Source organism: Neomonachus schauinslandi, chromosome 4 (genome assembly GCF_002201575.2).
Source record: "Neomonachus schauinslandi chromosome 4, ASM220157v2, whole genome shotgun sequence".
Classification (NCBI taxonomy): Eukaryota; Metazoa; Chordata; class Mammalia; order Carnivora; family Phocidae; genus Neomonachus; species Neomonachus schauinslandi.
This window is the reverse complement of record NC_058406.1, coordinates 30,138,478-30,193,370: the sequence shown is the minus strand read 5'-3', so window position 1 is coordinate 30,193,370 and position 54,893 is coordinate 30,138,478. Positions and strand designations below refer to the sequence as shown.

Below are 54,893 nucleotides of genomic sequence, written 5' to 3'. Positions count from 1 at the left end.
GCAAACATGGTTGTCATTTGAGTTTTACTTCTTCTTACATTTATTTTTTATAAAACCTTGAAAATCTCTAGAGGAAGTGGAATTTGGTTATGCTGACCTAGTGTTAACACTGACAGACATAGACTTCTCCATGTCAGGCTAAAAGAAACAACATTTATTTATGTAAACAAATTTTGCATTGTTATTTGTAGAATCGTTCTTTAATGGATGGATATTTGAGTGATTGAAAATTTGTATTATTTAGAAGAGTTGTCCCCTAGTCTGTAGAGTTTGACTTGGTCAATTACATGATCAAAAGAGAATTCTTGATTCTTTTTTTCCAAACCTGCACTTGCCCCATCTTTCCCTTTTCTGAAATTTTATCTAGTATTCAGGTCAAACCCTTAAGAAACAACTGTGAATCCTTTTTTCTTCCCATCCCCCAGCTCTCACACTCCAATTCATTAGCAGTCTTGTTGACTCTCTTCAAAAGATTTCGAGGGGGGCCTGTGTGGCTCAGTCAGTTAAGTCCAACTCTTGATCTCAGCTCAGGTCTTGATCTCAGGGTCGTGAGTTCAAGCCCCGCATTAGGCTACATGCCTGTGGAGCCTACTTAAAAAAAAAAAAATTAGAGAATCCAATCTCTTCTCTGAAGCCCTATCTACCAAGTCTAAAGTCCCATCATCTGTTACCTAGCCTACTGTGATGGAGCCCTAACTCATCTGCCTGTTTTCACTCTTGTCCCCACTATCAGTTCTCCACTCAACAGCCAGATGGAACTTTTCCAAAATATAAATCAGATCCCATTATATATATATATATATGTATATATATATATATATATATAATGGGCTAATGTAAAAGGTATCTGGAAAACTTAGCCTCTTGTGTCATCCCTGGCTACACTGTAGATAGCTAGGGACCATTTCATAAAAATGATGTGATGTTCCATTCCTAGGAAATTAAAAAAAAAAAAAAAAGGAGGGGGGTGTTGCTGCTATAGGAAGTTATAAATAGCAAATCTTGACCTAATCATCTTGGCTCTTGTCCACACTTCATTGAGCAGCCAGTGCAAACAACCTCTGAGCAATCAGCATGAGAATGTTGGAAAAATTGTCATAATAACCTGATGTTTTCCAGATAGATTCCTGCTGTTCTACTTGCTTCTCTCATTACAAAGTTGACCTTTGATGAGCTAGTGGAAGGCTGGTTCCTATGATGACCCAGGGTTGCTGTGCTGATGTTATGCCATCACTCAGCAGGAATGAATGTGGTGGATTTTGATCCTTTTCAATGATGCCTTCCAGAAGGACCAATGGCCAGAAATACAGTGGGCAAAAAAAGGTTTTCTAAATCTCAGGTAGAGAGGCATACTTACCATGAAGCTGATAAAGCTTAAGATTTAGGACCCCTTCCTTGCATGAGACCCTTCCAAGGGTCTAATTTTGTATTCATACTTATATATTATTTTTCTTAAAAAGAACCCCACCGTTTGCAATCAAGTTTACAAGCCCTCTCCCCAGGTTTTGTGACAGCTACCAGAAAAAGGAGATTCAGGATGTTGATAACAAGGAACTGGGAGAAAAGAGCAGCAAATGCCATGTCCCTGGGACCTTCCATTTTGCTGACCCCCTGAGAAACCTTCTGAAATCTACTCATTCCAAGTCACTCAACATCCACACCCTTAACTCAACTTTAACTGCTTTTTGCCCTTCCAAAGAATCCTGGCAAATTGCCAACTGCATGGACCACCATGAGATCTTACTGAAAGAGATCATCCTAAATATCTTAACTATGAAACTATATGTCAGCTGAATCATCTCTTCTCCACGGACCAGCAAGAGACCAGTTTGTAGTAGGTAGTTCCACTTGGCCCACCTCTGTGCCATCCAACGTAAGAGCTGAGCTTCACCGAAGTCCTGGCAGGATGTATGTGAACTTCTTGGAACACAGTAGACTCTCTGACTTATTAAATAAACGGAACTAAGAGTGAGACCCTTTGCTTTGATCTCTGCCCCCAAGTCATGGATGATCAAAACACTCTGGATTTGCATTAACTTGGGTAGCTACATCTTGAGGCAAAATTGTACAAAATAACTGGACAAGTGGTAGTCCTTCCCAGGTGTTGCACCCTTCAGTTTCATCATCTCCAAAGTAGGACATTGAAGTCTTGCTGAGTTACATCTTTAATAATACTTTTTCAGTGTTTAAGAACCACCATTTTGAAAGCACCCCATAAAAACTATATGATCCTCAGACCCCACAAAACCTAACTGTACGTCTTCCATACTTCAGGGAGTGGCAAATCAAAAATTTCATTACTTTCTATTTATTTATTTATTTATTTATTTATTTTTAAAGATTTTATTTATTTATTTGAGAGAGTGCATGAGAGAGAAAGAGAGAGAGAGAGCATGAGTGGGGAGGGAGGGGCAGACTCCCGCTGAGCAGGGAACCTGACTCGGGGCTTGATCCCAGAGCCCTGGGATCATGACCTGAGCTGAAGGCAAACACTTAACTGACTCAGCCATTCAGGTGCCCCTTATTACTTTCTATTTAAAGATCAAGTTAATTTAGGATCAATATATTCCTGACTATACTAGGTATGAGAATGTTCCACACTTCCCAGCAATGTGGAGGTCAAGGTAACAACTCAAGTTTTCAATCTGGCTAAAAAAATCACTTTGCTTCTAACTTTACTTAATATTCTATGCCTCCTATTTATTAAGTATCACATTGTCCAGGAGGTTCACCAGGAAACTGCATGGTCAGATAAAGCTAACATTTTTTCCCCCTTAGGTTCTTATAATTGTATCATATGAAATGGGATGATTATAAGAAAGATGGGTTTCCCCCCGCCAAAAAAGAAAGATGGATTCCAGGGTGCCTGGCTGGCTCAGTCAGTGGAGCGTGTGACTCTTGATCTTGGGATCATGAGTTCGAGCCCCATGTCGGGTGGAGAGATTACCTCAAAATAAAATCTTAAAAAAAAAAAAAAAAAGAAAGATGGATTCCATTAACTATAAGACCCCCACTGGATGGGTTTAGATATCCATATTGCATATTCAAAATTGAGGAGAACTAAATGGCTCTGCATAATAGAGGAAGACAAATTTGGAGTACAAAAGGCAATTCTAGAGGAAAGAGGAGATAGGAAAGGGAGAGAGATAGGAGCCAGCAAAATTCTGGAGCATTGGGTGTACAGGGGGTTAAATGTCACTGAGAATGGCAGGATAACTGAAAAGAATTTTCTTAATGAGTTTATTATTTTTTCATTTTGCAATCTTATTTCTATATTTATCCAGTAGCATAATTAATTGATCAACCAATTAATTTTTTAACTTCTCAATGTAGTTGCAAGCATATAAATTTGGCCAAAGGTTAAAAGCAAGAAAAACCAAACAAACAGAACTCCCTAGTCATGGGGCACTTGGGTGGCTCAGTCACCTCTCCCTTGTCTGGGAACTGTCCCCTTCCCAGGCCCACCTTCTGGTTACAGGGGTGGGTATGGTTGGGACTGCGTGGTCTCACTTTTCCGGCTGCAGCCAATGATGGAGATCTGACCTAAGCTGGGACTTGGTCCCTTTCCCAAGAATCTGGATTGGGACTGAGAGACTCCAGCCTTGCCTGAGATAATATCCTAAGCAGGAACAATTAAAAACTTGGAAGCTGGGGTGCCTGGGTTGCTCTGTCAGTTGAGCATCAGTCTCTTGGTTTTGGCTCAGCTCATGATCTCAGGGTCCTGAAATCAAGCCCCGCATCTGTCTCTGCACTCAGGGAGGAGTCTGCTTGAGATTCTCTCTCTCCTTCTTCCTCTGCCCCTCCCCTGCTCGCTTTCTCTCTCTCTCTCAAATAAATAAATAAATCTTGGGGCACCTGGGTGGCTCGGTTGTTAAGCATCTGCCTTCAGCTCAGGTCATGATCCCAGGATCCTGGGATTGAGCCCTGCATCAGACTCCCTGCTCTGCAGGAAGCCTGCTTCTCCCTCTCCCACTCCCCCTGCTTGTGATCCCTCTCTTGCTGTCTCTCTCTGTCAAGTAAATAAAATCTTAAAAAAAAAAAAAACTTTAAAATAAATAAATAAATAATAAATAAGTAAATCTCTCTAGTCATTAAATTGACTTCTTTTAAGCACTATGTAAAGAAATAACTGAAGGGGCGCCTGGGTGGCTCAGTTGGTTAAGCAACTGCCTTCGGCTCAGGTCATGATCCCAGGATCCTGGGATCAAGGCCCGCATCGGGCTCCCTGCTCGGCTGGAAGCCTGCTTCTCCCTCTCCCACTCCCCCTGCTTGTGTTCCCTCTTACACTGTCTCTCTCTCTCTGTCAAATAAATAAAATCTTAAAAAAAGAAAAGAAAAGAAATAACTGAAAAGAATTTCAACATTGGAATTTTCCCTTATGCAAAGTTTAAGTGTACATCACTTCAATGTAAACACTTCCTTCATTTTCTCCCTTCTCCCCAGCATCCCTAATCTTCTGTAACACCTACTACTCAAACAAATGCTTGACATGAGTAGTTTTTGTGATGCTTGGAACCCGGAGGGATAACATGAGGCTGTAATTCCTGGGAATTCACAGGATTCTTTTTTTTAAAAAATTTTTATTGTTATGTTAATCACCATACATTACATCATTAGTTTTAGATGAAGTGTTCCATGATTCATTGTTTGTGCATAACACCCACTGCTCCATGCAGAACGTGCCCTCCTCAATACCCATCACCAGGCTAACCCATCCTCCCACCCCCCTCCCCTCTAGAACCCTCAGTTTGTTTTTCAGAGTCCATCGTCTCTCATGGTTCATCTACCCCTCCGATTTCCCCCCCTTCATTCTTCCCCTTCTGCTACCTTCTTCTTTTTTTTTCTTTTCTTAACATATATTGCATTATTTGTTTCAGAGGTACAGATCTGAGATTCAACAGTCTTGCACAATTCACAGCGCTTACCAGAGCACATACCCTCCCCAGTGTCTATCACCCAGTCACCCCATCCCTCCCACCCGACCCCCCACTCCAGCAACCCTCAGTTTGTTTCCTGCAATTAAGAATTCCTCATATCAGTGAGATCATATGATACATGTCTTTCTCTGTTTGACTTATTTCACTCAACATAATACCCTCCAGTTCCATCCACGTCATTGCAAATGGCAAGATCTCATTCCTTTTGATGGCTGCATACTATTCCATTGTATATATATACCACATCTTCTTTATCCATTCATCTGTCGATGGACATCTTAGCTCTTTCCACAGTTCGGCTATTGTGGACATTGCTGCTATAAACATCAGGGTGCACGTACCCCTTCGGATCCCTACATTTGTATCTTTGGGGTAAATACCCAGTAGTGTAATTTCTGGATCGTATGGTAGCTCTATTTTCAACTTTTTGAGGAACCTCCATGCTGTTTTCCGGAGTGGCTGCACCAGCGTGCATTCCCACCAACAGTGTAGGAGGGTTCCCCTTTCTCCGCATCCCTGCCAACATCTGTCATTTCCTGACTTGTTAATTTTAGCCATTCTGACTGGTGAATTCACAGGATTCTTAAGGAGTCGGTGGATTTCCTCCAGAGGGTTTGGGATTGGAGGTTAGAAGCAATTCTAAGTAATTTCAGAAGGCAGGGATCTAGGCTACATATAAAACCTGTGTGCTTGGCCTTTCCTTTTCTCATCCCACCAGTTGTGTCTCAACATAGGGATAGTCCTAGGCATCAACCTTATTCGGTCTCCATTTGGGTCCACTCCTCTCAGTAGATGTTCCTCTCAGCCTACTAGTCTACAGGAAGGGCTGGCACTTAGGTCCACTGAGCATAGACTTAGAGATCATTCAGGGCATAAGGGACCCAGCCCATGCTCCACTCACCAAACCCTGCACACTGGCACAGAGCTGCATCCATTCGGAGAGGGGGCGCCATTTACTAACTTCCTCTAAGAGGCCCTGTGGGATCGAGACTGCCCTGCAGCCACCACTGGAAGGAGAAACCGACCTCTCCCATAGCTATCCTGTATAACATTTCCTCACCTACCTTCCCCTGGAGGTTTGTACGGTTCTCCACTCTTGGGTTTCACTGATTGTTCCTGCCTTGGCTACCTCACTCCCTCTACCCCCATAATTTATTTTCAAAGCTGCCTCTCTCACAATGGAGTGAGGACTTCTATTTGCAATGCAGAACAGTTTTGTTTCTTTGATCCTTGGCCTTCCAAACTATGTTCTCTTAGGCCTGCTGGGAATAATGAGCAGGCCCATTGAAGAGTCAGGTACCTCTTCATAGTTTCTCCCTTTTCTACACAAAAACACAAAGGCCCTGCCAAAGCTTTGAAACTAAACCCTTAGACTCCTCCAGTCTGTGCTCATGCGCGTTACATAAAAAGGAAACTGGTGAAAGAAAGAAGAGACAAAGAGTGTGGTTTTCTTTTTCTAGTCACAACTGTTTGCATTTTCTGATTTTTCTGCAATGAATACACAGAGGCTCAGGGAGGTTATATAACTTGCCTGAAGTCACGCAGCTAGTAAATGGGGGCCTGGAAGTCCATCCTGTCCCAGGACTAGATTGCACAGAGGGCTCTTTCCACCACAGCCAAGCTGTCCCTGGAAGGTTGAGACTGGCTGCCAAGCCTGGAGCAGGAAGAGGTTTTCTCATAAGGAGAAAGACAAATTACTGTCCCTCTGCTGGCGAAAAATATGATATAGGATGTAAATATGTCTACGGTCAAGAGAGCTGAAGTACCACCCCCTGAGGTGCTACCACCTTACCCCTACGTGGGCAGCCCTATGTACTAAGTTGGTGCTACAATCACATCCTGATTCTAGCTAGGCTAATGGGTCTCTCTCTCTCGTGCACTCTCTCTCTCGCTCTTGGAAATCTGTAATTAGAATTGGGAGGTGTCTTGTTCAATCTGGGAAGGTCTCTTGAACAGAAAAGTATGCTTGAGTTGTGTGTTGGCCATCTTCTACTGGCTATGTAGAACAAAAAGCTGAACAATGGGGCGCCTGGGTGGCTCATTGGCTCAGGTCATGATTCCAGAATCCTGGGATCAAGGCCCGCATCGGGCTCCCTGCTCGGCTGGAAACCTGCTTCTCCCTCTCCCACTCCCCCTGCTTGTGTTCCCTCTCATGCTGTCTCTCTCTCTCCGTCAATTAAATAAATAAATTTAAAAAAAAAAAAGCTGAACAATGATGTTGAGAGAGAGGAAGAATGACATATGTGAGGAAGAAATAGAAAGATTCCTAATGTCTTTAGTTCCTGGATCCAGTAAATTCCTACTTTGTTTAAGGAGTCCAAAGAACTTGAGACAGAGAGCACCACAGCCCAAACCAGTCATTTCCAAACTATAAAAACTATAAATCAATTGTCATTTATCACATATTTCCATGTAACAAGAGGCCAATAGTTTAACAGCCAAAACCCCAACCAGGACACAGACTTCCTGTGTGACTGGGGCAAGTTTCTCAATATCCGATTTCCCAATTGTAAGATAGAAATAGTACCTTTCTCATATGATTTTTGTGATGATTAAATGAGTGGTTATATGAAAAGTCCTCAGAAATAATGACTGGAACATAGAGAACAGTATGTAAATGTTAGCTATTATTCGTCTTTGTTTTCTACTTCTCCTTTCTCCTATTTTTTTTTAAAGATTTTATTTATTTATTTGACAGAGAGAGAGATAGAGCAGGAACACAAGCAGGGGGAGTGGGAGAGGGAGAAGAAGGCTTCCCGCAGAGCAGAGAGCCTGATGCGGGGCTCAATCCCAGGACGCTGGAATCATGACCTGAGCCGAAGGCTGACGCTTAACAACTGAGCCACCCAGGCGCCCCACCTTTCTCCTATTTTATACATGGGGAAACTAAGACCCGGGAAGTCAAGGGTATTGCCCAAGGCTATGTTGCAATTAGACAGAAAGGCTGGGCCCAGAACTGAAGTCTTCTGATCCTAACTTCAATGTTTGGTCCATCACCCTAAATGTCCCACAAGCAACCACCTGTTACAGAGTTTCCTTGGGGAAAATGTTAGAACCCAAGCCCTGAGGGTATTATGAGATCTGATTAGGAAGCAGCTCCCTGCCTCTGCTCCTGGTTGGAGAGCAAGGCTACTCCAACTTGGCTTGCCCAGATGGGCCTCCATGCCTGTACAATTGAGGAAGAGGAGAAGGGTTTAGTAATGATAATGTAAGACCTTGAGAAATATTTTGCAAAGAATCCTGCAGCCGAAAATGTCTGCTAATATTTAGGAAATCAGGAAGTGTAGAATCACAAGGAACCAACAACAATGATCTCAGCTACCAGAGACACCAAAGTGGGTGATTCACAGGAGGATGCCTAAAGCTGTACCCCAAACCTCTGTCTGCTGTCTGCCAAAGCCCGAGGCCTGTTCACCACTGATAGAATAATAATGGCCTCTCCTTTCCTTCTGCCTTCCAAACTCACATGAGCACCTCTTATTTTCAGGACACAACCTAGAACCCTGTTGTCAAGGGAATCTGGGAAATGTAGTTTTGAGGCTTCCAGCCCCCAAAATATAGGGGAAATCATAGAAGGTGGTGAGAATGGTGCTGAGCTGACAATATGGTAGGGTCCACCTTTTTGCTATTCAAATACATTCTTCTATCCATATTTAATTTTCAAACAACATTACTGTTCCCCTTAACATGATGCAACTATCCCTCATATAAATAAAGATATTCTTATGGCCTGAATTGTGTTCCCCCCAAATTCATATGTTGAAGCCCAACTCCCAGTACCTCAGAATGTGACTGTATTTGGAGATAGAGCCTTAAAAGAGACATTTAAGTGAAAATGAGGCATAAGTGTGGGCCTTCATCCAATCTGACTGGTGTCCTTATAAGAAGAGGAAATTTGGACGCACTGAGACATTAGATGTCCCAATTTCCCTAACAACCTTGCAGGGTTTTGAGTAGAGGCTTGAGACAATCTAACTCACATTTTTAAAATGATCACACCAGCTGCCATGTTGCAGATAGAAAATAGGAAATGGGGTGGAAGCAGGGAGACCATTTTGGAGGCTGTTGTAACAGTTCAGAGAGGTGATGATGGCTTGGACCAAGGTGGTGTTGATGGTGCTGGTAATGGTAGTTAAAAGCGATCAGATTGGAAAATATTTTGAAGGCAGAGCCAACTGAATTGACTGGTGGAACATGAGAAAAAAAGGTGTCAGGGACAATTTGAATATTTTGGGCCTGAACAAATAGGAGATTTAAATGGCCACTTACTAAACTAAAATAAATCTGGGAGAGGGAAAGGGTGGGGGTACCTGTGTTGGGGAGTAGATTCAAGGTTTTAGTTTTGCATGTAAATTTTGAGATATCAGTTACTGATGTAAATAGAGACATCAAGTAGAAATTGAATTTACAAGTGTATATTCAGGAGCGAGGATAAGGCTGAATGAATAGTTTGGAAGGTATCAGTATATTTAAGTCCGAGGGGCCAGAGGAGAGATCACCTAAGCCAATGATTTTCCACTGGGATGATCCACCCAGGAAAGAAAATTTTGAAAAATTGCCAGAACATTTTAGGGGGAGGGCAGGTGGCATGATAATTAAGGTGGGGACCACTACAAGGCTTTTGTGTGTGGGACCAGGGCTCCTAGGCATCCTGCAATGCACAGGACAATCCTGCACAACAGAAATTGTCCCACATTCCACATAATTTTCAAATGTCCTATCAGACATTCATTTGATGGAAATTATATTTATTTTTTATCTCAGCCCAGAGGCTAAATCTATTTTCTACATGTATGGTTTTAATATATACTGAGTTTCCCAGGAACACCACTTCCATGTAATTAACTGATGGAAGAGGGGGCTTTGTTTTGTTCAGAAAATCAACCACAAAGCTGCTGTCTGTATTCGAGATGCCAGTCCAGTTCTCCTGGATTGGTCTGCATGTGCAGCTTTGGCAGGCACAGTGATTCTAGGAATGGCTGCAAGCATCTGATGATTACATGAGGGCTTCTGGTGAAGTTGTTCATAATTTGCGCATGTTCAAATATATAACACTTTTATGCATTAGTTTCCTCATTTCTCCCTATAATACAGGGAGTTAAGTTCATTATTTTGAAACTATGTGTGTAGGGTGCCTGGGGGCTCAGTCGTTAAGCGTCTGCCTTGGGCTCAGGTCAAGATCCCAGGGTCCTGAGATCGAGCCCTGCATCGGGCTCCCTGCTCACCGGGAAGCCTGCTTCTCCCTCTCCCACTCCCCCTGCTTGTATTCCCTCTCTCGCTCTCTCTCTGTCAAATAAATAAATAAAATCTTTAAAAAAAAAAAGAAAAGAAAGAAAGAAAAGAAAGAAAAAGAAACGTGTGTTAGTTTGGTGTGAAGGGTATTCTCCATTTGCCACTCCAGACCTGATCCACTTTCTGCTCTTCTGTTGCTTGCTTCCTGGCCCAGGAGGCAGACTTTAATGAATGGTATCAATCAGCTCCGTTGCCCAGTGGCTTCCCGTTGAGTTCAGCCAAAGGGAAATACTACTCCCTCATCTTGGCCCTTCAGACCTAGGGATGGCAGACAAATCCCTCCAGTGCTTCCTCATTCCTTGCTGGTTCCCTTAACTCTGTCCACATCTTTTTCAATAATCCCTTCATTAAACTGGCTTCAGTTGGACTCAGCTTGAGTGTGCCATCTGTTTCCCACCAGCCCCTAACTGAGACACTAGTTACATTATTTCTGAATTTCATTTTAGGACAGTAAAGGGCAAATTACAAAAGATTTGTTAATAAAAGGGAGTAAATCCAGAATGTGGAACATTCTTGAGGACAATTGAGCTGGCTTCTGCAATAAGTCAGCAGAATGAAAACTAAAGGGAGGGGGAGGATTGCTAGAGATTAAAAGGATTGAAAGGGCACAACAACAAAATGTAATGTGTAGACCTTGTTTGGATCCAAATTTGGACAAACCCAGTATAATAAGGCATATCTGAAACATGAGGGAAAGTGTAATTATGTGCTGGATTTTAAATGATACCAAAGAATGATTTTAAATTTTGTTAAGTATGGTCACGGCATCATGGTTAAGTGAGAAAATAGCCCATGTCTTTAAGAAATGCACTGAAGTATGTAGGAGTGAAATGGCATGGTGTGAGGGATTTACTTTAAAATACTTCGGCAAGGGGGCGCCTGGGTGGCTCAGTTGTTAGGCGTCTGCCTTCGGCTCAGGTCATGGTCCCAGGGTCCCGGGATCGAGCCCCGCATCGGGCTCCCTGCACCGCGGGAAGCCTGCTTCTGCCTCTCCCACTCCCCCTGCTTGTGTTCCCTTTCTGGCTGTGTCTGTCAAATACATAAATAAAATCTTTAAATAAATAAATAAATAAAATACTTCTGCAAGGAAAAAGGAAAAAGAAAGAGGGATAGATAAAGCATCTGGGGGAATGGGGGATAGATAAAGCAAATTCAATATTATTAAATGCTGAATCCAGGTAATAGATATATGGGGATGCATTGTACTGTCCTCTCTACATTTGTTTGTATGTTTGACATTCTTTATGGTAAACCATTTTGAAACTAAATTAGATTAAATTAAAAAGGGACATTTTGTCTAATACGGGGCATCAACCAAGGCAGGAAGTGAAGACAAGGGAAGAGATTTGGATTGAAACAGGAGTATATCCAGGCAAGATCTATAAAGGAGGAAAAGGAAAGAAAGTAATGATAATGATGAGACCATGACCCTAAGGTAAATAGACAAGGTGAAGGGTAACAAAAAGGTAGTAAGGTCAATGGGCTGGATGTACTGAAGAAGTTGAAAAGTTACTGGATTCAGAATACCAAAGAGAGTGAGCCACAATATAAGTGGTGATGGTCAAAGAATGGAGTGCTTAAAAATAGTCAAAGTACTGGGGCTCCTGTGTCGCTCAATCGGTTAAGTGTCCAACTCTTGATTTTGGCTCAGGTCATGATCTCAGGGTCCTGGGATCGAGCCCCACGTCAGGCTCCCTGCTCAGCAGGAAGAAGCCTGCTTCTTCCTCTCCCTCTGCTTGCTGCTCCCCACTGCTTGTGCTCTCTCTCTCTCAAACAAATAAAATCTTAAAAAAAAAAAAGAATGCAACTAGGAAAGGCATAGACTGACAAATCATATCCAGAACATACAAAGAACTCCCACAAATCAATACCAAAAAACCCCCATTCAATTAAAAAATAAACAAAAGAGGGATGCCTGGGTGGCTCAGTTGGTTGAGCTTCTGCCTTCGGCTCAGGTCATGATCCCGGGGTTCTGGGATTGAGCCCTGCATTGGGCTCCCTGCTTAGCCTGCTTAGCCTGCTTCTCCCTCTGCTTGCTGCTGCTCAGGCTCTCTCTCAAATAAAAAAATCTTTTTAAAAAATAAAAAATGAACAAAAGATATAAACAAGCATTTCACAAAAGAACACATTCAAATGGCCAATAAACATATGAAAGAATGCTTAAAATAATATAAAAAAAATAAAATAATAGGGGCGCCTGGGTGGCTCAGTTGGTTAAGTGACTGCCTTCGGCTCAGGTCATGATCCCAGGATCCTGGGATCAAGCCCCGCATCGGGCTCCCTGCTTGGCGGGAAGCCTGCTTCTCCCTCTCCCACTCCCACTCCCCCTGCTTGTGTTCCTGCTCTCGCTCTCTCTCTCTGTCAAATAAATACAATCTTTAAAAAAAAAAAAAGAGTGTTGGTCCTTAAGAAACTGACAATTTGGTGCGAAAACAAAAAATAACTCTGAGCCGGGAATGAAACCTGGATTCTGATGGAGTCCAGGGCAGGCTGGCCCCAAAATATGCTACTTTGGGATACTGATTATTTTGAATTAAAGTTATTTAAGAAACAGCCAGTGCAAAAAGGACACTCTGACCCTCCTTTGTACCCGTGAAAGCAGGAAATAAATCTCTTATGTGAAAGATTACCAGGAGGTGAAGAGACATCCTTATCACCAGAGATGGGAATTCAGGGCCAAAACCTACATAAACACACCTTGTTACTTTTACTAATTTACTACCAAGCCCAAATTCTGTTTAAAATTCCTTTCTAACTGAAGCTCCCAAACGTAAGTTTTCTTTGAGGACAGAGTTCTTCACAGATTTGTGTTTCTTTGTCTAAAAGGTATAAAAGCTGCCTGCTTTGGTCACTTCTCTGAGATTCATATTTCTATGAGCTCCCATAAGTATGAATTAAATTTGTTTTTCTCTTGTTAATCTCGCTCATGTCAATTTAATTCTTAGACCAGCCAAAAGAACCTTGAAGGATAGAGTAAAATTCCGGCCCCCTCCAATATTCCATCTTGCTTCTGCTTCTGGCTGGCTGTGTGACCTTGTGCAACTCCCTTGCCATCTCTGAGCCTGGGGGCCAGGCTGGGTGGTTCCCCTGCCTTCCTCTGTAAAGACATCGTTTGAGGCTGCATGGGAGTCCTAAAGTGGAAGGTACTGGGATGAGTGACTGCCGTGACTGTATTGGGAGTCAGAGAGATTCCAGGCCTCATTCCCCATCTCTTAAACTGTTAAAGCAGACAGTCCTGCCCCCTCCCTGCTTCTCTGGCCCTAGGTCACCTGCAGGACATCCCAGACTCTCCCACAAGCTATCCAGCCTATGTTAGATCACCTAGGGGTAGGGTCCCAGTCCACCCACCCTAGGCCAATTGCAGCAGGATCTCTGCCAGACAGAAGGCAATTTCCTGGATGATGAGCAATCAGAGCTCACTCTGGACTTGGCCTCTTTAGGGCGTGGGCCTCACCCCGGAAAGGGCCTTAGGCCACAGCAATCAGGAACTTCCTTGATTGCCCTGGAGATGTGAGGCCCACCCAGCTCTGCTCAGCTACCCTGGAGGAAAAGCGGAAAGTCTGGATGTAATACCCAGGCCTAAACCTTCCCTCACGCTCTATATCCTCTAGCGTTGCTGCTGCTTTCTTCTTCCCTCCCTGTCCTGCCTCCCTCCCTGGGGTTACAAATAAATTTTAACAAGTAGGCAAATTTGCAAATACAGAATCTTCAAATAATAAGGATCAACTATATGTTGTCCTGGGGGAGCCTGGAGGAACCTCTGACTCAGCTGGAAGAGTCAGGGAAGACTTGCAAAGAGATGCTACTTTGGCTATTCCTGTAATACAGAAAGGTCCAGACAGGGGGATTGTGACCACATACTAAGTCATGTGATTTGACAAAGGACTATTTCTTTCCTATTCATTCGTAGGTATTTTGTTGCTCTCATAAATGTGGTCTTCTCTTTCATCATATCTTCTAACTCAGCACTGAACAATAGAACTTTCTGTAATGATGGACTTGGTTTATAACTACACTAATACAGTAGCCACTAATCACATGTGGCTATTGAGAACGTAAAGTGTGACTAGGATGATTGAGAAACTGAATTTTAAATTTTACTTAATTTTAGCTATTTTAAATTTAAATTCAAATAGCCCCATGGTTATCATGTTGAAAAATGCAGTTTTAACTGATTGCAATTTGTATGTATAAAGGATATTATTTTTATATATTAATTTCATACCCATTTTCTTACTGAATGTTGTTTATGGCAGTTTTTCAGTTAATTCTAGTGGGTTCTCTTGGAATACAAACATGTTATTAACAAGTAAAGATAATTTTATCTACTCTTTTCCAATTTTTATTTCTTTTTCTTGTCTAATTGTATCAGCTAGTACCTCCAATTAAAGGTTATATAGTAATATTGATGAAAGTGTGTATTCTTGTTCCTGACCTAATGGGATTTCTAAGTGTGTTTTTTTTCCTTTTTATATATATAAAATGATACCAACAGGTGACAAATGAATTGTTCTGTCCCCCTAGCTTTCTCTTCCTCCTGTGCTCCCTGTGCTATTGGGTTGAGGTGCTGCTGTTTTCCAAGTTAGGAATGTAGCTCTCACCTTCATTTTCCTCTCCCTCTCCTCTCCCTTCCCTTTTTCTCCCCTTCTCCCTCCTTCCCTCTCTCCATTATCCAGGCCAACCAGCTGCCAAATCTATCTTCTTCCCATTTCCACTGCCACCACCACCTGGTACTTTTCATTGCCTAGAAACATTAGAAGAGGGGCGCCTGGGTGGCTCAGCTGGTTGAACATCCAACTCTTGATTTCGGCTCAGGTCATGATCTCAGGGTCACTGGATCAGGCTCTGTGCTCAGTGGGGAGTCTGCTTCTCTCCTTCTCCCTCTCCCTTTGTCCCTCCCCTTCATGTGCACATGCACACATGCGCTCTCTCTCGGCTCTCTCTCACTCTCTCTCAAGAGGAAGGAAGGAAGGAAGGGAGAGAGGGAGGGTAGGAGGGAGGGAGGGAAGTTAGATTAGAAGAGCATCCACTACGTTAGTCACCTTGTTTCCACTTTCACTTCCTTCAGTCCTTTCCCCACAAAGCAGATGATATGGTCTTTCTAAACTCTTGACCTATCAGATGGCTTCTCTACTTAAAACTTGTCGATTGGCTTTTTGGCTCTTCTCAAAATAAAATGCAGACTTTTACTGTGGGCTACAAGGCCTGGATGGTTTAGTTCCTGTAGACCTCTCCAAATTCACCTCATACCACCTGCTGATTCCTCTATGTACAGTGCTTTCCCCCAAGCCCTTTGAATGTCTGCTAATTCTCCTTCTTCGTGATTCAAATCAAAAGGCATTTTCTCAGAACATTCTTTCCTGAGCACTCAATTTAAAGCCTGGCTGGCTCAGTTGGTAGAGCATGTGACTCTGGATCTTGGGGTTGCGAGTTTGAGCACCATGTTGGGTGTAGAGATTATTTAAAAATAAAATCTTTTAAAAAAATAAAGTCTCCACACCAATTCCCTCTATAACATCACCCTGCTTCTTTCATTGTGCTTATTATAATCCAAAATTACTTATATGCCCATTTGTTTGTCACTGGTCCTCACTGAGCATGTAAGCTCTATTTTATTCACCACTCTATCCTCAGAGGCTAGCCAGTGCATGACACATGTAGGCCCAATACAAATATTTGTTCCATAAATGGATAGCCAACCTCATATGCTCAAGGACAAATCTGGAATTCCTTCTTTACAATGTTGAAAGGTATTGCTCCTTTCTTCCAGCAGGTGGAGCCAAAGCCACACCTGTTCTGTAGCAGGAGTTGGGGTGGAGTGTGTGATTGGCGTGCTGAGGACTGCAGGACAGAGTCAAGAGGGAGGCAGAGTTTTTTGTAGTAATGTTGGATCCAAGCATAGAGGAAGTCAAGATGGCACTTCTCCCAAAGGATGGGTAGGTATGAGCTGTCCAGAAGGCACATGGAGTCACCGGTGACCAAATGAGTTTCTGGGATCCCAGGTGGTTTTTCTACCCCCCGCCCCCACCATATCATCCCCCACGAAATCAGCAGGGGATCTTCGAGGAGAACAATTTTCTGTGAGCATAAAACTGAAGAGAAGGTTTTCCATTCCAAATCCCCATTGTACAGTTGGGGGAAACTGAGGACAAGAGAGAAGCATCATGTTGGGTCAGTGCCTGTTGGGTGTAGCTCACAAAACCTTCTTGTTATAGCTCATGTTTAAAAACTCAGCCCCAACCCACCCCACCATGCCTGGCCCTGGGCTCAATATGGGAAGCTACAGTGGAGGGGGCATGGACTCTCGAGAGCTGCCCCAAAGAACAGGGGAGAAAGAATGGCTTTAGAGAGGCATTCTGGAACCAAGGCATATTGGATCAGTGTCTGCCAGATGGACCAGGGGCCAGAGGTACATTCCAGGGCTGGGCAGGTGGACTGTGGGGCTGGGGAGATCAGCAGGGGTCTCAGACTTCCTCCTGAAGACAATGGGGACTCATAGAAGGGCTTCTAAATACTTTGGTTATCTTGGAGAGTTTGCAGAAGGAATGTGAGGAGATCAAATCAAAGACAGAGACCAGGGCGCCTGGGTGGCTCAGTTGGTTAAGCGACTGCCTTTGGCTCAGGTCATGATCCTGGAGTCCCAGGATCGAGTCCCAGGATCAAGTACCGCATCAGGGCTCCCTCTGACCCTCTTCCTCTCATGCTCTCTCTCTCATTCTCTCTCAAATAAATAAATAAAATCTTTAAAAAAAGAGAGAGAGAGACCAGCGAGGATGCTGGTATAATCATTTAGGTGAGAGACCTGGTAAGTAATTGCAGGGATGGGCAAGAAGCAAGCTTGAGTGGTTTAGGAAATTTAAAATAACTTTTATTTTTTAAAGACAGGTTTTGGTGTTTATTGGAGTAGAGGGAGGGGGAGGTAGGAGTGGGTCTCTGCAAACATTATCTGAGTTCTTGAGCATTCTGGCTACGAAAGCCAGCCCAGAGCCCAGGGCTCCTGCCTTGCCCAGGCAGCCTGACCCTGAGATGGCAGCTCTAAAGGGAGTGGGACCTGGCTTGGTGGTGACAAGACTATCGGTTCACATATTAGCCTAAAGTAGTGGGTAAGAGCACTGGTCCTGTAGCCAGACAGCCCGGGTTCAAACATCAGCTCCTCCACTTACTGTCTGATGACCTTGGACAAGTTACTTTTCTGTGCCTCAGTTTCCTTATCTGTAAAATGGGGGTAATAATGTACTTACCTCATAGGGGAATTATGCATATAACCATGCCGGTTAGTTAACACTTGATCAATTTATGAAAGTGCCTTGGCAGAACTTCAGGGCAAAAATGGAGCCTTCCCCAGCCACCCTGAAAATGGAGCCCTAGACCCAAAGTAACAACCAAGCCTGAAGGGTCTATGCACTTCTCTCTCTGGGCTTCATTTATCCATGCATAGAATAGAGAAGTTGGACCCGTAGCCCTGATCCTACCAGCTTTGCTTTCCCAATATCTGGAGCTTGGCCTAAGTGTGTGAGACCCAGTGATGTACTGGGGCAAGCTCCTACCAGCTTGTGAGAGCCAACTGTTCAACTTTCAAGAAACTGGCCTTAGAACAACCATTGGTAACTTGAAATTGGCTATAGAAGAAGCAATTACGCCATGCAAATGGACAAGTGCTATACACTAGGGCTTCCCCCAGCAACCTCCTCCCCGCCAACAGTGGTTTTTCACCAGCACACCAGTGCTGAGACCCCTCCTCAACTCACACACAAAGCCACCCAGCCAGGTACCTTCTCACCTTCCAACACCATCATTAACAGCTATGGGGAAAGAATCGCAGGTCCCTAGGACCTCACACAGCCCCAGTCACACAGCGTGTGTGCCAGGGGCGCATGCTCAAGCATGCCTGGGGCAGGACGCACAGCATGCATGCCTGGGCAGAGCAGCCGGCTGTCTGACAGGCAGTGGGGTCACTCAGATACAGGGGAGCGAAGGATGGGATGGGATTCCAGTTAGGCAACTCTTGGCCACGTGACCTGAGCCAGGTGCCTCTCTATACTGGAGCTCAGTTTACTCATCTTTAAAGTGGAATAGTCCCGGGGCGCTCGGGTGACTCAGTCGGTTAAGCGCCCAGCTCTTGATCTCAGCTCAGGTCTTGATCTCAGGGTCGTGAGTTCAAGCCCCACGCTGCGCATGGAGCCTACTTTAAAAAAATAATAAAGAAAAAAAAAAAAGAAAGTGGAATAGTCCCGATATAGCAAGACGGTTTCAAGGATTAAATTCGAGAACCAGCAAAGTGAAGGTAAAGCCTCCACACCATGCCTGGTACAGATAGGTGTTTAGTAAACGTTAGCTGATGCTGTTATCACACCTCCAGACACCCTCTTGCTCCCCAGGGCCCCTGCAGCTTCATGTCCCTGTCTTGGCACCGAAGGGCTCAGTGAGTGGCTGAGGGTAAAGACAGAAACAAGCACCTCTGGTTTCCAGCTTTTATGAAAATTAATAACATTAATAGCTCACAGACACATACATACACATACATTGCTATATACATGGTCATTAAGTTATTAATTAGTCTCTGTATAAAAAGTTTCTACATTAGTGTTCTAGGCTAGGCCCCATCAGTCCATGGCATATTCACAGTAGCAGCCCCGGGGCTTGGCCCCGTGGGCAGGCAGATGTGAGGCAGGAGGCTGCATGAACAGCCCTCCCCACAGCAGGCACAGGAAGTGTCCTGGGCCACTTACTCTCGAGTCTTTGGCTCCCTTCAGGACACCTGGAGACCAGCTACTCAGCGAACAGGCAAGCAGGCCCTGATCTCTCCTGTGGTCTGGGACCCAGGCCCTGTGGATGGTGGCTTCGGGCAACACGGACGGGCCTAGAGGATGCTGGCCAGCTCCGTAGAGTCTGTGTCAGAACAGCCAGAGCTGCTGGCCTCCTCCCTGCAAGAGCCAGAGGACACAGGCTGGAGGAGGCGTCCTCACCCCTCCCCTTCCCCAGCTGCCTTGGTCCTCCGAGGACCTTGGCCCTACAGTCTTAGCCAGCCAGCTGTCAGGTGAGTCTAAACAACAGGAAGTAGATAGTTTGCTCACTCCTACTCTCAACGCAGAAACTGCCGGTCGGTCTGTTTGAAGTTCTTGCTGCCCACAGGGCACCAGAAGCCCTGGGACTACGCTTTGACCTGGGCTCGCTGATGAACTGGCATGATTCACTTCACCGTGCCCTCTGGTCTCCAGAAAGGCAGCCTCAGGCCACACCTGAGGTCCTGCATGCCAAGAGAGCTGTGAAGAATGCAGGCTGTGGAGTGAAAATGCCAGCGCTCAAACCCCAGTTCTACTCCTTCTCAGAGGGGCCGGTTACTCTTCCTGGTTAAGGCTCAGAGTGGGGATCGGGATCTCCCGACACCTAGGGGTGTCAAAGGACTGCAGGAGATCATGAATGCGCAGTCCCTGAAGTGTATAAACTCCGTGAGGGCAGGGATTCTGTCTGTGTCATTCACTAGAGCAATGCCTGGCACCTAGTGGGTTTCCAATAAGTATCTGCTGAAAGAATAAATGCAAAACCACCTAGCACACTGCCTGGCATGCAGCTAAGTATCGGACCTAAGTCAGCTGCCATTAGGAAGGAGGCTTCGAGGGAAGATGTGCAGGAGGGAAGTCAGGCCTTGGCCACAAGAGGCAGGGGCTGAGGGTTTAGATAGGATGATGCCCCCCTCCTCTGCCTCCCCGCTCTCACCTCAGAGCCTGCAGGGCCTTCTTGTTCTGCCGCCGCTTCTCCTCATCGATGGGGTACAGCTTGAAGAGCAGCAGGCCTAGCAGGATAAGGGCTATGGGAGCTATAGTCACCAGCATCTTCAGGGTGAACTTGACACGTTCCGGCTGTGAGCAGCCACGGGTCTGGTACCCGGCAAAGCTGTGGGACCCAGGGAGCAGGAGGGTGGTGAGGGTGGGGCACCTGGGGCTTGGCCCTGCCCAGCGCTGCTCCAGGACCCCACTGCACTCACTCAAGACTGAGGGTGGAGATGCCCAGGGAGACTCCAGAGGCGAACTTGGTGAAGAAGACATAGAAGGAGAAGAAGATAGGCTCAGTTCCATGAGACTGGGGCTGCTTCAGGTGGAAGTCGTCGATGACATCAGGCAGCATGGACCTGCAGCATGGTGGCGATCATGAGGACTCACCCACCCAGCACTCCAGGGTCCCCACTAGCCCATATGGCACCTCTGTGGTGTCAGTAAGAAGAGGTGGCCCTCTGGGACTTTTGTATCCCCAGGGCACACAGCTCTGTAAAGACATGGCAACTTCATAGTGGTAAGGAGGCCAGCCCCCTCCTCTGAGATGGAGCCCCATTCAACTTGGCGAATAGAACACAGACCAGATTTAAGCCCCCCATCTCGCACCTTGGTTAGGTCTTCTCGCACAGTTCACAACCTCTACAACTGTACAGGAGAGACCTGTCCCACCCCCAACCTGGACCCACAGAATGGTCTGCAGGAGAAGCCCCTGCAGAATTCCCTGCAAGGAGCTTCAGAGGTAGGGGGTAGGGGGCTGGCGGACATAGCCAGGTGGGCCGGTACGCACTTACCAGGGTAGTAAGAAGGCCGCTGCCACACTGATGCCGGCTGCCACAGCTACCACGTAGGTGACAATCAGGTTACTCTCCATGAAGGCCACCAAGATGAGAAATGGCACTGCTGACTAGTGGAAGGGGTGGGCACAGGAAGATGAGTCAGCCTGGGGACTTCGACCAGCAAACCCCAACTAAGCCCAGGCCCCACCCCTTCAGCCCCACTCACGGAGATCCCAATGTATACCGCCGTCTTCTTGCCAAATCGGGTTAGGAACCACTGCCAGATGGGAATGGTGAACGTGGCCGAGAGCTGGGGATGCACAGTTGGGAGTGAGGGAAGTGGGTTAGTCATAAACCCCTGCTGCCCTTCCCAGGACCTCAAAGATATTCCTAGCCTTGCCTGCGGGCAGCCAGATGATACCCTCTGGGCACTGAGGAAGCTGACAGGCCCCTTTGACGGCTCTCCAGGGTAGCTGAGTGCTAGTCCCGGTCTTATCTCCTACCTTCTCTGAGCCACAGCTGAGCACAAAGTCTCCAAGTTCCTGGCCTCCACGCCTTGGCCTTTGCTATGTTCTTTACTGGAATATCTTGCCCCAAATCTTTCACAGTCTTGCCTAAGCAATTGTGCGTCAGATCCAACCAGTGATTCTGAGACTCCTCCCACATCCCTCCTAACCTTAGCCAGTCTGGGAAACATCCTCTGACTATCTAAAGAACCATCTCAAAGCCCAGGCTGCCTACCCACCCTCGGGGCCCCCCACACACCATGATGGCCAGGAGCAGATTCTGGAATTCGTTTCGGAAGCCCAAGGTGTAGGTGCAAAACAAGGCGAAGTTCCCCTCCACCAGCTGGAGGATGGGCAGGGTAGGGGGAAGGAAATGCAAGGAAAGAAGTGATGTCAGAGCCCAGGCTTCCCCATGCTCCCAGGACCTCTGCTCACCCTGCCCCCATTCCACCTGTCCCTCGGGCTTCGTCACATCCTGTCCTTGTTTTACCCCACCCCTCTTGCACCCGCCCTACTCTCAAGGCTGAGCACGTCAGGCCGCCCCACTCACCATAAAAGCCAGGGAGGTGAAGAGGAAGCCAGCAATAAGCTTGACGTATGGGCCATGGCTCATGACCAGCCGGAGGCCCCGAAAAAAGGACATCGGCTCAGCCTGCTGAGTCTCATAGGGTTCTGGGGGCCAGAGAAGACAGTGAGAAAGGAGCAGAGGCTGCTCCCAAAGCCTGAGTGAGGCCCAGGCAGAGGGACAAAGCCATGCGGTGCTGGGGCCTACAGCGCTCCCCGGGGACCCCTCACCTCTCTGCTCCCGCACGCCCAGGGTCAGGATGACAGCACAGACAACGTAGATGGAGGCAATGACTCCTGCTGCCAGCAGGTATGCATTTTGCTACAAAGGAGATAAAAGTGACAGTCAGTCTGATCTCATCCCAGCTCTCAGCAGCTCCACTCAATGGACCAGTCCCTTCTCTGGGGCCTCACTGTCTCCACCTGTGAAATGGGAGAATCATCCTGGGCCGGCTGCCACTTCCCACGGCTGTGCAAAGTCCAGAGGAACGGAATGTTAAGAAGCCAGGCTGTGGAGGGTGAGAGCCCATAGTTCACATCTCCCCAAATCTAGTTAAGTCACTAGTTCTGTGACCCCGGCCAAATTATTTAGCCTCTCTATGAGTCAGTTTCCTTATCTGAAAAGTGGGCATATTAACAGTTTGTAGATCAAATGCCCAACACTTAATAAACACGGACGATGCTGAGGATGACTGCAAACCACCCCATTGTGCCCCATCTCCCTAAATCTCTGCATAGCCAAGGGCCTCACCGTTTCTTTGAGTGAGGTGGTGCTCTGTGTCCGATTGGCACCTTCCGTAGCCAGTGAAGAGTCCTTGGGGTCCTGGAGGCAAGGCGTATCCACTTGGCCCACGATTTGCCCCTGGATCGCTGTGCCCAGCACTGTGCCCAGTACCTCCACAGTCATCCCTGAACAGTAAAAAGGTCCTTTGGAGGGGCCTCATGGCTTGTCGGCCTCCAGGGAGGAAGGCCAGGTGGGTAGAGGCCCCAGGTGATGGCAGTTGTTCCAGGTGGGTAGATATCCAGTGGTGGGGCAGATGCACCTTGGCCTGCACTTACGGCCTTGCTCGCTGTGACCTCTGGCTAGCCCCTGCACCTCTCTGTTCTCACCAGAGCAATAAAGGGATCAAGTTATTTTTGAGATGGTTTTACATCCATTCCCAGCAAGGGAGGAAATGTGGCAGGAGGGTCAGGGAACAATCCCCATGGTCCCTGGGGGATGGATCAGTGGGCTGGAGAGACACTTACGATATGCAGTGGCAGAATCCCGCTCACTCTGCTCTGTGCTGATGAACATCGTGAGAGCTGAGTAGGGAACGTGGAAACACTGGCATGGAAGAGAGGCCCTCGGCCAGTCAGACGATGGACAAGCAGATGTGGCTTCTGGCACCAACCCTACAGGCCCCGGGGACTGCCCTCATTCCTCCCCCCAGACACCAAGGGGAGGCACCCACACTCACCGTGACCAGTGTTTCAAACAGGCAATAGAAAAGCAGGTACCACAGGGCCTGGCCCTGTGGGAAGTCAGGCACGAACCAGATGAGGAAGTAAGCAATGATGGCCAGGGGTGTGGAGAAGATGATCCTGGGGAAGGGGGGAGGGTCTGAGTGGGGGCTGGATGCCAAAACCCCAAGTTCTGGGGTCAGCCTGGACTGCTCTGTAGTCCAGGGTGCCTGCCGGGAAGGAAATTCTTCTCCCTGAATCCACCCACCCCAGGGTCTCTGGGAGAGGCTGATGGCCAAGCCAGAAGCGCAGACTGCAACAGGGCCCCTGGACTGAAATCCTGAGCACGGAGCATGAGGTCAGATGTGGAGGACTGCCTAGTCTCCCCAGTGGAGAGGGCTCCAGAGGCAGGGGCTTCCTATGGGCTGGGGGAACCGCGAATGGCACTGAAACCTCGGGTGGTAGGGCAGGGAGGCGGGAAGAAGGAGCAACCCCAACATTGGTGTTCTTACATGTGCACACACATCCCTCGTGAGCACACATATACACACACTGTGGGCACACACACACGGGTTGGGAAGGCCAACTCCAGGCGAAGGACCAGGCCTAGTGAAATCACTCTAAGGGAGGGTAAATGTCTGCCTTCCCACTGGTGCATCCCACACCACTGCAAAAGTGGTTAGACCTCAGGACGGACTGACTTCATGTCATCAGTATAAAAAGGCAGCAGAGAGCAGGGGCTAAGAGGAAGGCCTTTGGAACCATTCTTCAGGAATCCAATTCTGGCTCTACCAATAACTATAAATAACTTGGACTTGAGCAAGTTATTTAACTTCTCGGAGGCTCATTTTCTCATCCATAAAAAGAAAATAGTAATAGCACCTAATTACATTCAACCTTCACTCAAGAAATATTCAAGTGCTGAATATGGGCTAAGCAAAGCACTGTTCTTATGACTTAGGATGGATCAGTGAATGAAACAGACAAAAGTTATTGCCCGGTGGAACTTGTATTCTAGTTGGCAAATGAAAAATAAACATAATGTAAAAGTTATATACGTATTATTCAGGCTTAAAAGGGAATGAAAGTCTGACACATGCTACAACGCAAATGAACCTTGAAGACATTATGCTAAGTGAAATAAGTCCGTCACAAAAGGACAAGTATTGCACGATCCCGCCTACAAGAGACCTACAGTAGTCAAATTCAGAGATAAAAAGTAGAATGGTGGTTACCAGGCGCTGTGGGGAGGGAGGTACGGGGAGTTATTTTTTCTGGGTACAGAGTTTCAGTTTGGGAAGATGAAAAAGTTCTGGAGATGGATGGTAGTGGTGGTAGTACAATGAAAATATGCTAAATGACACTAAACTGTACAGTTAAAAATGGCTCAAATGGCGGGGTGCCTGGGTGACTCAAGTCAATTAGCAGCTGACTCTTGATTTCGGCTCAGGTCATGATCTCGGGGTCCTGGGATCGAGCCCCTTGCCAGGCTCCATGCTCAGCGGTGAGTCTGCTTCAGGATTCTCCCTCTCCTTCTGCCCCTCCCCCTGCTCGCTCTCTCTCTCAAATAAATAAATACATCTTTCAGAAAAAATGGTTAAAATGGCAAAATTTATGTTATGTATATTTTACCACAATTTTAAAAAATTCTATACCATTAGAAGGTGATTAAGTGCTACGGAGAAAAGCAAGCAGGCTAAAGGGGATTAGGAGTATGGGCCTACAACTGACAACAGAGTAGACAGGGAAGCCCTCATTGAGAAGCTGACATCTGTGCCAAGACTTGACCGAGAGGAGGCACTTGGCCTTGCAGTTGTCTGAGGCAAAGTGTGCTGGGCAAGAACAGTCAGCAACAGAGGTGCTCAGGCAGGTCTGAGGAGTAGCAAGGAGGCCATTGGGGCTGGAGTGGAGTGAGCAGAGGGGATGGGATTAGGAGACGGGGTTGGAGGACACGGAGTACCAGGTCATGTAAGGCCTTGCAGGCCACGGGAAGGACTTTGGTTCCATTTCATAGAGTGGAAGTAGTTTTGAGACTTTAATAAAGTTGTTATTAAAATGTAGAACGGTGCTTGGGACACAGTAAGTGCTTGCTGTGACTATCACACCAGGAAAGCTCAGCAGGAGAGTACAGGTCCTCAGCCAGGGAATCAGACCCCAGGCCCAGCCCTGCTCCAGCCCTGCTGCATCCCCGCCCGCCCACGTGACCCTGTGGATACCCTGCCTCTCACCAGGTGGCCTCGGGAACTCCAGGGAAAGTGTCTGTCAAAGTCTTCCTGGTCTGAAGGGTGGATTTTAAGTGCTGGCTGAGGGCAAGGGCTGCTCTGAGGCCTGGAAGGATAGTGGGCCACGGGGCTGATAAACCTGAAAGGCCCAGCCTCTTCCCACACTAAAAGAAGGTGCCGGGTCCCAGGCCTGAGGGACCTAGGTCCTTACTGTGGTAGGGACAGGAAGGAGGTCCCATACCCTGCATGGCAGCCCCTCAGTCCACTGAGTGATCCAGTGGGCACTCAGACACAGGGGTGGAGGTTACCATTCGAGAGGTATCACCAGGAATTATCACCCAGACAGGTGAGGACATGTACACAGACACCATGTTAAGACAAAAAGCAGCCTGAAGGGCCCTCAGCAACTTCACCGAACTGGCTGCCACACCTGCCCAGCGTGAGGCCCTCAGATCCTACTTCCCACAGGGAGGGCCTCCTCGGCTCTCCCTCTCTGCCCCCCTCCCCCCTGCCCGAATCCACGTGTCTCCTCAGAGAACAAGGGCTCCTTCCGTCAGCCTTCGTCAAACACTCCTCTCCTCTCCGCTGAGAAACCAAATGTGACTGGAAGTAACCCAGCTGCTGTGGCCACCGCAAAGGCCTGTCCTGAGTAGCTGCCTCCCATTGGCTATGCCTCATGAGGAGATGTGGCAGCAAAGCCCCACCTCCTACTGGCTGCCAGGGACTCAGGTGAGGGGCGGGGGGCGGCCAGCCTGCCTCCTACCTGGGCAGCCTGTCCAGGTAAGGCAGGCTCTCCTGCCTTCCTGCCACCGCCCCCCTCTCCTCCTTCCTACCTCCCCCCCCCCCCCCCCCCCCGCCCTGCCATGAAGCCTGGATCAAAGGCCCCAATTTGGGCCTTAGCCAGAGGCTGGCGGGATTGTGGCGGGAGGGGGGCCTCGTGGGAAAGGAAGTTGTGGGGGTGGGGTGGGGGCTGTGGGAAGAGCTTTGAAGGCCGGAGACCAGGTATGGGCACCCCTGGGGCAGGAAGGCGCCCACTTGAGCCTGGATGGGCTGGAGATGAAAGGGGTATGTCCACCCCCTCCCCCCACCAAGCAGGATGTCCTGGAGGGAACCAGAGCTCCAGCCTGTCAGCCTGTCCCGTGTGTCTGCCTTTGCTGTCTGATCTATGGTGTACTACCTCCCCCAACCTTGCCCTGTAGCCCGAGGCTGAGTAGTGCAGGCTCTGTATCAAGGGAAAAGGTAGTTTATATTATCCAAGGGGCCAGAGGTTATGGGTCTGCTATCCCATTCTGGGCATTACCCTCCAGCCTTGCCCCAACAGGAGCTACTCTGAAGGGGTGCCAAATTATATATTACTTAGTATGTGCCTAGCACTGTTCTAAGTACGTCACATATAAAAATATGTGATCTTCACGATAAACCAAAGTGATAGGCATAATTATTATCTCCACTTTGCAGATGAAGAAACTTGAGGCTCAGAGATGTTAAGTGACTTGCCCAGGGCTGCACAGCTGGAGGTGGTGAAACTGAGGCAGGCTGGTTTCAGAGTTTAACCTCTCAACCACTATGCAGCCGCTATCTCTGCCACTATGGGAAATGACTGTGTGGGAGACGTTAGAATTCCAGCTTCACTGAAGGGAATGGGCCTCGGGGAGGAATGGGGGGTGCCTGGAGTAGGGGAAGCTGCTCAGTCTAGCAGTTTGGCCAGCCTGGGAATGAATTGGCAGGGCATCCCAGTGCCCATGCCTGGGGCAGCTAAGGCCTCGGACAGGGTTTCAACACGGGTTTTTTTGTCATTTCTTCTCTTCACCCCACAGTCTGTGACAAGCCAGATGGAAGGATCAAGAGTTAGTAGACATGCCAAATGCCCTGCCTTCTGCCACCTCAAAGGAGTCTCTTCTACTCACCAGGGCATGAGGCGGCCCAGGCGGGTCCAGGAAGATTTGCTAATGCAGAAGCCCACCAGGGGGTCTGTGAAGGCGTCCCAAGCTCGGCCCACAAATAGGATGATGGAGGCAGAGAAAGGGTCCACCTGGAATGGGGAACAGGTAGAAGATGACCCCTTCATCCTTCTACTCACCTCAACCCTCAATGGTAGGCAAAAGCAGGGGCCCCCTCCCCATCTCATCCAGTCCCCTGGGATTGTGCGCTGCTCTCACCCAGGCCTTAAGCATCTTCACTTGCCTGTTAATGGTGATAGTAACAGTTCTCTGATAGCAGTCAGTAGCAGCGTGTGCCTTAGACATTTTCCCAGATCTGCTCCCTTATGTCCTCCCTTCCACTGCCCTTGAAAACACTCCCACCCATTAGAATGAATCCAGAATCCTTCCTTTGCTTCGCTCTCATAGCCCTGAGCTCCAACCACCTGATATCAGAATGAGCATTTGCTGGGTGACCACAGTGGGCCTCAATTTCCCCATCTGTATAATGGGAGTTATGATCCCTCTCTTATAGAACCGGAATTAAAATCCCTGTCTTGCAGGTCAAGCTCTATCTTGGATGTGGAAAAAGGAATCTTTAGATGCTTTTAGAAAGTGGCCTGTCACTATCCAGTCAAGATATTCCCCTCTCCACAAACCTTTTAGGCCAAAAGAGACGGCTTCTTTGGAAGAGAAAACTCTTCCTTATATCCGTCAAGGCTCTACTATTGCTTTTGCTCCAGGGAGCGGGGAAGCTAGTGGCCTCTCCCACTCTGTAGCTACCCCAATCCGACTTGCGCTACCCTCCCACTCCTGACAACAGTTCTACGCTTGGATTGCAGGTTCTTCATATTTGCACCTCACTTAGGGGACCCAGCCCATGGGATTTGTTCCAAAACTAGCTGCTTGAATGAAGTTATTTGTCCTTTATGGGGCTTAGTGTTCCCCACCTAGAAATGGATACAACTAAGACGGTTTGCTTGCGGAGTCAGATGCTACATAGAAAAGACAGCCGGTGCAGTGTGTGAGCCCCCAAAGCCATGGCTGTTTAGCTTCCCATTCTCCCATCCAGGCAAGGTGAATTCTCAGGATGCCAGGCTCCTGGCCGAAGCTTCTCAAAACAGAGCGGAGCCCTGGTTCACCCTAAGTACCTCTCCTAGTCAAAGACCCCATACACTGGGCACCTTACCTGAGCCCGGCACTTGGGGGCCCCTCTGCCCACTGACATGCCTCTGCTTCTTAGGTGAAGGTGAGCTATGCCTTGTCTATAAGCCTGGCAATATCTAGCCGCCCCTGAGTGGGGCCAGCTGACTGTTGTCCAGTGGGGACATGGTGTGCCAGTCTCTTCTTAAAACAAGTGTCACTAGCAGGCTCCATTCTCCCTCATGCCATCACCTACCCCTCCAGGTTCTGTTGCTCTTGCCAGGCAAGGAGAAGTTGCCTGACCTTGCCAGCTGAGACTCCTGGAGCGGATAGATTCCCCTGCTGGATACTTTCCAAAGCCTTCTTATTTCTCCATCCACTGCCAACTCTGAGAGGCAGCAAAGTAAGGATTCCATTCCCATTTCACAGATGAGACAGTCCCAGTCCGCCCCACCTCAGGATGCTGGAGGAGCCCTGGCAGGCTCATCCCACTTACCTGAGCCACATCCAACAGGTAGATCTGCAGGAAGAACCCCAGGGCACAGCCTGTCACCTGGTAGGGGGCCCCCCCAACTGCATAGCAAAGCTTGTTGCAAATGGACAACTGTTGTTTCTTCTTGGGTTGCTTCTGGGAAGAAGAGGAAGGGGTGAAAAAAGACCCAAGATCCTGGCCTCCATCCTAAAATGTTCCAGAGGCAGGACCATCCCTCCAGCCAACTTTGCCAGGAGGAACAAGTCTGCCTTGCCCGTTCCCACCCAGGGAGAGCTCACTTCCCACAAGAAAAGGAAGGTAAAAGTATTCTCTATCTTAGGAACCTGGAAAAGGGGAATCCATATGGAGGACATTGCCCCAAGCCACCCCATCTCCAGATTCTGAGTTAATTTGGCAGCCCACCATCCCTAAAAGACTCCCCCCAGGGTCTCAGCCATGCTCTTTTCAAGTTGGAGTGGGAGCATGCTCCAGCAGTGGACCTGTCCCCACCCAGCACCACCCGCCACAACCTGAAAATCCTCTTGCTGCCAAGAGCCGCCTAAGCCCAGCCCCTGCGCCCGCCCTAGTTCAGAAGCCAGGACCCACCTGCCTACTGGGTGAAGACTCTAGAGAGCTGTAGGGGCCCAGCCCAGCTGGCTGCGGGCACAGCTGTTCCTTCATCTGTCCCTGAGCCACCCTGGCCCCTGTAGGCAGCCAGAGCTTCAGGCCAGCCCAGGAGCTGTCCTACCCTCCCTCTTGCTATCCCCCATCTCCAGCTCCTAGGGAATCTTGGAGAGGGGAGGAAAGGCCTCTGGGTGCCGGGGCCCCATCTAGGTGGAGCACTAGGAAGATTGAGATTGCCCTGGGGGGAAAGTGGAGATTACTCAGATGTGGTAGCCCCAGAACTGCTCACCCTGGCTCCTTGCAGGGACCGGTTAATAAAACAAAAAGGAAAAGGCAGGTATGTGTTGCCTGGGATCCACTCCCCGTGGAGCCTCCCGATTTCATTAGGTTCTTCATTAGGTCCAAGAGAACTGGGGATGGGGTTGAAGGTCAAGACGCGCAAAGCACCTCGGGCGCCAACACCCACCCTCACACAAACGCCTCGGAAGTAGCTCTGGTTCTTATGAATGAACCTGAGCGGCCCTCACCGCAGAGCTGAGGTGCGAGCCTGGGCCTGTGGGGTGGGGAGTAGGGGGCTGAGAGATGGGGAACTAACAGAGTTTTCCCAGATCTCTGGGTTCTGCCTTGCTTCCAGGGTGTCAAACCGAAGCCACTCGTCACAGAAGAACGGAAACCCGCTCAGCAGAGCCGGGGCACCACGTGAAGCTTCTGGCAGGGCAACTCCGTAGAGATGCGGGGTGGGGGTGAGCAAAAGGGGGCGCCGGTGCCTACGAACCTTCTCCATCAGCCCCCGTCCCCAGGGCACCCCCGGGCCTCCCCTGCAGCGGGGCCCGCCTGTCCCCGGCTAGCCCAACGCGTCCCGGAACCAAGCCTCTCCCTCGACGTCCCCAACTCAGCTCGCCCTCACCTCCCCCCGCCCTCCGCCCGGGGGTGGGGGGACCGGGCCCTCACCTTCACCTGGGCCGGCCGTTCAGCGGCTGGGAGGATGCCGGTGGGCAGCAGCCCCGCCGCGGAGCCGCTCTCCGCGCCCTCTCCTTTGGCCATGACCCGCGGGCCACGCCGCCGGGGACCGGGACGCCGGGATGCTCCTCTGCTCCGCGGGCCTCCGCTCGGGCCCGGGCTCCCGTCGTGCCCACCGCCGCCACGGCCGCCGCGCGCTACTAAACCCGGCGGGCGGCTGAGGCTCACACTCCCCTGCACGCCCCCTCGCGCCTCTTAAAGGCTCGGCCCTGCGCCCTCCGATCCAATCCCCGAGCCGGCTGGCCAGCCGCAGCCAATCTCCGCGGCCGCGCGCCCGCTCTCCCGCCGGGCTGAGCCGCCCAGCAGCTCTGCCACAGAGCCACGTTCTCAAAAGCCGGGGGATCCGGCTGCGCGGGCTCTTCCCAACCGCGGGAGAAGACCGGGACACCCTCCTGACACGCACGAGGAAACTGAGGCCTAAGGCTGGAAGGGAGCTGCCCGAGGTCCCCCAGAGTGAGTTCTCCCTGAGTCTTGCCTACAGCCCCCGACCTCTGACCCCCACGCCTAGGAACAGCTAGGGGCTGGGAAGCCCACCTACCCCTTTAAAATCAGGAGTCAGGTCGAGTCTCCCTCTCCTCCAAACCTGGTTGGAGGATGGAGCGCTGACACTTTCAGTATTGATGTCCCTCTTTCATCCCCCAAGACGGACCATTCCCTCTTTCCAACACTGGCTTCTCTGGGGCTCTGGGCGAAGGGGAGGGGGTAGGGAGATGAGGCTACGCAGCCGCTGCCCCTGCTGGCAGGGGGCTCCCGAGTCATGGGGAGGAGACAGGACCAGGACCACTAGTATACGATGATAATAACAGTGGCCTTTTATGGAGAGCTTCCTCCATGCTTGACATGCTCTCATTCAGTCCTCTCGGCAACGACGTGAGCGTGGGACTATCATCCCCATTTTGTAGCTGAGGAAATGCAAACTCAGAGAAGTGAACCAGCTGTTATGTGGCAGAGTCAGACCTGGCAGGTTTTGCCCCTTTCCAGAGCCTTCTCTCTTAACAGCCCTGCTCTGTCCCTCTCAACAAAAATTACCAGAAGGCTAACTGGGGTATATATGTCTCCCCAACAAAAAAGCCCTGGGAGATACAGGGCTGACGTGGCACTCTGGGTTGAAATAATCAAGGAAAGGTTTGAGAAAGAGAGGACTGAGTAATCTGGTCCTTGAAAGAAGATGGACATCAGTCTGGAACAGACGCCAGACACAGATCCAGAAAATATGCTTTTCTACCACCTCGGGGTGCCTTATGCCCACATCACCCCAGGCTTCCCAGACACTCAAGAGGTCAGGTGGGGGCCCATTTGCTCTACTTAGTGAAGGGGCTGCTGGAATTCTCAAAGGCCACTCACCCCTGTTCCTGTGATTGCTCAGCTTCAGGCTCCTTTTTTTCTTTCTTGAGATCTCTGATTGCAGGGAGGAGAGATGAGCTCTGGCTACCCCAGGATGGCCACAGCAAGCTTCCTCATATGCCCTAGCAGCTCCCATCTTGGCACACAGCTCTTGGTCACTGCTGAGCAGAGAGAGCCAAAGCGAAGCAGCTGAATACCGTGCAGAGGGCACAGACTGGCCCCCATGGCTACACCACAAGCTGTGTGACACTCTTCTGTCTCTTCCCTTCTCTGGGTTTGAGTCAGCTGCGGTGGACTCCGTGATCCCACCAGCCCTAAAATCTTCACTCCTGTAGCATCACGCCGTATCACAAGTGATTTCGATCCCCCCACCCCCGACCGTGAACTCCAGGAAGACAGGAACCACATCTCTTTCACTGCTGTCCCCACGAACTCGCTGGGACCTGACTCAGTAGGAACCTAATAAATATGTGCTCAGTGATGCATGCTCTTTCTTCCTCCGGTACAAGGACAAGAGGACCCCATTCGGAAAAGCCCCAGGCTCCTCCATTTACTAGCTGTGTGGCTGGTCCCTAGCAGCTCAGTTACCCTCCCCGTATGTAAAGTGGAGATATTAATGGTGACTACCTGGTAGGGTTGTTTTGGGTATGAAACAAGAAAATGCACAGGAAGTGCTTAGCACAAGTACCTGGAGCTGAAACTGTGCTGGTCCCCCTCCTGGCCCGATTCCAGCCTGTCAGTGTAGCAATGCAAGATTCCAGATATGGCCTGACCACGCCAGCACAATAGGCCTATTATTTCCCCCAGTCTGGACGCGACACACTGTTAATGCAGCCTAAGACTGCTGGGCTCCAGAGCCTTTCTCTCCCATGATTAGTTCCCATCAGGTTGTGATCAACTAAATCATTCAGATCCCTTTCACCAGAGCTGGGGTCAAGTCAGGTCTCTCCCCATCCTCTGCTTTGTGTGAATGTCTTGAAGCTCACAGGACAATGTCATCTTGCTTTATTCCAGCCTGGAGAAATTGTTCTGAATGCTGGTTCTGTTGCTCACTGTTCTCTTTCTCTGTCTAAGTTTAGGTCCAGGCTGCTCCTTGCAACTTCGACTCCACCATCCATACTGTTGATAGGAACAGAGCCCCATGATATAGCTCCAGAGACACTCATTCACCAGCCATAGAAGCAGAGCACTGCTAGTACAAAGGCTCCCAATTATTGAGCTCCCACTGTATGCCGGGCAAGCACGATGCTAAGTGCTTTGTATATGCCATGTCATTTACTCCTCACAACACCACTGGGGAGGGTAGTTTTTATTCCCCCCCCCCCGGCCCCGTTTTATAAATGATGAAGCTGAGGCTAAGAGAGGGGAAGCAGGGACTAGTTTTATAAACCCAGAGTGAGGCCCCCTTTTCTGATGATGAGTGTGGTTATAAACTCGGCACTGAGAGATGTCCTCCAATCCTGACCACATGTCTCCATTGGCCCTCTTGGCCACTCTCCTTCCTTCCCCTTTACCCCCACACCACCAGGCCTGGAGTCCAAGGCGCTGTGCTGAAGCTCTAGTCCAGGACGGGCAGAGGGCTCTATTAGCCTCAGGAGCCTGGAGCAGAGACCTGGGCCCATTCTTCCTAGCAACATTCTTTCCATGTAGGACAGCAGTGAGGACAAGGGCTTCTCCCTGAAGGGCAGAGAGACACCCCCCTCCCCCCATAGAACTATCCTCCCAGTCATCCTTGACCCCTTCTGAGTCTAGCCCGACCTCACAGCCTTGGGCAAATGAACTTCAGAGCCACCCCTACACCTCGCCTTGTTGCTCTCTACCTGCCTATGTCCTCACAGGCACCATGCCCAGCCTGGTAGGCTTCTCTGTATGCCTTTGCATAGTCCCCTGAGGACCTGTGGGGGAGGCAAGCAGGTTCCCAGAGCTTCTTGGGATGCAGAGCAGCAGAGTTAAGTGCAAAGATCCCAGAGACAGGTTACCTGGCTTCGTATCTCTACCATTACAGTTTACTCTTGGGCAAATTACCAAATCTCTGAGCCTCACTTTCCCCAACTGTCAAATGGGGATAATTGTACCTATCTAATAGGGTTGGCATGAAGATTAAGTGGGGTGCTTAAAACAGTGCTTGGCACAGAGTGAGCACTTGAAAAGGGTGATGATGATGATGATGATGATTACCCTTATTAGTACTCTTGGCAAAACCTCACCAAGTAAGGCCGCTTAAGTCAGAGGGGAGAAATTTTGCTGTTAATAGCTAGGGGCTAGATTTATGTCTGGTTACACAAGGTGGTATGTCTAGCACAACCGGATGCTGTCAGGACATGATCACCAGGCAGAGCTGTTGAGGTCTCGGTGCTAAGTGTAGGAGTTGTCAAGTGTGATAGCTTGTAGTTTGTTATCCCATGGAAGATCTCTGCCATGCCTAACTGTCAGGCTCACCACCCTGACTTCTGGAAAAAAGAAATCAGCCCATACTTTAAAATATACTTAGCTTGAGAGCCACTAGGAAGTTTACATTCTGGATGGTGGTGCTCTGAGGCCAGGGAATGGTTAGAGGTAAGGACTGGGCAGGCCCTGGAGCAAGCATTTCCTGGAACAGCTGCTGTGATGGGGATGCCCCAGGCTGCTCTCCATGTAGCTTTTGTCCTATGGCGAGGAGGCAGGGCAGAAAGTAGGAAGGAGGGACTTGATGGTCCCAAGAGAGGCTCTTTGGGGAGGAAGTGTCTGAGGGCCCTTGAAGTCACCAGGGAGGCTGCTAGTTCCTGCCTGGAGGTTGGTTGGGCAATTGTAGGACAGGAGAGGCCCCAAGACTGATTCATCTGACTGCAAGAGGCTACAGACCACTCCCCAGGGTGGTCCCCTATCCTGGGCTTCGGGACTAGGTTAGGTGATGGGTCTGACTTCTGAGCCTCAGTTGTCAAGGGATGAGGGGGACGGAGAGTGCCCAGAGATTCCCTGGGACACCTGTTCCCTCCCCAAACCAACCAGCCAGTATCCCTATATCTTCTCATCCTAAACTCCCCCAAGTTCTAGATTCTTCCCAGAAGAGAGAGACCTCCCTACTCTCCAGGAAGACTCTGCTGAGGAGAGGTAAGAATGATGGAGTGGAAGAAGCTGAGTAGTCCAGAGAGCCTTTCTGAGCTAGATGTCTCAGAGAGCTACACCATCGGAGGCCATGGTGTAGTTCAGAGTCAGCCCCAAGGGTTGGACCAATCTACCAGGTAGCCTCAGGATCCACAAGATCAGGCAAAGTGCTCTCTGAGCAGGAGCTTAGAGTGTGGCCCCAGAAGAAGGGGTCAGGGCTGAAGCCTGAGCAATACCTCTCCCTTCCTTGCTGGCCAGGACTCTGCCCTGGCTCTCCATGTGCTCACACCATGTTCCTGCATTGGAGGCCCTGCCTTGGTTTGCTGGCCTTGACCCTCCCAGAGTAAGATTTTCAGAGTAAGAGACTTGCTGGACTAAGGCCAGCATGGCAGAAGCAGAGCCTGCCTTGGGAAGCTCTAAGACCCTGCCCTCTAGGCCTCCTTTAACCCATCTGCACAAAAAAGCAGGTTTGACAACCTAGCACCAAGTAATGGCTGCTTCTGCATCCATTATGGCCTTTGGAGAACTGGCTGTTGGTGACTACCTTCAGCCTCCTGGTAACCATGATCTCATGCTGTTAAGGAGCAAGAGAACAACAGAGTTGGGGCCGTTAAAGAGTGTGGCCTGGAGTCAGTCTTGTCAGGGTTTGAATACAGTTCTGTCTCTAGCTAGTTCTGTGACTTTAGGCAGGTCACTTACTTCTCTGAACTTCATGTATTTGATCAGTAATAATAGCTCACAGTGTTATCCTGAGGATCAGGCGAGACAAAAAGTGTGTATGCAAAACTAACCTTACAGTTGGCTCTTAGCATATGTTAATTTCTTTCCTTGGTCCATTCACTCTTTTTTTTTTTTTTTAAAGATTTTATTTATTTATTTGAGACAGAGAGAATGAGATACAGAGAGCATGAGAGGGAGGAGGGTCAGAGGGAGAAGCAGACTCCCTGCCGAGCAGGGAGCCCGATGCGGGACTCGATCCAGGGACTCCAGGATCATGACCTGAGCCGAAGGCAGTCGCTTAACCAACTGAGCCACCCAGGCGCCCTGTCCATTCACTCTTGATTGGCAAGATGTCTTTGCTTAAGAGGCAGGGGGAAAACATTTCTGTTCTGGGTTTAAAAACTTAAAATATGAGGTTAAAAAAATTTTTTTAATGTTAATTATACTGGAATTAAAAATATAAATAAATAAAAATTTTTTGAAAACTTAAAGGAGCACCTGGTTGGCTCAGTCAGGGGAGCATATAACTCTTGATCTCAGGGTTGTGAGTTCCAGGCCCACGTTGGGTGCAGAGATTGCTTTAAAATAAAAACTTTTAAAAAATAATAAATAGGGGAACCTGAGTGGCTCAGTATGTTAAGCGTCTGACTTGGGTGGTGATCTTGGGGTCCTGGGATTGGCCCTAGGTCAGATCGGGCTCCCCGCTCAGCAGCGAGGGGGCAGGGGGTAGTCTGTTTATACCTCTCCCTCTGCTCCTCCTCCCGATCATGCGCTCTCTCTCTCTCTCTCTCTCTAATAAATAAATAAAATCTTAAAAAAAAATTAAAAATAAATAAAAACTTAAAACATGAGGGCCTTAAAATTTTTTTAAGATTTTATTTATTTATTTGAGAGAGAGAGTGAGCAGGAGGAGGAGCAGAGGGAGAGGGAGAAAGAGAATCTCCAGCAGACTCCTTGCTGAGTGCAAAGCCAGTCTCGGGACTCAATCCCAGGACCCTGAGATCATGACCTGAGCAGAAACCATGAGTCAGATGCTTAACCAACTGAGCCACCCAGGTGCCCCCATTTTTTTTTTTAAGATTTTATTTATTTATTTGAGAGAGAGAGAGCATGCGCACACTCTATCAAGGGGAAGAGCAGAGGGAGAGGGACAAGCAGACTCTGCGCTGAGCATGGAGCCCAACACGGGGCTTGATCCCATGATGCTGAGGTCAAGACCCAAGCCAAAATCAAGAGTCGGTCGCTCAACAGACTGAGACACCCAGGTGCCCCAGGGCCTTAAATTTTTTTTTTAATTTAGGGGCACCTGGCTGGGTCAGTTGGTAGAGCAAGCAACTCTTGGTCTTAAAGTCGTGAGTTCGAGCCCCACATGTGGTATATAATTTACTTAAAATTAAAAAAAAACAAACAAACACAATTTTTAAAAAATAAAAGCTACTTGGAGGAGGTATAAAGGTGGCCTTGTCAGTGGTTCACTGGCCTACTCTGGGCCCACCTGGCAACACAGAGGTGAATAAGGCATGGATGATCTTGTCCTTTGAGGAAGTCACAGCTAATCAGGGAGACAAACATACGCAGACTAAGTTACACAATGTGGCAAAGGCCTAATAGACATCTGTCAGAGTGCACAGACATGAGAATACCAGATTCTGTTTGAGGGATGGAAGTCTGGGAAGGCTTCACAGAGGAGGTGATGATGGAGTCAAACCCTGAAGGATGAGTAAGAAGAGTTCCTGAGATAGGAAATGGCATGCCAGGCAAAGGGAACAGCACAGCTGGAAGAGTGATGGAGGATGGTGGGTGTAGTAACAATGAGCCGGGGCTGGGCATTTGCTGGACGGGAAATTGGTATTTCCCTGAAGCTGAGAACATGGAAAGAGGCCTTGCATCCTCGTCCTGAAGGCAGTGGGGAGCCATTACAAGGATTCTGAGCAGAGGAGCAAAATGACCATATCTGTACTTTATAAAGATGGCACTACCATTTGCCATCTCCTGCACTGTTGCAACAGTGCCCTAACTAGGCCCCTCTAATCCAATCTTCAGTGACAGACAAAAACAAATCCGACCATTTCATCCCCCTGTTTAAAGTCTATTTATTATATGTGTTCAGTAAATATTTGATGAATGAAAGATTAAATGAATGAAGGGGCTATCTGCAATAGGCACTTCTTCTATGTTTCTGGGTCTGTGGGTCTAAACAAAACACTTTCTGATTTCCTTTCCGGGAGAGTAAGACCAGAGAAGAGAAGGGTCTTGCTCAAAGTCACATAGCAAGTCAATAGCAGTGGGACTGCTTCCCATCCCATTGGGATTCCGAGGGGTAGTCCTTACAAAGAAAGCCCCAGGCTATGTTTTGCCTGGTATCTGAGTCCCCAGGATGGACCTTCTAGACCAGGGCCTCCTAGCCCACCGAACACTCCCCCATCACCACACAAACACCAGATCCTTGTCCCCTCCTGCCAGGACTAGGGTTGAAATCTGGAATTCCTCCTCCTCACCTTGCAGCCTTGATCTCTCCCTTTAGGGCTGCCACCAGGAGGAACATCAATGGTCTGCTAGGCTGGGTGTGGGATTCTAGGCCCCCCGTAACTATTAGGCTGGGCTTTGCCTCCTGGAGCTAAGATGGGTCTGTGTTGGGTTCCAGGCTTTTGGGTAGCTTCTGAGCTGGACTCTGGGCGGCTCTGTGCTCTAGACTTTGGACTTAACTCTAGTCTGAATTCTGGGCTCTGAGCTTCAGGACCCCTGGCTCTGGGTTCTAAGCTGTGAACTGGGTTAAAGGCTCAGGACTTGGTTCTCATTTCGGAGATCTGGTCTTTGGCTCTGGCTGGACTTTGGGTCTGAACTGAGGAACTGAATTATGTTCTAGGCTTGGTGGTCTGAATTCTGGGTTCTGGGCTTCAGTGCTGCATTCCGAGCTGAACTTTGGACCTGGGCTGGGCTTGTTTGGGCTCTGGGTTCCAGGCTTGCAACTGGACTTTGGGGCTGTGCTGAGCTGTATTCTAAATCCTAGGCAGTAAACTATGATCTCTACTCTGAACTCCAGGCTCTGGGCTTATGTTGGGTGGGAGCAAGAGGCCACCAAAGGGAAAGTAGTAAATTCTTAAGCCTCTCTGCTCACCCTACTCCTCTCTGGAGACTCTCAGCTTTGCTCCCTTCTCATAATAGACAGGGCCAAAGTGAAGGTGGTAGTAGCCCTCCATGAGCTTTCCAAGGACTTCCCTGGCCATCGGTAAGAAATGAGAGGTGAAGGGTAGGGTCGGTGGCATGTGAGGGTGTCCTCGCCTGGCCATGAGCCATCCTGCTTGCTATCAAGGACCTTCCCACAGAACAGAGAGCAGTGAGGATGCACAGGCACAGCTCGCAGCCCGGCTCCCCGTGGGAAAGCAGGCCACCACTGGGGCTGGGACTGACGGAGGGGCTCCTACCCCCCACCTTTCCTACCCCATTCCCAAGATTTCGCCCCACCCTCTGTTCCAGCCAGGAGTTGGGCTTGAAGCTCTCAGTCCCCAGAAGAGGTCATTCCCATTCCCTAAACCATTACTCAAAGCCCTGACCCTTACCCTGACTGCCTCGTCCCTCGCAGTGGACTGCTCTACATTTTATTCCCCTTCGGGGAAGTTCTTCTTCCTCCCACGTCTGCTCTGGAGCCTTCCACCCTGCAGGACTCCTCCCTAGCCCCACTGCTGAATATGCTCACTCCACGAGGTTGCCATGAAGGCAAAGCCCACATCCATGTGACAGACTTTACGGAAGGGGCAGGAATTCCTGTGGGTAGAAGAAATCATTTTAAATTATACATGTCGCATGACTGCCCAAGGGAAAAACAGCCAAAACCTGTTAACAGGATGTCCCCTCGTGAGTACACTCGGTTCCTAACTTTATTCTCTTGTCTCAGATCTTCCTTCCCTTACACCCACTGAAAGAGACCACATTTTCAGTTCTCCCCTGGGCAAAATCTCCATCAGTCTCTGTTCAGGAAACCTCACCCCCTAAGCCACATGGGATAGGATCAACAGGATAAGAAACACTTAACAGAACACTTCCCAGAGTCTGAGTTATTCGGTCTAAAAGAATATTACAGCAGGAACATGGAGGGGCACATGCAAATAGCCTTCACCAAAACAGCCCAGGATGGGCTTGGAAATTTTGACTCTTAGTGTCCTGTCTCTTTAAAATCTTTCCACTAGTGAGAAGTGACGAGCTATGCCTCCTCCTCATTGTTCAGATTTGGCCTTTTGGGGTGAGTGGTAATGGCAGGAGAGTGGTTAAATGCAGATCAAATACATAAACACTCCTACAAAACTCAAGTGTTTATTTTCAACAACAACATAGTCTAAATCTATGTTGAGGAGGAGAAACACTTTCCTAAGGGCCCCATAATCTGGTCCCTGCCCTTGGTAGAGGTAACTCAAATTAAGCTTTGGAGCAACGTCAGACCCTCTGGGTACCTTATCTTGCTTCAGGCCGTGACCCAGCATAACAATGGGCCTGGCAAAGAGCATCAATGTAAACTAGACCCTTTTGGATGTATAATGCCCTTGTAAGAGCTTTGAAAAGATACCTTTCTTCAGTTTGGGCCAGATAAAAATCATGGGAGGTGGAGGGCTAGAATTCTTCCCACACTGAGAAGAGCAATCCAGAAGTGTGGGGCATTGGGTCTTCCCATATATGCTCATTCTTTTTTTTTTTTCCTTAAAGATTTTATTTATTTATTTGACAGAGACAGAGATAGCGAGAACAAGAACACAAGCAGCAGGAGTGGGAGAGGGAGAGCAGGCTTCCCGCCGAGGAGGGAGCCCGATGTGGGACTCGATCCCAGGACTCCGGGATCATGACCTGAGCTGAAGGCAGACGCTTAACGACTGAGCCACCCAGGCGCCCTATACTCATTCTTTACATCAGCCCCTGTCCCCCACTCTGACCACTGCATCCTCCCTTAGAGCTCTGTTTGTCCATCCTGGGAAAGCCTCTATCTGAAACACACAGGGCATGCTCTGTTCTTGACATGTTTCATGTCTTTTCATTCTGTCTCCCCGGCCAGATTGGGAACCCCAAGATACAGGGATGAGGCCAGGATACCTTCGTTCAGATGACCATTCTCTGAACCCTGACTCGGTGTCAGGCAGAGTCCTTGAGGAGTTCAGAGTCTAGAAACAAATCAACAGGTAAATACATAATTACAGTAAAAGTCTGATTAAAAAAATTATGCTAGAGGTAAGCAGAGGAGTGATAGGGGCACGGCTGCCACGTTGCACAATACCAGGGGTCTGTATGACGGGTCCCCTGCTGGAGTTATGCAACGAGACAGCTCTGGTCATGTGCAAGCCCCGAGGCAGCATCTAACCCAGCACTGGAAGCCTCAGCAAGTCCCTTAAGGATATGAGCTATTAGCTGAGGCTCGAAGGGCAAGTTTGCCAGGCAGATGGGGAGTAAAGAGCACTTCAGGCAGAGCAAACAGCATGTGTGAGGCCAAAGGGGGTAAGGGAACATGGTAAGTGTTAGGAAATATCAGGAAATACGTTTTGGCTGAAGCCCTGGGCGCATGTGGAGGAATGCCTAGAGCTTGCTTGTTAAGTGAGTTAATGAATGCAAGAAAGACTATAATAGCAAAAATCATAATCACCTGCATTTGTTAACCACTCGCTCTATGCCAAGCACTGTGCTAGGTGGTTTACGTGAATTCTCTAATTTTAACTTCACAAGAACCCCATGAGGTAAGTTTCTTATTAACCTGCCGTCTGCGGATAAGGAAACCAAGGCCCAGAGAAGTTAGTTAACTTGCTTAAGGTCAGAGAGCTAGTGAATGGCAGAGCCAGGATGGAATCCTGGATGTCCTGGACTCTAAAACCCTGAGCCCTTGACCACTGCTTCCCACAACGCTAGTGCCCTTAACTTTGGGCAGAGCTGGCCTTGACACAGACCCAGGTGGGCTTTTCTCAGCCTCATTCTAGGTCTTCTCCTCCGCAACGTGACCTTAGATGTTAGAGCTCTGAGGACCGCTTCCTTTAACCCTCTTTTCTCTTTAACTCTTCCTCTCCCACCCCATCAGTGACCACATTTATACTCATAACTCCCCGATCTACAGCTTCACCCAATCTGGATGCCTGAATGTGTATTTCACACAGCTAATACAACTGACATTTTTTGGTTTATTAGGCACCATGCTTGATAGATGACATGGACCCTACCCTCATGAGCTCACAGTCAGGTAAGCAGATCGAACTAGGCAATTGGAATGGAGTGTGTTGGCAGAGAGAGCTGATACCAGGAAAGTGTATCAGTTAGGCCTGGGTTTGGCTATTGGTGATGAAAAGTGCAAATCACAGCCACATCACCTGGAAACAACCAGTCCAGAGCTGATATGGTGGCTCCATCATCATCAGAGCCCAGTGCTTTCCGTTTTATTGCTCAGTCATCCTCTGCCATCCTTAACACGATGCTTCTTTCTCATTGGCCAGCATGGCTGCTCAAGCTCTAGTCCTCATGTTTGCGTTCCAGTCAGTTGGAAGGAGGAAGGTGTGAAAAACAGCACACTATTTAAAACAGTTCCCATAAGTTGCACAAAATACTTCTGTCTATAAGCTGTTGACCAGCACTTAGTCACAGAGTCATACCTCGCTGTAAGGAATTCGGGGAAATATGGTTTTTATTCCAGGCCCCGCTACGTGCCCAGCTGAAAATCAGGGTTTTATGACTAAGGGCAAGCAGAATAATAGATAGTAGTTTCAGCCTCAGAAAGTACCCCAAAGAGCTGACACTTGAATTTTGAGGGATGAATCAGAGTTAGCCCAGTGGAATAGCACGTTTTAGGCTGTGGGCTGCAAAGTGCATTCTTGGAAATGCAAATGGTTCAAGGTGTCTCCAGCATGGTGTGCATCTTGGGGAGTAATGGAAGATACAGACAAGATCACATTATCTAAGGAGTCATTTTGAGGGGGTGCAGAGTCATGGCCCATTCTGAGGAAAGAGACACACCTGGAGGTGGGGCAGGAAGGAGTCAACCTGTGTTAAATTTAGGTTTCTCCAGAGATTAATAGCCTACGTGTGGCTTGGCTTTAGAAGTCCCTTAACTTGGGGCGCCTGGGTGTCTCAGATGGTTGAGCGTCTGCCTTCTGCTTGGGTCGTGATCCCAGGGTCCTGGGATCGAGCCCTGCGTCGGGCTCCTGGCTCAGCGGGGAGTCTGCTTCTCCCTCTCCCTCTGCCCCTCTCCCTGCTCATGCTCTCTCTCTCTCTGTACCTCTGTGTCTCAAGTGAATAAATAAAATCTTAAAAAAAAAAAAAAAGAAGTCCCTTAACTTTCCTTCTCCAGCCCAGAGTTCCACGAGATGCCAATTTGCAATTGCGACACACCATGCCACAAATACATCCATACCTACACATTCACTCACCTACACGTCACACCCAGACCTCCCATTGATGTCGGTTCCTGTGTTTGGGGGCTGGGCGGGCAGGGTTCTCTTATCTTTAGGAACCTGTGCCTCGTGAACTTTGAAGGACAGAGATTCGGCAGGAAGGCCCTGGAAGTTCTGGAGTGAGGCTACAGTACTGAGATAATCATTTAGGAGCAGTCAGTGGCCTCAAGGCCATTGGCCTCACGAGCCTCCACTGCTGGTCAAAGGCAGAGCATTGTCCACATGAACTACCAGCTGTAGCATCCTCCCCAGACACATCACCAGGACTTCCAAAGGTTGTGTTTATTTCCCTGGGTGTTTTTTTTTTTTTTTTTCAGACATCAGGGCAAGATAGTCAGCGGGGTATGGAGCGTCTGGCTCTCTGGAGAATAGACCCAACCCCCTTGCCTCTGCCCCTACTGCCCTTCTCTGCTCTTGCAGCAAGTAGACAATGACCCTGGCCGGGCCACCTCAGAGAGTTCAGCAGGGAATCCTAAGGACACCAACATCTCCCCACTGCCTAACCGAGCTCTCCAGTTCACACTCTCCCCCTATTCCCATTCACACAAGACACACACATCAAATACAGACACACCAACACACATTGCTCAGACCATGGACCCAGATCTACATCTACCGCCCCACGTACAGTTATTCACACGCAAAAGTCACATACGCACAGAGTACGTGCTGCGTGTAGACACGGCCCTCCAGCTGCCCACATCACTTACAGCTCCGCACCCACTGCTACAGACCTACATCTGGGACACGTGGCATTCTAACATGTCTACATTTACCATACATCCATCCCTACACATTCACTTACCTATTTACACATCACACCCAGACCCCCATTGATGTTGGTTCCTATGTGTGAGGTACAGTGCCCCCCAGGTTCCCTTATCCATAGGAACCCTGGCCTTCTGAGCTTTGGTGGAAGGGAGAAGGAAGGGAGGGGAGAAGGGGAGAAGGAAGCACCCCTTCCTCCCCAATCCAAATACATATACTCAGTCCACAGTGAAGAAGGAAGACCAGCCTTTCCCCCAGTACCCTATGGACCCATGTTTGCCCCTGACGTCAGGGACACGGAGTTCTGGGCAGGGGATCCAGTATGGTGCACTCACTCTGCCCCCACTGCCCAAGATGCCCTGGGGACAACAGTCCCAGCCAGAAGCCTGAAAGCAAGGCTGGGCCAGGCCCACCAATGTCACAGCGGCGGGACAGCCCTTGTGCAATGGGCACCGTGGAATGTGCAGGGTGCCTACAGGAGCTGACCCAGTGGATCTGGGGAAACAGCAGAGAGGAAAGGCCCTGGCGGTTACTGACATCCACTCGGTGCCAGGCACCCTGTCCAGACCTCCACAGCATTGTCTCCTATCATTTGCACATCGTCTGTTATCCCACTTTATAGACAAGAGAATCAGGGCCCAAGATGGTGCTCGAAGCCTCCCAGCCAGTAAGTGGTAGGGTCTTGCCTGGAACCTGGGACTATATGTCCCTACAGCACCAGGGCTCTGAGGTGGGGCCGGGATGCCGCAGCAAGGCAGCTCTAGGGCAGGGGTAATCCCAGAAGCAGATGGGCCACATGGGGCTCTGTTCTGGTCTTTTCCCTGTCTCTCTCCCTCCTTCTCACTGGAGGTACAGCTACCCCCTGCTTTTCCAAAGTTTGCATTAAACACCATTTTGCTTTTACAAAAGACCTACATTAGTACCTGTTTTTGCTAACCGAAGAAATCCGAAGAGGATTTTCACTTTTCTAAAAGATGGCGATTGGTGAAAAGAGCGCTCAGTGCTTGTTTTGCATCAACTGACAACCAGAGTGGCCCCGCCAAGCTCTTTCCCCAGGAAGGCTGCTCAGCAGCTGAGCATCACGCCACCAGAGATTTGAACTGTGGCCGTAAGCATCTGTGCTTTCTCGCGATTTATTTTGCACATACATTAGCAAGATGTGTCCTAAAGTAAGCATATCAGAAAAGCCTAACAGAGGCTTTTTTGGGGGGTCTGGGAATGCTGAAGAATTTTTCCATATCAATTAATGGCAATTGCTTCTCTACGCCATCTCAGCTTACGAAAAATTTCGCCATCTCAGCTTACGAAAAATTTCGTAGGAATGCAAGAGAAACCTGTAACCGAGGTGGGAGACTTCAGCCCAGGAAAGTGGAGCTGGGGATCGGGAAGGTAGGAAACATGGGGCGGCTTGCTGGCTGGCTTGGTTGGTAGAGCATGCAACTCTTGATCTCGGGGTCGTGAGTTTGAGCCCCACGTTGGGAGTAGAGTTTACTTAAAAAAAAATTTTTTTTTTTTAAAAGGGCAGTAGGAAACAGAGGAGGTCAGACTTGTGTTTGAGAAGAGCGCTTTGGCTGCTGGTGTGGGCGAGGGCCTCGAGGTGGGAATGGGAGAACTGGAAGGCAGGGAGACCAAGGAGGAAGCTGATGTCATAGCCAGGGCAGGAGACTGTGAGGCCCAAGCTGCGCAGTCACTCCAGGACTGGAGAGAAGGGGACAGATGCTAGATCCCTGGAGAGGGTATGATTGACAGGATTTGGTGATCACTTTTTGATTGAGTGTGAGGGAGAGGGTGAAGCCTAGGAGGACACCCAGGGCAGAGCTCATGTGTCGGGGAGATTGAGAGACCATTGCAGCGGTGGGGTCCCCCCAGGAGAAACAAAAGGGACAGAGCCTGTGTTCTAGCCTGTCCTCCCAACTTGGCTTCTCACCAACTGCATAATCCTGGCCTGTTACATATACCTTCTGAGCCTCAGTTTTTTTCTTCTGTAGAATGGGGAAATTTTTATTTCCTTCATAGAGTTTTTATGAAGATTAGGCAAAACATGTATGATGATATCTGGTACAATTCATTTTTCAAAGTTCAGCCATGCCCCAGCTCAGATCTCTGGCTCCCAAGAAAGATCGCTGGCCTCTATCAGTGACAATGGCAATACTTTGTGGTCACAAGGGGTGACTTAGCCTGACCTACAAGTATCCTATCATGTGGCAGGCAGCTCCGGGTACCTCCAGTTTCCCAATTGCCGTGCAGCTGAAAAGAATGTCCTGGGTGCCCTGTTTGCTTATTCTTCAGCCAGTGGCGCCTAGCTGCGCTCCTCCTCTGAACTCTTCTTCCCAATAGTGTCCCAGAGGCCCACCAAGTGAGCCTGGGGGAAGAAAGGAAGTTCTGGAGGACCTTAGATGTCCTGAACCAGACTGGGGTCTTGCCCCACTTCGCCCTCTATTGGGCTACAGCAGGTTCCGGTCAGACTCCCTCCTCCCCACCTATTCCTCAGTCCACCTGTGCAGGGAGGTCTTGAGGAGGGGTCCGGTCCCTCAGGACAGAGGCAAAGGCCACCCAGGGAGGCACCTGGACCCTGCACAGTCTCCTAGGCTCCTCTTCTTTTCCTTTAACACCCTTCCAATCAGGATGCCTGGGTGGCTCAGTCAATTAACCATCTGCCTTCAGCTCAGGTCATGATCCCAGGGTCCTGGGATCGAGCCCCGCATCGGGCTCCCCGCTCAGCAGAGAGCCTGCTTCTCTCTCTCTCTCTGCTGCTCCCCGCACCCTCCCCCTTGTGCTCACTCTCTCTCTCTCTTTATCTCAAATAAATAAAATCTTAAACAAAACCTAGCATCCTTCTAATCCCTTAAACGTCCTTAATCCCTTAATGTTAACAGGTCCTCAGGGGCCATCCTGGGCCTCCTGCTTTCCCCACATACCCACAGGCCCCCTGTGTCACCCTCTTTCTGCTGAGCACCAGACCCCCTATATCCCACTGATCTGATGACAGACCCAGACTCTCAGACCCCACGTGGCTAAAATGGAGTCCTCTGGACCCTCAGGTCAGTGAATGGGTCTTCCTCGCACCCATTCTCCCAGGCCTTGTCTCCTCTTTCCCCTCTGCATCCCACATCCTATCAGTTCTATTCTCTAAATACCTTTCACCTATCTGCTCCTCCTCTCCTCTCTGCCCTACTTCCTGCTAAGGTGTCTACATCTTGCACACCATCACTTCTGGCCTCTAGCCTAGCTGGGAAAACTCAAAGACCCACAGATCTTTTCCTTGATTCAGGGGCCTCGAATGGCATAAACTGCTTCATTCTGACATGTTTGAGAAATCTTTTAGAAGAAGAACATGTTCCAGAAGGCAACATTTTAAAATCAGACAATCAATAATCACAGCTTAAGTACAATATCTGCCTTTCAAAATAAACTTGTCTTGCAGACCTTTGCAACAGGGGGATTGCCTAAGAGATTTTTTTTTTTCCTGGTGCAATAATTAACACCACTTTGAAAAAAGCATACAAAAATACAGTAAAAAAATGAGACTGCCTCTAGCATAATACAATAACAGCTTATGAAACACAAGCTTCCAAAGGGGAAAAAAAGAAAGAAAGAAAGAAAAAGAAACACAAGCTTCTCAGACCTTCAGTCTTTTTAAAAGAAGCCAAAATCTGAGTTTTAGATAAAATCTCACAATTTTAAATGTTAGCAATCAGTTTTTTAAAAATTTTAAAACCGGGGCGCCTGAGTGGCTCAGTCGGTTAAGTGTCTGCCTTCGGCTCAGGTCATGATCCCGGGGTCCTGGTATCGAGTCCCACATTGGGCTCCTTGCTCCGCGGGAAGCCTGCTTCTCCCTCTCCCACTCCCCCTGCTTGTGTTCCCTCTCTGACTGTGTCTCTCTCTGTCAAAAAAATAAATAAAATCTTAAAAAAAAAAATTTTTTTTTTTAAACCAGCGTTCAGCCTCCAGTATGCAGCTTTGGGCCGCTCTAAGTGTGTCCTCCACACGGCTCTTGAAATGATCTTTTTCAGTAATAAAAACTACTTGAAAAAAATAACAATAACTACACTGGGCGCCTGGCTAGCTCAGTGGGAAGATTACGTGACTCTTGATCTCCTGGTCGTGAGTTCTAGCCCCACGTTGGGTGTGCAGATTACTTAAAAATAAAATCTTAAAAAAAAAAAATCCTACACTTAACGAATGCTTACCAGTCCCAGACTGGTTCCAAATGCTTCACATGCAACTCATTTAATCCAACACTCCACACGCTGAGGCCCAGAGGGGTCAAGTAATTTGCTCAAGTTACACAGCTAGTGAGTGAAGGAGCCAGGATTCCAGCCCAGCCATCTGGCAGCAGAGCCACGAACTGGGAGGGTCCTTGGGATCACAGACTGTTTTTGCGTTCCAGCTCCTACCTCGGCTTAATAATTGATGGATGCATATATAAATGAATGAACGTGCAGCTCTAGTCCCCTCTGCCCAGTTACTACCTGCCTGACAGCCGGCGGGCCTGCCCCAGCAGCCGACGCCCGGAACGCGCGCCGGGGGGTCCCAGGCGGGCCAGCGGGGAGCGGGGCTCGCACAATGCAGGTGCTGGCCGCTCCCTCCCTTCCGGCGCTTTGAGGCTCCGGGACAGCCCCGGCCGCCGCTTCCTGCGCACAGCCCGGGGCCTTGGACGTCCGGCTGCGGGCCCTCCCGCCCCCGAAGCCCCAGCCCTGGAGTCGGGGTGGGCGGGGCGGGGCGGGTACGGAGGAGGCACCCTTGCCTGGCACCCGGTGTTTGGCGTGCAGGCCCGAGGGCTGGTTTCCAGTCTCCCAGTCCACTTCCCGGCTGTGCGCTTGGGGCAAGTCGGTCAGCGGTACCACCACGGATGTGTTGCCTCCTGGCCCTGCCCTGCCCGCCCGCCCTCCTTGACACACAGAGCACCAAGGTGGTCAGACACTCAGAGCCAATTTAAATTCAGCCCCCACCCCAATTCGTCTGCAAGTCTGAAACAATAGCTAGAAACAATAGCTTCTACATCATGGAACACCTTCGAGGTGACTGAATCACCGGCTGAGAGCTTTGCATGGGCAGTCTCATGTAATCTTAAGGGCCAAGCATGATGATTATTCTTATCCCTATTTCACAAGTTAGGAGACTGAAGACCAGATGGGTTAAGTGCCGTTCTCAGGTCAGGTGGCTGGGGGGTGGCAGACCCCAGATCTGCCTGACTCTAGTATCCCTAGATTTGGGGCTGCAGTGTTCTGCCTAGCTGTTCCAACATTTCGGCCCAGGGACTTGCACTAGTCCTGGGGATAGGGACCCGGGTGGGTGCTTCCCTGGCCCTCATGCTTTCCAGTGCTGAACGGTCTAGAACTTCACTTCATTTCTATGCAGACAGAAAGGCATGCCTGAGCACATAAGCACAAACAGGTTTTCGGTGGCGAAAACCTGGGCTGAAACTGGGTGAGGACCTCTGGGCCAAGCCACCGTAACAACACAACGCTTTCGGCTGGCGTACTCCTCAACAACCTCTGCCTGCTGAAACTGGGTGCTTCATCCCTGGGGACATCTCTGAGTGTGTCTGTGTTGGCAAGACCGCGCGAAAAGCCCATCTCCTCCCCCACAAGACCTGATGTGGGAGAGGCTGAGGCAGTGATATCCTGGTAAATATTTAGCAACTAGTTGGCACGGGCTGGGGGGAAGCCCCAATTTGTAGCATTTGCAGGTTTCCGTGGAGCAAATATCCCACCATGGCCAATTTCAAGCTACCACAGTTGGAACTGGACAGCAGCATACCATAGCAGATCTAACAAAGAGGTGATAGTAAAATAAGTAGGGAAAGATGAGTTTGGAGTCTTTACTACCTTTGTTTTTAATGTAATTTAAGTGTCAATTTATAGAGTTTAATTTTTAATGACCGTGTTTCACAACCAGCTCATCCGCTTCCTGAAAATGCAACAGTTGGATCTCAGGGAGCTGATACATCAACACTGTGCCAGGGTCACCCAGGTTCCCAGGCTAGCAGCTCCATCTCTAGCCTGGGTTTCCCTCTAGTGGACAGAAGAGTCATTCCAGGTGATTCTCTCGCTCCACCTGTGTGTCCGGAGCTCAGCACCCAGAGGGAGTGGATGAGGCTGGTTATCCTTCATGGGAAAAGTTTCTTAATGAGCGTCCGAATGGTTTCAAAATTGTCCTCAGGCACGAGACACTTGGCGTTCCTCCTCTCTGAGGGGCAGTGCCGGGGTGGGGGGGGGCGGCCTCTGGGCTTCACCATTATTTAATCTCTAAGAGCTTCTTGAAAGTTCCATCTCATCCCCCAGGTGGCAGCTCAGGCTGGCTACACTAGCCCTTCAAGTTTGGAGCACACTTTCCATCAGGTCTATGTCTAAGGAGACAAACTGCTTTTCCTCTTTGCATTAGGGATTAAATTTTCACACAAATTATAGCCCACTGGGGAAACACTGATGGGGACCTTTGATATGTGTTGCGCACATGAGAAAGTGGAGTCACTTAGATGTAGAGCTGGGGCTCAGGACTCCCTCTCTTGTATTATGCTTGGACTCTCTTCTTCCAGAATGATCTTTCCAAAGCATAGATATATCTGCCACTCTTCCACTCACAAATCTCCTATAATTCTTCATTGCTCATTATCTTCAGCCCACACTCCTTAGACAGGCACGCAAGGCCTTGGTTGAGACCCCATCCATATTGTTTCCCTTAAATTGCCAAAGAAGGAAACAGAAGAAAACTGACATTTAAAAAATTCTCTTCTGGGCCATGCACTTTGCTAAACACTGCAAATACAGGTTTCTCCTGCTATCTGAAAGGAGAGAGTTCCCATGAAATCTTTTGTGAGCCCAACCAGCATAAAGTGAAAGTAATCCCCACGTTCTGAAAGTTCACATTATGCTCTTTGCTTTTTAAAAAAAAAAAGGATTTTATTTATTTATTTGACAGAGAAGGACACAGCGAGAGAGGGAACACAAGCAGGGGGAGTGGGAGAGGGAGAAGCAGGCTCCTGGCAGAGCAGGGAGCCTGATGCAGGGCTCGATCCCAGGACTCTGGGATCATGCCCCGAGCTGAAGGCAGATGCTTAACGACTGAGCCACCCAGGCGCCCCTTATGCTCTTTGCTTTTATGAAAGACTTATATTAGTACAGTAGAGGCTTGTTATTTGAAAACAAAATCCTTGGGGTGCCTGGGTGGCTCAGTGGGTTAAGTGTCTGCCTTCAGCTCAGGTCATGATCTCAGGGTCCTGGGATCGAGGCCTGCATCAGGCTCCCTGCTCAGTGGGGAGCCTGCTTCTTCCTCTCCCTCTGGCCCTCCCTGCTGCTTGCATTCTCTCTCTCTCTCTCAAATAAATAAATAGAATCTTTAAAAAAACAACAACAATGGGGCGCCTGGGTGGCTCAGTTGGTTAAGCGACTGCCTTCGGCTCAGGTCATGGTCCTGGAGTCCCAGGATCGAGCCCTGCATCAGGCTTCCTGATCAGCAGAGATGCTGCTTCTCCCTCCGACCCTATCCCCTCTCATGCTCTCTCTCTCTCTCATTCTCTCAAATAAATACACAAAATCTTTAAAAACAATAACAACAACAACAACAAGGGGCGCCTGGGTGTCTCAGTAGGTTGGGCATCTGTCTGCCTTTGGCTCAGGTCTTGGTCCCAGAGTCCTGGGATTGAGCCCCGCGTCCGACTCCCTGCTCAAAAGGGAGCCTGCTTCGCCCTCTCCTTCCTGCTCCTGCTCTATTTTACTATCTCTGTCTTTCTCTCTCCAATAAATAAATAAAATCTCAAAACAACAAAAACAACAACAAAACAAAATCTCCAGAACCTTTTTCTCACCACACTCAAAACAAGGCCACATTCCTTAGGGTTCTAAGAAAAGGACTGCTTTTCAGTGAAACTCAAGCAGAGGTAATAGAGCCACAGACAAGGGATAAGAAACCAGATTTTTATCTGATTAAATTCTTCTGGTGTTGGCGCCAGAGTCCTTCCTCTCCCTTCCTTCCCCTGTCCTTCTCCCCAACTCTCCCTTCTCATCCTCTCTCACCTTTATCTCCTTAACTTCCACTGGAATTCTAGACATCTTTAAGGCTCAGATCAAATTTCCTTTCTCCAGAAAACCCTCTCAGAGCATCTGGCTCAGGAATCTGCCTAATGAAAGTGAGAGTTGTTGCAGTTTGAAAGGAAGAGGAGATTTCTGGCTGAAACTTCATTCGACTCAGTCCTGAAAATCCACAAATGGCAGTGAGTTGGGGAAAAAAACTATAAACTCACAAGGGAAGGGAATGAATGACTGTTTGATGGTCACAGGGTTTCCTTTGGGGGTGATGAAAATGTTCTAGAATTAGTGGTGATGGTTGCACATACAAAAAAAGAAGGAAACAAATGGGAGAACCTGGACCCCTGCCTCACACCATGTACAAAAATTAACTCAAATGGATCAAAGACCTAAATGTAAGAGCTAAAGCTATAAAACTCTTGGAAGAAAACAGGAGTAAATCTACATGACCTTGCACCTAGCAATGGATTCTTACATATGATGCCAAAAAGCACAGCAACAAAAGAGAAAATAGATTAATTTCGTCAAATGAAAAACTTTTGTGCTTTAGAAGACACTGTGAAGAAAATGAAAAGACAATTGCAGGATGGGAGAAAACATTTGCAAATCATGTATCTGATAAGGGTCTGGAATCCAAGACTATATAAAGACCTCTTACAACTCAATGACAAAAAAGACCAGCCACCTGATTTAAAAATGTGCAAAGTGGGGAGCGTGGGTGGCTCAGTCAGTTGTTAAGCATCTGACTCTTGATTTCAGCTCAGGTCATGATCTCAGGGTCATGAGATCAAGCCCCGCATTGGGCTCTGCGCTGGGCATGGAGCCTGCTTGAAATTATCTTTTCCTCTGTCCCCCCATCCCCTGCTTCCTCTCTCTCTTAAAAAAAAGAAATGGGCAAAGGATTTGAATAGACATTTTGGAAAGAAGATATGCTAATGGCCAATAAACACATGCAAAGATGCTCAATATTATTAGTTGTTAGAGGAATGCAAATCAAAACCACAATGAATACCACTTCCCACCCACAAGATGGCTATAATAATAATAACTGAGGGGCGCCTGGGTGGCTCAGTTGTTAAGTGTCTGCCTTTGGCTCAGGTCATGATCCCAGGGTCCTGGGATTGAGCCCCGCGTCAGGCTCCTTGCTCAGCGGGAAGCCTGCTTCTCCCTCTCCCACTCCCCCTTCTTGTGTTCCCTCTCTCACTGTGTCTCTCTCTGTCAAATAAATAAATAAAATCTTTAAAAATAATAATAGTAATAATAACTGAAACTAACAAGTGTTGGCAAGGATGTGGAAAAATTGTCATCCTCATACATTACCAGCGGGAATGTAAAATGTTGCAGCCACTGTGGAAAACAGTTTGGCAGTTCCTCAAAAAGTTAAACATAAAGTTGCCTTATGACCCAGCAATTCCACTACTGGAATATACCCAAGAGGGGCGCCTGGGGGGCTCAGTCAGTTAAGCTTTCAACTCTTGATTTTGGCTCAGGTCATGATCTCAGGGTCATGGGATCAAGCCCCACATTGGGCTCTGTGCTCAGTAGGAAGTCTGCTTGGGATTCTCTCCCTCTTCCTCTGCCCCTCTCCCCCGCTCACATGTGCACTCTTTCTCTCAAAATAAATAAATAAATACAATCTTTTAAGAAACGGAAATTAAAAATATGTAATAGTCAAAAAATTTTTTAAATCAATAGAAGGATTGGAAGTTGAGGAAACCTCCCAAAAAGTCAAAAGAAACACACAGAGGTAGAAAATGAGAGAGAAGATAAGAAAAGGCTAGCAGGAGTTTCAGAAAGAGAGAAGAAAATAGTGGAGGGGGGAAATTTTTCAAAAATATAATTGCAGAAAAAAAATATATATGTAAAATTACAGAGTGAATTAAAAAGCTTAAAAAGCTTAGGGCATGGGGCGCCTGGGCGGCTCAGTCGTTAAGCATCTGCCTTCGGCTCAGGTCGTGATCCCGGGGTCCTGGGATCGAGCCCCGAATCATAGGGCTCCCTGCTCAGTGTAGAGTCTGCTTGTCCCTCTCCCACTCCCCCTGCTTGTGTTCCCTCTCTCTCGCTGTGTCTCTCTCTGTCAAATAAATAAATAAAATCTTAAAAAAAAAAAAAAAAAGCTTAGGGCAAGGAATGCAAAAAGATCCTGCAACGCAATTCTGACACTAACTGTTCAAAGTTAGGCCAAACTTCACAGGTTAAAGGCACAGTCCTCCATAAGACTGACCTCACTTCTGGGGCGCCTGGGTGGCTCAGTCGTTAAGCGTCTGCCTTCAGCTCAGGTCATAGTCCCAGGGTCCTGGGATCGCGCCCCGCATCAGGCTCCCTGCTTGGTGGGAAGCCTGCTTCTCTCCTTCTCCCCCTGCTTGTGTTCCCTCCCTTGCTATGTCTCTGTCAAATAAATAAAATCTTTTTTTTTTTTAAAGATTTTATTTATTTATTTGACAGAGAGAGAGAGTTAGGGAGAGCAGGAACACAAGCAGGGGGAGTGGGAGAGGGAGAAGCAGGCTTCCCGCGGAGCAGGGAGCCCGATGTGGGACTCGATCCCAGGACCCTGGGATCATGACCTGAGCCGAAGGCAGACGCTTGACGACTGAGCCACCCAGGCGCCCCCAAATAAATAAAATCTTTAAAAAAAAAGACTGCCCTCACTTCAGACACCAGGTGCAAGCTCAGGGTTTCTCAGGCCACCAACACTTATAACCAACTGGCTACAAATTCATGTGTTCCCACTACCCCTTCAGGTTTGATAATTCACTAGAACAACTCACAGATCTCAGGAAAATGCTATACTAATGGTTACAGATTTATTATGGCAAAAAGGATACAAATCAGGACCAGCAAAAA

At 48.7% G+C, this 54,893-nt stretch overlaps 1 protein-coding gene across 6 annotated transcripts; it reads right to left on the bottom strand.

Annotated features, from left to right (window-relative positions):
- Positions 1-18,692: 18,692 nt before the first annotated feature.
- Positions 18,693-30,848, bottom strand: MFSD2A (major facilitator superfamily domain containing 2A). Of its 6 annotated transcripts, none has more exons than XM_021683753.1 (14): positions 30,623-30,848; positions 29,072-29,203; positions 27,421-27,545; positions 23,309-23,432; positions 23,097-23,175; positions 22,600-22,757; positions 22,080-22,170; positions 21,835-21,956; positions 21,544-21,627; positions 21,005-21,088; positions 20,794-20,906; positions 20,215-20,358; positions 19,947-20,123; positions 18,693-19,153 (listed from the first exon to the last, which is right to left on the bottom strand). In XM_021683753.1, the coding sequence occupies exons 1-14, from the start codon at positions 30,713-30,715 to the stop codon at positions 19,090-19,092; spliced, it is 1,590 nt and encodes a 529-aa protein (XP_021539428.1). In that variant the 5' UTR covers positions 30,716-30,848; the 3' UTR covers positions 18,693-19,089. The 6 variants fall into 6 exon arrangements, with proteins under 6 accessions (XP_021539428.1, XP_044770424.1, XP_044770422.1 ...); XM_044914489.1 differs by having other exon boundaries at positions 29,072-29,095; XM_044914487.1 differs by having other exon boundaries at positions 30,629-30,848.
- Positions 30,849-54,893: the final 24,045 nt, after the last annotated feature.

Coding starts and splice junctions, on each gene's coding strand:
- MFSD2A (XM_021683753.1), bottom strand. CDS start 30,715: ATGGCCAAAGGAGAGGGCGCGGAGAGCGGCTCCGCGGCGGGGCTGCTG. Junction 21,628..21,834: donor TCACCTCCCTGGCTTTTATG/GTGAGTGGGGCG, acceptor CCCATCCTCCAG/CTGGTGGAGGGGAACTTCGC. Junction 20,907..21,004: donor CGGTATACATTGGGATCTCC/GTGAGTGGGGCT, acceptor CCCTTCCACTAG/TCAGCAGTGCCATTTCTCAT.